The 72,089-nt window shown below is 34.1% G+C and overlaps 3 protein-coding genes across 6 annotated transcripts in view; 1 reads left to right on the top strand and 2 right to left on the bottom strand.

The window, feature by feature from the left end:
- Window positions 1-19,439: 19,439 nt before the first annotated feature.
- LOC113868676 (beta-glucuronosyltransferase GlcAT14A-like) lies at window positions 19,440-28,658 on the bottom strand. Its single transcript, XM_027504487.1, has 4 exons — window positions 26,062-28,658; window positions 20,741-20,816; window positions 20,520-20,635; window positions 19,440-20,433 (listed from the first exon to the last, which is right to left on the bottom strand). The coding sequence occupies exons 1-4, from the start codon at window positions 26,537-26,539 to the stop codon at window positions 19,895-19,897; spliced, it is 1,209 nt and encodes a 402-aa protein (XP_027360288.1). The 5' UTR covers window positions 26,540-28,658; the 3' UTR covers window positions 19,440-19,894.
- Window positions 28,659-32,329: 3,671 nt separating this feature from the next.
- LOC113868677 (heavy metal-associated isoprenylated plant protein 21-like) lies at window positions 32,330-33,557 on the top strand. Of its 2 annotated transcripts, none has more exons than XM_027504488.1 (3): window positions 32,330-32,404; window positions 32,521-32,596; window positions 33,265-33,557. In XM_027504488.1, exons 1-3 carry the CDS (start codon window positions 32,330-32,332, stop codon window positions 33,555-33,557), a joined length of 444 nt encoding a protein of 147 aa, XP_027360289.1. The 2 variants fall into 2 exon arrangements, with proteins under 2 accessions (XP_027360289.1, XP_027360290.1); XM_027504489.1 differs by having other exon boundaries at window positions 32,530-32,596.
- Window positions 33,558-55,578: 22,021 nt separating this feature from the next.
- Window positions 55,579-72,089, bottom strand: part of LOC113868780 (glycerol-3-phosphate acyltransferase 9-like) — a 21,996-nt gene continuing 5,485 nt past the window's right edge. Inside the window, exons 6-15 of one of the 3 annotated variants that reach the window (XM_027504668.1) lie at window positions 68,576-68,694; window positions 67,993-68,092; window positions 57,732-57,827; window positions 57,558-57,654; window positions 57,118-57,205; window positions 56,936-57,032; window positions 56,685-56,770; window positions 56,484-56,603; window positions 56,291-56,389; window positions 55,579-55,903 (exon numbers count right to left, since the gene is read on the bottom strand). In XM_027504668.1, the coding sequence (XP_027360469.1) occupies window positions 55,855-55,903; window positions 56,291-56,389; window positions 56,484-56,603; window positions 56,685-56,770; window positions 56,936-57,032; window positions 57,118-57,205; window positions 57,558-57,654; window positions 57,732-57,827; window positions 67,993-68,092; window positions 68,576-68,694 (951 nt within the window). In that variant the 3' untranslated portion in view covers window positions 55,579-55,854. The remainder of the gene's footprint in view (window positions 55,904-56,290; window positions 56,390-56,483; window positions 56,604-56,684; window positions 56,771-56,935; window positions 57,033-57,117; window positions 57,206-57,557; window positions 57,655-57,731; window positions 57,828-67,992; window positions 68,093-68,575; window positions 68,695-72,089) is intronic. The other 2 variants (XM_027504669.1, XM_027504667.1) reach the window with 2 other exon arrangements.

Raw genomic sequence — 72,089 nt, forward strand, 5'->3', positions numbered from 1 at the left:
CCCTAACTCATGAAACTTACCTCCAAACATCCAAAACATGATCCTAACCTTCAATCTAGCACACAAACAGCTTTGAAAGCAATTTAATCGGTGAAATAGAGTTAGGGATTGAAACAAACGAGAGAGAAATGGAAGAAGTGTGGGAAAAAAGCGTTTCCCAAACCCTAAACCCCTTAAATACCCTAAGAATCGTGATATTCTCGCTACAGCGAGACCTCTTCTCGCTACAACGAAAATATCAGACAAAACTACACTTGTTTTCTGCATAATCTCGCTACAGCGAGACTAAACCCAGAAAACTACTTTTCTCTTGCCTTCTTGCTACAGCGAGGAGCCTCTCATTACAGAGAAAACGCAACATAGAGACACCAACTTGCCCAGGACCTTCACGCTACAGCGAGAATGCCCCCTACAACACAACCTCAGCCTATTTTTCCAACTAATCCAGCTCAACCACAAGTCAACATTCGCATTTAACTTACAACAAACATATATACACATACACATGTACTTCTTCACACCATTGATCATAAATCAAAATGCACATCTAATTAATAACACATACTTATATTAATAATCAAATCGGGGTTACAAAACTCGGGGTGTTTCAACTCTCCCCTCCTTTAGGAAATTTCATCCTCAAAATTCATTAAGTCATACACATAATTCTGAATACAATTCTCTCATCCTACTATCAGTCTCTCACATAGAGTCTTGTCACAAAGCTGAGAGAATACTAACTAGCAAATGTACTAGGTAGTTGTAGCAAGTAATAAAATTTGGAATTTAATTGAGTCTCAAGTATCATCCTCAGAGATTAATTCTATCAATTACCACTTTACAAATCAATAACTAGTTGAGCTAAATGAATTTTGGAGTGTTTTGAGCATTTGCAAACAAAAACAATAAAGTATAGAAATAAGAAAATCACAACAAAACAGAGCTACGAATTTTAGTAATGAAATGATATGTAAATGAAGTTAGGATTGGTTTCACCTCTTTATCAAGTGCAAAATTGAAGTAGATCTGAACTCTAAGTTCCTTAATTAATTAATGATCAATTTCATTTATTTAATCAAAGGACAATCCATTGCCTTAATGATCCTAATATTCAATTAACTACCCTTATTCCTTAGGTGTAAATCAATCAAACATTGCATTAAGTATGATAAATTAAGAGATCACAAGATCACAAATTCTTATTCCTAAGATATCCATAACCTTGACATTCAATTCAGATTTAAGAAATTAACTCAACTTCCATTGATGAAAATCTCTAGGTTCAATTCAATTGAAAAGCTAATTCAAGAATTGCATTAAGAAAAGAATTAAACATTCAATACAATCAAGATCTTAAAATCTAGATCCACAATCAATTTACAATATCAAAATCAAATCTATCAATCCATAAGAACAAGAAATCAAAACATGTTCCTAAAAGAAAAAGAAAGAGAAAGAGTAGAAGAAGAGGAGCTGCAGAATTTCTTTATAAATCCAATTCCCAGCCTAATTCCTCAAGGTCTAGAGCTTGGAAGTGGTCCCCAATCTCCCTCTCTAACTCTCCTAAGGTGTGGAAATGAAAAAAATGAGAAAAGATACCAAGTTTTTGTGCTAATCTCATATTTATATATTTTTCGCCTTTCTGGCGTGATCACTATGTTTCAATAAAGTAACCATGCAGAAGCCTTTCTGGTAACCTTCATGATTGGAACAATTACTTTTGTAGATAATAGTAGCAACGCAGAGATGAATTGCCTCAAATATCATGTGCGTGTTCACTTTTATTCACAATAGGAGCCACGTACAGCTTGTTTTGCTAGAAGGCTCTCTGAAATGATCATTTTTATTTATAAAAGGAGCCACGCGTAGCTTGTTTTGTCCTTCGATCATACGCATGATCACTTTTCTAAAAAATAGTGATAATGCGTAGCTATTAGACTTGCGCGTGATCACTTTTTTGAAAAATGGTGATCACGCACAAGTAATTCTTCTCACCCCATCTCTTGAACAATCACTTTTATCAGAAGTAGTGACAACGCATGATCTCTTCTTCATGAGTGTGGTTACTATTGTTGGAAAAAATGGTAATGCACAAGTCAGTCCCTGAACTTAGGCTCTGGAATGATCACTTTTCTTAAAAATAGTGATCACGCCCAACAACTAGCCTTATTAATCCTTGTTCTTTGTCTCCAAAATTGCTACTTTCTTCTACTTTCTCTCTTGATCCTCCAGCCTTATGATCTTAGCTCAGAGTTTCCTGCAAAACCAACAAAATTACATCAAAATTCTATTAAATTCACACAATTTGAATTATTAAAGACAACAATTTACTTTATTGAACATTTATATATTTTTGTGTAGTTTTCACTTTCCAAATTAAATTTTCTATAAAAAAAGAAAAACCTAGAAAACTACATAAAAACCTAGTAAAATATGCATTTATCATGTCCCCCTTGTTGCTCGCATTCCATATCACTTTCACCAACGAGATCTCCTTACCCCTTAGCTGCTTAATACAGTGATTTGCACCCTCATCAGATATACATTGTATGATAAGTCTTCTCTCACTTGAACCAAGTCGATATCAATCACGTGAGAAGGATCCGGTACATACTTCCTGAGTTAAGACACATGAAACATCGAATATAAGTTTGAGAGGATTGGAAGCAATGCTATCTGGTAAGCTGCAAGACTAATTCTACTCAGTACTTCGAATATCTCAATGAATTTAGGAGATAACTTTCTAGATTTCAGAGCTCTCCTAACTCCAGTCACAGGCGAGACCTTCAAAAACACATGGTCACCCACCTGAAATTCCAAGGGTTTTCTCTTCTTATTATAATAGCTCTTCTACCAATTTTGTGTAGCCTTCATCTTCTCTCTGATCATCTTGATCTGCTCATTCTCCTTCTGAACTTTGTCTAGTGTATACAGAGTCGCCTCTCCAGTCTCGTACTAGCACAAAGGAGTTGTACATTTTCGTCCACATAGAGCCTCAATGGCACCATGCCAATACTAGCATGATAGTTGTTGTTGTACGTAAACTCCACCAAGGGTAGACATTCTTCTCAAGTTCCCTGCTGCTCAATCACACAAGCCCTCAACAAATCTTCTAAGGATTGAATAGTCCAATCAGGATCTTACCGTCAGTCTGTGGGTGATAAGGTGAACTAAGCTTTAACTTAGTACCCAACACCCTCTGCAAACTCTCCCAAAACCTTGAAGTAAATCTTGGGCCTCTGTCGAATATCACACTAATCGGTACTCCATGTAGCTTGACTACCTTCCTCACATACATATCCGCCAATTTCTCCAATTTGCACTTCATATTGATTGGAAGAAAATGTGCAGCCTTGGTCAATCGGTCTACTATCACCCAAATAGCATCATGATTGTTCCTAGTCCATGGCAAACCAGAAACAAAGTCCATGAAAATGTTATCCCCCTTCTACTCAGGGATTTCCAAAGGTTGCAATAACCTAACTGGACGCTGGTGTTCCACCTTCGCCTTCTGACAAGTTAGGCATTTGGATACATATTCAAGTATATCCTTCTTCATCCCATTCCACTAGAAGTCCTTTTGAAGGTTCTAATACATCTTGATTGCACCGGGGTGAAAATTCATTATGCTTTTTTGCGCCTTCTGAAGTATCATTTGCTTCAACTCATCAACTTGAGGATACACATTTGGTCTTGAAACTTGATCACCTCATTCTCATCACGATGGAACTCCAAGTCCTTCCCCTCACTCTTCTGCTTCATCATGTCTTGCAAAAAGGCATCTTCCTGTTGAACATCTCAGACTTGCACCAATAAGTCATTATGGATTGTCACTGTCCCAAGGTATAAACTCATTGGCCTTACTGTTACAAAAAAAAATAAAATTGGAGAGGGATACTAACTAGCAAGTGCACTAGGTAGTTGTAGCAAGTAATAAAATTTGAAAATCAATATGAGCCCCAAGTATCATCCACGAGGATCTTATTTTCAATTACCACTTCACAATTTAACAATTAGTTGAGCAATACAATTCATTCGAAAGGTTTGTAACATGTAAAAAGTAAGAAATAAGAACAATAAAAGATAATAAAGTTGCTGTAAAAATAAAGTACGAATTTTGTATTAAGAATGCTATATGGAAAATAGTTAGGAATCACTTCACCAGATTTTCAATTATAATATAATGATGTTCTGAACACTTGAGAATTTTAATTGATTGATAATCAATTTCACTTCTTTAACCAAAGAACAATTCCTTGCCTCATTGATTCTAATACCTAATTAAACCTCCCTAATTCCTTAGGTGAAATTTAATCAAATACTGCATTAAGTTTTGAAAATTGTCGGATTACTAGATCATGATACTTATTCCTAAGATCTCAATAACCTAGGCATATGATTCATATCTGAGAAATAAACTCAATTTCCGTTGATGAAGACTCCTCTAAATTCAATTGAATGAAGGATTAGTTCACAACTGCATTAAGAACAAAATCGTATACTCAATTCAATTAAAATCTCAAGATCCAAATCCACAATTGCATCACAACATCAAATCTAGATCCATAGATCCCTAACCAAAAAGCTTTAGAACAACATTACAATGGAAGAAGGAGAAGTAAGAGAAGAAGAAGACAAGAAGTAGAAGAACATCTTCCAAGACCCAATCTTCACACTGCTTCCTCTACCAATGAAGCTTCAAAATCTCTCTCTCTAACTTCTCTTGGAAATTAAAATAGTTACAAAGTGAAAAATAACAAAAATGAACCAAAGTCTCATTTTTTGAACCTCTAACTTCTATTTATAATGTTTTTCCCGCCTTTTTCCTTTCTACACATTAATCTCTGAAAATTCTAGCATAAAAGGTCTTCTAGAAGCTTTTATAACTAAATTAGGAACTCAAATCGTCCAAAGTTGACATTTAGAAGTGATATTTAAAATTCTGTTACTTTTGCATAGACACTTTAAGTGGTTGAAGTGTCTACGCGCAAGTGTTCTACATGGAAAGACCCTCACGTGTAGCTACTCTCAGCACTTGGAGTGGCTACGCGCTTACTGCATAGCTACTCTGAACACTTAGCTATTTTGAACACTTGAAGTGGCTACGCTCACTATGCATAAGTGAATTAGCCTTGGGCGTAGCTACTCTGAACGCTTGGAGTTGCTACTTTCTTGGTCTTCATGAATTTTCTTTTTCAAAGTGTTAACTCTATGTACTCAGAGTGGTTACGTCCTACACATAACACTTGATTCTTCATCTTTTAAGCTCAATTCCTCTACTTTCTTCACTTCAATCTTCAACTCAAATTCTCAGCTCAAGCTTCTGCACAAGGATTAAGTTATTTTAAGTCAAATTGTTCAGAATTGGACTAAAATTCTAAAACTCAAAACTATTTACACAATTATGAATATTGATGCAATTTTTATGATATTTCCAAGTTTACTTAGCATTTTACTACTTATTTAGTAACAAAACTATACTAAAAATTATAGTAAAATGTGGATTTATCACCACCCCAAACTTAGAATTTTGCTTGTCCTTAAGCAAATCAAATCACATAAAGGGAAAAGATTCATCCACTAATTAAAATCAGGCAACAAAACTGACTTTTTTCAAAAACTGACATTGCATTAGTTACATAACCAACAAAAACTTGTCATCTGAGTTCAAATAATTCAGCAAAGTTTCATGTGAGGAAAATTGAAAAACATGATTCACAGCTCACAAGTTGTGTTTCCCTCATCACTCAGCAGTGTTTAGGCTTAATATTTGCTCTTAAAATCATCATTTTTACCACACTCTACCATAGGATTGCAAATATTCTTAATCTCATCTTCAAATATACAGCAAGTCACATATCAAGAGGACTTTTTTAGGTGAAAATGAGGTTAAAGGACAGGTAGGTGTTCAATCAATTTAGGGAAACAATGTGGCACTTCCAAACAGAAAAAATGCAATTCAAGTAAATGAATGTTCAAAACTTAAATTGAAGTTACCTCCTCTTTCTCATTCATCTAAATTTGCATAGAATTTTCAAAACTTTATGCAGCATTTAAAGAATTATCATTGCATTAATTATGCAGAGAATTTCTTTTTAATTCTTTTCTGTTTTTCACATTAATTATTTCTTCTTTTTAACACTTTGCTTTCCATTTTTCTTCTTCAAATACTCAGAGCTTTGTTGCTGCCCACCCCAAACATAGTTTTGAAAATTCATCTTTGATGAAACTCAAACTACCTCTTTCTAATTTAGATAGGACTCATAGTTTTTCAGCAAGGCTTATATTGAGGTTTTTTAAAGAAAAAGCTAAAGGCACAATGGGGCGAACTAGGATTTTCTCAAACATAAAGGGAGGTTCATTTAAGCTAGCTAAGCATGATCCTAGAAGGCCTCCATCATACATGTGAGATCTGCAAATTACATATTCAATCAAGAAACAAAGCAAGTTCTAGAAGTACAGCAGCAAATGAGATTAATTTCACACAACAAGAATTGATATTCATGAGGCTCAAATCTCACTAAGGGACTTTAAAGTGAACATGTCAAACAATTAAGCTTACAATCAACTTTTTCAGAACTATATGCACAAAGTGGCAAGACTACCTCATTTTGAAAATTACAAGTGTGATAATCATGTGAGAATGGGAAAAACAACTTTAAAAAAAAATCAGAATTCACAGAATTTTTACTTATATGCTACTCAAAATTGAAACTAATATTTTTATGTTTTTTTGGAAATTTTTCAGTGTATTGGAAGCTAAAGTCATGAATAAGAGGTACAAAATTCATCCCCCTTTCATGGCAGCTTGTGCAAGTGTCAAATCTAAGTGCTTGGGTGTTATGTGATGGTGACATATTCTGCATAAAACACCAAAATTTCCATCAATAATGCAGAAAAACAGAGTAGTTAAAATACAAAAATATAAAACTAAGTAAAATTTATACTTCATTACTACTGAAAAAGTACTAAAATAAGTTCTGAACAATTGAAATTAACTACTAAACTTGCAGAAATTAAAGTTCTTAAATGCTAAAAATTACATAATCTGAAAATTAAAAGAAAAATAATAAAAACTAAATTCCTAAACTACTCTTCTACATCCTCTTCATCTGAACTCTCCTCTTCTTATTCTTCTTCTTCTTCACTCTCATTATTTTCTTCCTATTACAGCCTTGTTGCTCTCATGTAAGGCATTCTGCCTCTCAGCCAAGGAATCTTGTCTGTCAAAATTTTTTTGCAATTGAGCCTTGAGTTTGAGAGGAGAATCCTTCTTAAACTTTGTAAGAATTGGTGAAACAGCAGTGACTGGTGTGGTGGCATATATTTCCTTTATCATTGTTGCTGTAATAGGAGGATTGGCCTTACTCTCCTCATAAAATTCCCCAAAATTTACTCCAACATCTTCACAAAGTAGAGTAATCAGCCCTGGAAATTCCAATGAGTCCCTTTTTGTTTTCAGAATTGTCTTAATGCAGTTGTTGATCACTTCTCCCACATTGATGTAGAAATCACTCACTATGGCAAAAATGAGTTCAGCTCTCTTGACAACAATGGTGGAGCTATGGATCACTGGCATAAAATGAGCTGAGTATGAAAATACTCCATACTTTTGTAAAGGGTAGCAGATTTCTGATCAGAATATTCTTGGAGTAAAGATGTTTTTAGCTTCATCTCTTGCACTCAACTCACATGTGGTTCTAGGTCTGCCAATTTTATGGAGGATTTCAGTGTAATCCTTACCCATAAATCTCCCAAAATCTAAGAAATCTTGTTGTCCTTCTTCTTCTTTAACAGTGATCTTCAGGACTTTGTTAATATTTTCAGCAGAAAAGTCCACTATAGTACCTCTAACAGCAGTGTGATTTGAAGGTAGATGGTCTCCCTTGGTCCTTAAGGCATTAGCATGGAATTCTTATGTAATATCCTTGGACCCTTGTTCAGAGGGTAAGTGTACCCATCGAGAAGTAATAAAAGGTTCTTAAATTAAGTTCTCGAAATATCGTCCCATAAGGATTGATTTCCAATTACTAAGAATTTCTTAATTCAATTGTTTAAGCTTCAAAGATACGAGATTAATTAAAAACAAGAATTTATAAAATCAATTATAAAACTAAGAGCAAGGAATACTATGCACATCTTGGTTAAACTTATCGGAGAGGAACCTAGGGCATATGGGTTTTCTCATTCAATCCTTTATGTTATTTTTCTATTTAACTCTAAATCTGATTTCTTTTGATTACCAATCATTCATACAAATACTATTAATACCCAATGGTCATGCAATATTAATATTTTTTCTCTAAATTAATATCTCCAATGGTCATGCAAGACATCAATTTGAGAAAACTTGAGGAACCTATGAACTTATTAATTTAATAACGATTAGAAAAGAAAGATTGATTTGGTCCACCTAAACCTTTGTCTCGTTTTACCCTATAGATCTATTAATTAACCGAGGTACGGTCGCCTGACGATATAATTAATTAGGATTAAGAAAGAAGCGCAATAGGATAAAATCTAATCACAAAATGGAAATCAAATTTAAATTCAAATATCAAAATTCCATAAATTCATGAGCAATAGTTCCCATAGCCCTAGCTATGGACTTAATTACTCATCCTAAAGAAAAGAACTAAAACAATTATAAACAAAGACATAATCAAAAGAAATAGCAAACTAGAGTGTGAGATGTGTTCCCGATCTTCAAGTACGATCGCTTGAAGCTCCAAGTCTCCCCAAGCATGTGCCAAGGATCCCGTGCAAGAGAGACGAGATCAAAGATGTATCCTAGAGCAAAAGCCAAGGTGTAAAAATAGTTTCTTCACAATGCCCTAAGATCTCCCTTTTTATAGGATTTGAAAACCCTAAAAACTCTTCATAATTGGGCTTCCCACAGATGAGCACGACCATGCAAGGCCTTAAGCACGACCGTGCATGGGCTCAAAGCACCCCCGTGCTTATTGAATGGGTCTAGGCATGCTGACTGCTGCGAAACTCTAATCTTTCATCAATTTGGTCCCAGAACGCACCCAAAATCCACTTGCAGCCTCTTTATACCAAACTGCACAATTAATATATAAATTAATGTAAAACTCAAATAAAATAAAGGTCAAATATGAATATATAGACTATAAAAGAGGGCCTAATTACAGACTTATCAACCCTTTTCCAGCTAAGGTAGTAAAAATCTCCCATCCTCTTTTCTGAATCTGTTTAGAAGATTCAGGGTGCTCTCTTTCAGCTAGATCAAAATTTTTGTCTTAAACTATTTTCCTCCTCAAGATATTAGCCTTAAAGTAGTTCTCATGTGCAATGCTCCTGAATCTAGGGTCATGATCAGGTATAGTCCTTGAAGAAGGACCAGTTGAGAATCTTCCCCTCGTAGATCTTGGACTTCCTCTAGGTGTGCTTGCCATGTCTTTTGCCAAAATCAGAAATTAATATAAAAGATATGAATTTCAGAACTTGATAAAATTGCAACAAGTATTACAACAATCTCAATAATTTTTCTAATTTGAAACACAGAGAATATTGTGTCCAGGGGTTGTATACAATTTAAACAACTGCAAATCATCAATAATTCATTACAATTGCAGCAATGTATAGATGCAAAATAGATGTTCATGCTCAGCTCAACCCTTATTTTTCATGTGCAAAACCAACATTTATTGATAAGAATGTGGAATTCATAACCAATCAGTGTAGTGCATTAGATGAATAATTTCAGAACAATCAGCTCCAAGAGTTTCACTACTAAAAATCACATTAGTACTTATGAAATTCATTCTGAAAATCTTTTTCTGCACAATTGATTAATCAAAAATTATTTCAAAGCATTTCCCACAATTTTAGATATTAAAATGCAGAAATTTCACAAGAATTTGCACAGAAATCAAGTCTCATATTCAAGCACAAGTGCAGCAACATGTTCATATGAAAATCCTTCATGCAACATTAATCTTCCATTAAAAATTACAATTTGAGCATTAAATCAACCCTATCAACCTTCAATTTCATATTCGAATCAATAATTTCACAAAAATTGCCCCTAATTTCAAGTTCCCAAATATCCCCAATTCACGGTCTGAAGAACCCTAATCAGAAATTTCAAAATAGGAGGAAGAATTACCTAGAATTGAAATTCAGAAGTGATGTAACCTACACGCAGATGATGAAGAAACAGATAATCAACAAAAACACATTTAATACTGAGTAGGAAAATCAAAATTTTAGAGCTGAGTTTCAGAGTTAGGGTTTGCATGTCTCTGCGTTATCACTCTGAAAGGTTCATATGGCTACGCAAAATGAGTAGACACTTTGAATAGGGAGAGTAGACACGCTGGAAATTTTGTAATGAATCATACATGAGCGTGTTCACTATAAGCATTCAGAGTGTCTACTTAAATTGAAATATTCAAATCATGTGACCATTTTAAGTGTTTGAAGTTAGGACTTAAAACTACTTACCTGTGTGCATAGCCACTTCAAATGGGTAGAGAGCAGCGCATAGATGAGCTCAGACGTGCGTAGCCACTTCAAATGGGCAAAGTAGCAACGCACAGATGCACGTAGCCACTTCAAACGCTTGAAGTAGCCACGCAGGAGCCACCTTTTCAGCTTTTGTTATATAGCTTTGCGCGTGGACACTCTTAGTGATTAAAGTGTCTACACAAATTTGCACGTGGCAACTTCAAATGGGTAGATTATCTACGCGCTTGTTCCACTGCAAAATTCAGAATCAATGCACTTCAGCGTAGACATTTTATGCACATGAAGTGTTTACTTGAATGATCAAATTCAGAAATGAACTTCTGCACCTCAACACTTCTTCCTCAAAGTGTTTACTTAATTAATAAGCATCATTCAAACTACAATTCCACACATTATTCTTACTTGAACCAAAACCTGCAAACATAATTAACAATGTGATTCATTATTAATATGAAAATCATACTCCACCATTACATCCAAACTGAAAATTCAGAAAATGTAAAATTTTTAAAATTCAAAAATAACTAGAAGTAAAAATTCCTAAACTAGATTCTAGCAAGAGTAAAGGGTTAGAAATGTGAGTTGCATCTCACAAGCATTTTTTTTAACGTCACTAGCTTAACGCCTCATGTTTTTCATTCAAGAGAAATCAACTTAACACAACAGATGTTCTTCGTGAATGCCTCTCCATGATAAACTTTCAACCTTTGGCTATTGACCTTGAATTCTTTCCCTATCTTCTTATCCTCAATTAAAATTACTCCAAAGGGAGATACTTCTTTGATTAGAAAAGGTCCAAACCACCTTGATCTGAGCTTCCCTAGAAATAATTTCAGTCTTGAATTAAACAATAAAACTTGTTGTCCAGGTCTGAGCTCTCTTTTCAAAATGAATTTATCATGGATCCTCTTGGTTCTTTCTTTGTACAGTTTGGCATTTTCATAGGCTTGTTGCCTAAATTCATCCAACTCATGTAGCTGTAAAATTCTCTTTTCTTCAGCATTAGCCAAGTCAAAAGTCCAGCTTGGAAGTCACCCCCAATCTCCCTATCTAACTCTCCTAAGATGTGGAAATAAAAAAATGAGAAAAGATATAAGTTTTTGGGCTAATATCTTATTTATAGAATTTCTCGCCTTTCTGGCGTGATCACTATTTTTCATAAAAGTAGCAACGCAGAGGTTCGTGGTCTGCATGTGTTCACTTTCGTGAACAATAGGAGTCACGTGTAGCTTGCTTTGCTACAGGGCTCTCTGAAACGATCACTTTTGTAAACAAAAGTGATAACGCGCAGCTTGCTTTGCTAGAGGCTTCTCTGGAACGATCACTATCATCAGCAATAGTGATAAAGCAGGATCTCTTCTTCATGAGTGTTGTCAGTTTTGTGAGAAAATGTGATAACGCACAGGTCGACCTTCAATATTAGGCTCTGGAACAATCACTTTTGCAAGGAAAAGTGATCACGCCCAACTCTTGCTTCACCAAACCATGTTCCTTGATTCCAATTTTGGTACTTTCTCTCTTGATCCTCTACAAAAAAAAAAAATAGCTTTAGCTACAAACAATTTTCTAGCTAATCCGTAGCTAATCGTTAACTAATAAATTTAGCTACAGATTAGCTACGGAATTGTTCGTAGTGTAAAACAATTCGTTAATTAGCTACGGATTAGCTACAAAATTATTCCGTAGCTAAGCTATAACTAATCAGTAGCTAATCCATAGCTGATTATTTAGTAAACAAAATAACAAGTTCGTAGCTAATTAGCTAGGGATTATCTATAGCTTATTCCATAACAAAAGTCTTTAACTATTTTGTAGCTATTTCATAACTATTCCGTAGCGAAAGTCTCAAAGTATTTTATAGTTATTTCATAGCTAATTCGTAGCTAAAGTCTATGCCGTAGCAAATTCGTTGCTAATCTGTAGCTAATGTATTTAATTATTCTATAGCTATTCCATAGCAAATCTGCAGCTAAAGTTTATTTTAGTCTGTAGCTATTCCATAGCTGATCTGTAGCAAAAGTTTCTAACTATTCCATAGCCAATCCGTAGCTAATCTGTAGCTAATGTCTTCATTATTCTGTAGCTATTCGTTAGCAAATCTGCAGGTAAAGTTCTATTTTAGTCCGTAGCTATTCCATAGCTAATCTGTAGCTAATTTATAGGTAATGTCTTAAATTATTTTGTAGTTATTCCGTAGCAAGTCTGTAGCTAAAGTTTCTATTTTAGTCTGTATCTATTCTGTAGCTAATTGGTAGCTAAAGTCTCTAACTATTCTATAGCTAATCCATAGCTAATCTGTAGCTAATGTTTCCAACTATTTAGTAGCTAATTCGTAGCTAATTTGTAGCTAAAGTTTCTATCTTAGTTCGTAGCGATTCCATAGCTAATTTGTAACTAAAGTTTCTATTTAGTCTCTAACTATTTTGTAACTAATCCATAGCAATTGTGTAGCTAATTTCAATCCAACATCTTATTTATTATTCAAAATTAACTTCTAACCACAACATAAATAATTTAAAGACAGCTATATTAAATATCTAAAGACTGTAAATACAAGAAAAATGTATTAAATATCTGATCGTTAATACAGAAAAAAAAAAAGTTTAAATTCAAGACATACAAACACAAAGATAGTAATCAGTCTAATCCTAAATCATTGTAATTATCTTCTGCCTCAGCAACTTGATCTAATGGTTCTTCACCTCAATGGGGTGGTACTGGAGTTAAATTTGCAACTTGAAGGCCAGTGTACCGAGATAAAATTCCCTCCAACTTTGGTGTCAACTAATTACTAACAAAAGATGTCATTGCTGCATTTACAGCTGCATCTATGGCTACTTGTGATGAAGTAGACACAGAAGAGGAAGTAGCACATGCTGAGGTTGTAGACATTGATGATCCATCAGTTGACAGCTCTAAGCTGTGACCCAAGCCATAAACCCATCCCTTTTTGGTAGGACCTGTAACCTCTAACTACACATGTGGGTCAATTTCAGGATAAGATGATTCTTCACCATACTTTTGTGACATTGCATTATCAAGGTTGTCCTGCATATATTACAAGCAAAATATTTACCAACTCTATAAATATACTTTATCTATAACTTATATGATTATACTACAAGAGCAAACAACACAAGATGATGTACTGTCAATCTAATGCAAAGGAAAGAATGAAAAAAAAGCAGCTGAGAGATCACTATGAAACCCAAACAGATATTATTGATAAGTAATAGATAGAAAGTCTTGCACCGCTAACAACACATTACCAAATTCAAAACAAACAAAAGATGTACATCACCCACTTGAGAATAATATTCAATTCATTGAAAAAAAGAAGATAACTATATGTTTCTTGATATCTTCAATCCATATTACAAAGCACACAAGAAAAATAATAACAAAGCCAAGAATCCTGAAACTGAAATCTTCAACAACCAAAATAGTAAAGTCTCTCCCACATACGAAAGTCAGCAAATGAAGATATCTATACAAGAGAAATAGCAAAACCAGAGATATGGGCAGCTAATGATAATATACAACAATACTATAAATCATATCTTCTTATATAGCAAATAGTATAAAACAACTAACAATATAAAAAATTAGGTTTAAGCCACATATAGCAAATTGCTTAGAGTGCTCAGATACAAATGCTCCAGCATTGTTTTTATGTGTTTTATGATACACATCTCGATAAGAAACTTGCTGGTTTTTCTCTATCTCCTGTAATCAACATTCAATTAGATAGAATACATAAAAAAATATAATTACTGAATCAAATTTGTTATACCATCTTCTTTTTGTGTTCACGAAAACTAATGGATCCTCCTGTGTGCAACATTACATCTGGCATGGAGGCTCTATTCCTCCGAGCAACTTTTGACTTCCTTTGCCATTGAGGGGACAACCAGATGTCAACTAATCCATCCCAAACTTCAATTTTTATCCCCTTGGGCCTATGACCCTTTGCATCAATCAAATTTCTAGAGTTTGCAACCACTAGTGCTTTAGCCCTTGCCTTTTTCAACATGTCTGGATAGCGATCATTGCATGTCATCTCCCATACATGTCTTGCCATATTGCTATCATATTTTGATGCAAATTGATATCTTTCCTACAATAATAAAGGAATGAGTTAATATTTCTTTCACTTTTAAAGCATATATAAAGAACTCAATTAAGATATTACCATAAACTCTTGAAATAATGCATCTTTCATATCAGTGGGATAGTCTTCCACCTTTCTGCTAGGCTGGGCATCCTTACTAGCACAGAGGACATAATGCCACGAGTCACCTCCTGAGAGACAAACCGTCTCCTTTATGTTGTGAAATATAAGGAAATAACAATATGATACATAATTAAAATTATAATATTACTATTACTATTACTTACGGATTAGAAATGGCCTCCACAGATATAACTTTCCTCCTATTAGTTACATAAAACTCAGTTAAACCTATTGAAGTTAGGCCACCTATCATTGAATTAGGTATGTGGGTGCTTGTAGTCTGCAATTCTGGAGATGGAGAACTAGTAACAGGAGTAGTAGAATCACATGGCCTGGCAACATCTGATGGGATAGTTGGTGGGGCAACAGCTGATATGGTAACAGCTAGTAGAGAAGCATCACCTAACATGTTTATTACAAAAGAATTAAAAATATTATGCAATACATTTAAGTGGAAAGAAATATAGAATTAATTATTCAATGTATAATAAGATATACCATGAACAGGCTGAGAAGACCGACCTTTACCTCAGGCTCGTCGATTGTCTCTACCTTGAATCGGCATAAATATCTATATAATGCATTATATAAGGTAAAACACAAAATGATAATAAAGATGACTTTGAAATAGTTAAATAATTATATAAAGTACCATTTGCAAGAAAAATCAAACATTCAAGAATCACTACTTGAGTTTGAATCAAGTAGTTCATCGTCTGAATCCAAGAACTCATTATGGTCAGTTTCTTCATTGTCATCAATAAACTGATCAGCAAACAGAGTATGATTCAAATTAGATAGCTCATCTAAATTCACTTCTTCCATGGGATTATGTGCATCAAGTAACCTAATCACTTCATTGTCTAAAGTGATATTATGTACTCCTAGAGATTCATCATCTTGGTAATAATCGGAAGTAGATAACTCAATAGATACTTCACTAAGAGACTTAAATGACTTATCCATGAAGACTTTTGCTCTAACCTTACAAGCTGTCCACCATTGGCCATTAACTCTACTTCCACTTACTAGTATTTCGTATAGTATACTTGTTGTGCTTGCTCAGCTAATATGAATGGTTCATTTGATTGAAGCAGCGATCTATAATTAACATCAACCAGTCTATATCTTTCACAAACCTTAACTCCATCAATTGTATCAAACCAATGACATTGTAAAAGAAAGAGTTTGTTCTTATATCCTAAATATGAAAACTCCAATACATCTTCAAGGATTCCATAGTAGTCTAGGTCATTCTCACCATATATACTACCTCTAACACATATGGTAACTTTATTTTCTCCATATTCCTTAGTATGAAATTGATACCCATTAACTATTAAGCCATTATATGATGTCATAAACCTTAGAAGGACCATAAATAAAATGTCGAATCATTGGGTCTTCAACATCACCAGATTGTACCTTAGAATAAAAAAGAAATAAAAATTTTAATAGAAAGAACATTATTGATGTCTTTATAAAAATAACGTATACATGAAGTACTCACAAGTTCTTTTAACCAGCTAAAGAATTCCTTATCCCGAACTTTTAAAATTTCATCATCGGTGATATTAGGATTTGTTTCCCTTAATGACTCCTCCAATTGTCTAATAATTAGAGCAATAGTTAGTAAATATATATATATATATATATATATATATAATAAAAAAACTTCTTACAAACTAATAATTGAGAGGACTTACTAAAGATAGGGTTCCACTTCAGTGCAATTTTCAAGCACGTATGTCTCTACAATTTCAAGTTCTTTATCAGTCAAGAATTTCTTATGACCTCTTCCAATAGGGCGAAATGGTTGTTGAAAAATAGAGAGACATTTGTCTTTAAATACCTCCCTACCATCATCATTCCGTGGAACTTTAGTGCGCCTTGTTTGTATATGTGGATCAAAATATATTGATGCAAAATTTGAAATTTCTTCTAATATATATGCTTCAAAAATAGATCTCTCGACTCTCGCCTTATTTCGAACCTTTATTTTCAAGTACAACATGCATCTCTCAAATGGATACATCCACCTATACTGCACAGGTGATAAATGCATATTTTACTAGTAGTTTTTAATACATTTGATATGAAAAACATGATGGAAAAAGTTAGAAAACTCATAAAAATAATAGAATGTTCAATTCATTTCTAAATAGTTTAATTGTTTAGATTTTGTGAATTTTCTATGTAAAAAGTACTGATGAGAACCTATTTTGCAGGAAACTCTGAGTTGAGATCATAAGGTTGGAGGATTAAGAGAGAAAAATAGAAGAAAAGTAGCAAATTTGGAGACAAGGAACAAGAATTGATGAAAGTGTGTTAGGCGTTATCACTTTCGCTGGTGAAAGTGATTGTTCCAAAGCTTGGAAATGAAGGGAAATCTGGGCGTGATCAGTATTGTTGGTGAAAGTGAGCATTCCAGAGAGTTTCTCAGAAGAGTACAGATGCGCGTTGTCACTTTTGCTAGCGAAAGTGAGCGTTCCAGAGAGTTCCTCAACATAGCAAAGTGTGTGTTATCACTATCGCTGGCAAGAGTGAGCGTTCCATTGTGCGTGATCACTATCGCTGGCGAGAGTGAGTGTTCTAGAGCGCTCGCCAACATAGCAAGATGCGCATGATCACTTTAGCTTACCTTCCAATTCGGTGATTTCAGTTGAAAGTTGTTCACCTTGTAAGCAAACCAGTTTTCCTTGATGTTGAAACTTCATTGTCAGTCGAGCACAATTCCAGATGATTTCACCTAATGTGTTTAAACCACTGCATACCAAGTATCACTCCAAAAGTACTGCTTGGCAAAACTAAAAAGTAAGCTTGAAAAATATAATCACCAAACCTCCATTTGACCTGAGTATAACTTTTAGTGATAATCATTTGTTTATCAGATGCAATCATATCAGGAAAAATTTTATGCTTTGAGACTTAAGTCCAAGTGATTTCACCCAATTGGTACTAATGAAGTTATGTGTACTTCTAGTGTCCATTAAGAATGGCACTAGTTGTTTCTTAATTAACCCTTTCATCTGGAGAGTTACCTCCAGCTACACCCTGTAATGTATTAACAAATATACGAACATTTGCATCCCTAATTAAGTCCAAACTTTGTTCTACCAATTCAGTTTCCTACTCCCCTCAGATTCAGATGTAAATTTAGCAGTCATTTTATCTTGTGCACTTACAATAGTAGTTAATTTACCCCACCCTCTATACCTCTACTTATGATCCCTATCCCATTTTTCACCACAAAATCTACATAGCCCCTTTGCAATTCATTCACTAATTTGCTTCCTAAAGATGAGATTTGTGGATGAAACCTTGGAATCTGTTGCACGTGGTGAGACTGTAGGATTCTGAGATTAATTTTGTTGTAAAGTAGTGATTGGATAACTTCTGATTTGTGGATATGTAGAAGACCATGATCTTGTATATCTGACTTACTGAACTTGCTGATTTCGCTGGTGAGAACTTCTTTGCCATTTCTTGAAACACTTCCTCTTATAATCTTGCAATTCGTATGGCTTCTTGGATTGTTGTTAGCCTATGAATCCTGACGGATTTCTCAAGCTCAAGGGTTAACCCAAAAAGAAAGAAACTTAATGCTAAGTCTTTTGTAATTGATACCCTGGCTAGCAATGTATCATATTTTTCCAAATAATTAATCAAAGGTCCATCTTGCTTCAATCTTGCAAGCTCTGCTATTGATCATTGAATGCACCTATGTCAAGTCTGCTTCCCGTATCGTGAATGATTTGTTGCCAAGAATTCCCTTTGTTATTGATGTTCTGCATGTAATGCCATTGCCAAGCAAAAGCTTTACCATCCATTGATAATAATAGCAAACAACTCCTTTGTTCGCAGGGGTACCATCCAATTCAAAGAATTGTTCTACTTTTGCTTTCCAATCTCAAAAGTTAGAGCCATCAAAAGACAGAAATAGAATATGCGCTCTATTGGCTACTAAAAGAACCGTTCCTAGAGTTTCACTATGATGATCTTCCATGTTTGTGATTTTCTTTCCAACATTCATCAATGCAATTGCCGCTATGAGGCTCTCAATTAATTTTTGAACAGTCTAACATTTTTTTGCATTGATTCTTGATGATCAAAAAGGGTCTTCTCATAAGAATCCATGCGAGTCTCAAGCTCCTTCATGGTCACCATCGTTACCAAGCTACACTAATACCAATTGTAACAATTGGGAGTAGAATTACCCAATTGAAACTTCACTCTCAGCTCTCAAGGCTCAAGAAGAAATAACTTTGAACTTTTATTCAATCTCGTAAATGCACATAAGGTTGTTTATTTATACCCTCTTGATTACTACACAATCTGAATTTTCCTCCAATTCTAGCTAACTTCTATTTTAAGCAACCTATCTATTAACTTTTGACTAACTATTATATTTAAAATAGAAAAGAAACTAACTTGTTAATCAAGCTTCTAATTTTACTTATTACAATAATAAACATTTGATCTACACTTACGGCACGCTTAACCTGAGAACGTAGACAAAAATGGAAACAAGTAGTCTTTTTGTATGATCCGGCATGTCACAGATTTTGAAATTTTATAAACTGACAAGAAATGAATATTCAAATAGCAATAGCTATGGCCAAAGAATGTTCAATTCCCATAATGGCAATAGTTGTATCCAAAATACTGGACTTGAATATTGTCAGGTGAGTTGTTTGCTGGACAAAATTTGAAAGGTCACAAACGGACTTATTAACATAAATAATTTCTTTGATAACAACAAATGTCCGAAAAGAATATTAACAGGTGCAAGGGGAAAGAGTCAGCACGGAGAATGACATGACAACCATATCTAATAAAGAATGAACTTTCTGTTCTAACAGTCTAGAATCCCTGTGAGGGTGATGGAGAAGCATATAGTACATACAACATGATAATATAATCAATGAAATGGATTGAAGCCATTAGAGGATCCACCAGAAATATTAAGCCTTCAAAACTCCAATCCTCCCTTCCCCACTTTAACCCTGCTGATATACTAGCAAAAACCGCCACTAAGGAGGAGTCCCATCAACCCCCTTCCAAAAATTGAATTACATTGGCCAAAGAATGTGCTTTAAGTAAATAGCAACTTTAACTGGTCCATGAATCAGGGTGCACTACAATGCACAGCTTCCTTAAATGTTTCTATTCTTGTGTCTCTTCACTGGCAGCAAGACACTGATTCGCCTGTGAGCTCCAATCATCAAGAAGGCTTGAAACAGACTCCTCAAGCTTCTTAGCCTGAGGACCTGGCTTCAGAACATTGACATCACCCCACTGTGAGCATGGATCCACCCACCAGCTCCTCCGGCCAGAGCACCATGCCCCTGGCACAGCTCGATTATGCCTACGCTGAAGGATTTTTTCATCAATCATGTCCAAAACAGGGTCACCTCCTTCAAACTGTCTAGCAAAAGCAGCTCCACTTTCTACCATCTGATCATATACAGATACATTTAGGGAGAGTGGTTCCATTTTTGGAGGATTGTCCCAGATCATATATCGTAAGTCACCATTTACAGTTGTATTCTTGAATTCTGGAGCATTGCAAATGACTGAGTGAAAGTAACCTTCTTGTGACAACTTAATATTTGTAAAATACATTAGGAGTGTTCGAGGTAAATTATCCCAGCCAAAGATGCAAAACTCTAGGAAGGATCGGCTCAAGATGACCCACGGTGAACCTGCAAGGAAAGGAAAGCATTCAACATAAAGCTATATAAGTCATGGATTTGAGTTGCTCAGCCACCGTATGAAAGAATAGATTTGCCTGTGAAGAGGTTGAATGCATCAGGCGTCTGCCGCTTCTCTGTAGCTTGAAAAATTTGACTTCTCCTAGCTAAATATAGTCCAGGGTCAACTACAATAGGCTGAAATCTGTCACTTCTGCATGGGAAAATAATTACATAAATATTATATGATCTACAACTAAATGTAAAAGTACCGCAATGGCACAATGTAGCAGCACGAATTAGCAGTAGTTTTTAGTACTCTTTCCACCCAAGATAGCTGGTGTGATCAATGAAATTGAGGTCCCTCCGAACAGAAGAGAAAACGTGTGACAAATCTGGTACAGATAAAAGAGTACTGATCAGTAAGTTGGAAAAGTCTGCTGAAAGAAGTCAAAGATCATATTGATAATTGATAATGCAAAAATAAATCAGTTGTTCTCAAAAGAAGTATAGAATTATTCAGCGAATAAAGTTCAGTACAAGTACAACTATATATACAACATTTCTTCACCTATAAGACAAAATAAAATAAAATAAAATAAGTTTCTTGAATTGGAACTACTATAATATAGAGCAAAAAACCATAGATTCCCAGTTTTATTGACATCTTAGGAGCATCAGAGTCCATTTACAAACAACAGGGTTATATCAGGCCAGACAAAATGTATAACCAAATATATAGAATAGAATGTTGCCACTTGCCAATCAAGAGGATAATGATAATATAAAGTCTAACCTAAAAAGACTTTGGGATCCCCCAGCCCTCTAAATGAGGGACAGGTTGCATGAGATCACTGGCATCAATCATAGGACAATTTATTAATAGAAAAAAAGAAGTACATTTCACATTTGGAGTGTGTATCCAACAATTCTGTGCCGACATTTTACGTTAGGTCCCTGGTTAATAAAAATGAGTCCCAGACCCGCAGAGCAGATGGTAAGCATGAGGGAAAAAATTCTGCAGGACCCAAGACAATGCAGGGAGTGAGTGGGCTGAGGTAGGCATTCTGTTATGTATTATTGAGGACTACATACAGCCAAGGATTGTGATGTGATGACTGCAAAAGAAGTCTGGTAACATGGAGGAATGAAATTTGTTTGGATGAGAAGAAACTGATGATTACTAACCACTAATGGGGTTACCTACATTTTGTGTCACCTAGTTGAAATTCTGTTTTTCTTTTCACCAACATAAGGATAGTCATACTGACGTTGAGGCTGTTAACTGTGATCCAGGTGATTTACTTAGGTGATCGTTCGGGATAATTTGTGACTGCAATTGATAGGAACTAGGTATCTTATTAAGAAGAATTAGGGATGAACCCCAATTACAAAACACACACTGCAGAACTTCGAGGGTCAGTACCTCCCAATGCCATAAAGGCCCCAATTTCCTTTCACAAAACACCTTCTGATCTCTCTTTCTCTCTCTCTGCCTCCCTCTTATTTATAGGGGCAATTATGCCTTATTTCTTCTACAAACTACTAACTAATTCAGCTCCTAACCAACTAATATATCGTAACTAACTAATAATGAGTCTCTAACCAACATGGCGGAACTAATTACAAATGGAAGTTACCTAACAATACTCCCCTCCCTAAAGCTTCACCTTGTCCTGAACGTGAAGGATTACATAACTCCACTAGGGTCCCACTGTCTAAAGCATAAAAATTGACTATCTCTTTTCCACATAGCTAGAGATGCAACAGTAGCATAAGTTCCCCCATGAAGCACAAAAATGAACTATGGCCCAAAATCTAGTGAGGTGACACCTTTCGAATATTGCCCCATCCCTATAATTTTTTTCAAAAGCATCAATTGTTAAGCCAAACTTAGAAACTATACTGTACTCCTTTCCCACTCTAGCTGTTGTTATACTAATTGGACCCAATGTTATCAATGGCGAATGGCAGGTCATGGCAGCAAGCAAAAAAACTGCCATAAAATTATGGCAGATGCCATGGCCGGTTATGGCGGTCATAATATATATATATTGCAAAATGTGATATAAAACTAGAAAACTAACTACATATAAAAAGAAGGAAGGTTTTGAGAAAAAAAGAATAAAATGGTTGTAAAATAGTGAAAAAAAGCTGAAGTTATAACAGAAAAGTAGAGAATTAAAAATAAATATAGAAAACAAAATAATAAGGAAAAACAAAAAAAATGGGGGAGTAAAACAGAATGGGAGAGAGAAAGACAGAATTGAAAAAAAAATATAATAGGAGGGGGAAAAACTAAAAAGGAGGGACAGAGCCCAGATAAGCAACATGGATGTCGAAAAACAGGGCCTTCCACTCACAGTTGTCAGAAAACAGCCGGAAAGGATGTCTTCTCTGGCAAAAATGGTGAAGGAGATGAAGGAGAAGTTGGCTTTAGAGAAGAAGGAAGAAAAACAGAGCAGAGAGAACCCTAAAACTTTTACCGCTTGAGAAGAGAAGGAAAAAATTTTAAGTGGAAAAATCCATTTTGCCCTTGAAAAAAAAACCTAAACAACACTATTGATAACATACACCCAGTCCACCGGTTAGCATGATATTGTCCGCTTTAGGGATTAACCCCTCACAGTTTTGTTTTTCTCAGATATGACATACTAGGAAAAGGCCTCATGCTAGAAGGAAGGACGCCACAACTATTTAAAGACTGATAAGTCACTCCCCCCAACCGGTGTGGGACTCATCATCCCCTCCCTCTTCGAGAGAGTCCGCTACGGACACACTGATAAGGCACTTAAGCCGCCACGGATACGCCGATAAGGTCCACCGGCTCCGGCCCAGGCTCTAATACCAATTGATAACATACCCTCTCTCCATTACACTTCAAAAGTGCACACCCACACCAAGACACTGTCTACAATTAGGGCTTAACTTCTGCGAATAAAGAAATACTTCACCACAGCAAGCATCATGTGGCCGATTGCCGCTCCACAGTGGCACAACAGCGACAAAGAGAAACACCCGTGTTTTTGACTCACAGAGGGCAGAAGAGATGTAACCTTAGGGTTTCTGGGTGCTTGGCTGCCATTTAACAACACTGATTGGACCTTCATTTTGCTCCCCTACACATCCCAACAAGAACACAACATAGGCAAGATTTGTTGAATTCTTGATCATTTCAATAGTGACATGGCTGCTAAGCCTCAAACTCATGAATAATGAATTCCACCTACCTTAGGAACTTCCAATCTTGTCCATGCTCCCTTCTCACTAGGTATGCTTTGGCCCTGAAATTGTGGAATGATGACTTGATCTACTTTCATCTCCATCACTAGAGTAGCCTCAGCCTCCACACATGCAGCACAATCCGGTGGTTCAGGTAGGAGTATCTTGTCTGCGTCACTTGAGGAGAAATTTTCATTACAGCTGTTGATCCACCCCACTTCATGGAAGAAAACGAATCACATGGGTTTAGCAGAGGTGGTGGGATGTTCATACTACCCAAACCCTCAATTGTTGTCATTGGATCAATCCTAGGCTTTCTGCTCATGCAAAAGATAGGGCTTCCCTCAATCTTTGTCTCCTCTTCGCAACCTAGAGAAAGACCCCTCCCTTTGTCATACCACTGTGATTCTTAATTTCAAGAACTTCATTTTTCCTTTTGTAGCTTTCTAGTGTTCATTTCATGTAGGGTTTGCCCCAATTCTCGTAGCTTTCTAGTGTTCATTTCATGTGCTTGAGCAGCAGGGTCTATTTTCTCTAAGCCTTCATCTTCTGGTCTGTTTTCTGGCACCCAAGAATTGTCATCTTTGCTTCTATTTCTTGGCTCCCCATGCTCTTGCACCTCTTCCCACACTGGTTGATCAAAATCATACTCAGGCTGGAATCTTTTTATCAGTGCCTTCACAAATGTCCACCAGTCTGCACATTGGTTGCACCATTTCCATGTTAGCCACAAGTTGAGAGCATCACCTCTTAGAGCCTTTGCTGCATTTGATAACTTCTCTTCCTCGTGCATTCCAATAGCTTCAAAATACTGCTCAACCTGGATCAGCCACCAATACCACTCCTTTCCATGAAATGTTGGAATCATCTTCAAGAACTCAATATTCACATTTGAACAAACGTCATCAACATCCAACTTGCAATCTTATTTCTTTCTCTGTGACAATCTTCCTACCATATCCATAAGATTCTTAATCATATCCTCAAGTTTTTGGAAGCGCCCATGTTGCACGTTTTCTTGATGCTCTCTTTCGCAATTCACCTCCTGAAGTGTTTGCTCCAAGATCTCAATCCTTGACTCCATCCTTGTATTCACCATAGATTTTGGCTGCACCACAGTACCAAGATCGGTGCTTTGATACCAGTTGACAGGAAATAGGTATCTTATTAAGATGAAATAGGGATGAACCCCATCTACAAAACACACACTGTCGAACTTCGAGGGTCAGCACCTCTCAGTGCCATAAAGGCCCCAATTTCCTTTCACAAATCACCTTCTGATCTCTCTCTATCTCTCTCTCTCTCTCTCTCTCTCTCTGCCTCCCTCTTATTTATAGGGGCAATTATGCCTTATTTCTGCTACAAACTACTAACTAATTCAGCCTAACTAACTAATATATTGTAAGTAACTATTAATGAGTCTCTAACCAACATGTCATAACTAATTACAAATGGGAGTTACCTAACAGCGATCTACTATAGCATACAGCTGAGTTTTCCTATAATAGTTATGTTAATAAGAGCACATTTGACATTATTCATGATATCATGACCAAATAAGAAGAAATAAGAAGATTAATTTGGACCTACATTCTTATTAGATTTGTATAACAAGATTAATGTTTCAATGTATCATATCATGACCAAATAAGAAGAAAATAAAGTACTATGCAAGTGCAAGATATGACTTTCTCCCTTGAGAAATTATGGTAACCATAAACATTCATGATAATTAAACATCTATGGAACAAATAACATATCCACCTAGTAACCATTTTCTTCCATCTAGCAATAAATAAGAGATAACAAAGCATTTTCTCAGACAGGTTCAGTTAATATTGATTTTTGTGGGAAACTGAAGCGCATCATCAAACAAGATAAACTTCACAAAGGTAAATGTAAAAATAACTTCACATGCATAAGATAACCTAAAATCATTCACAAGTAAAATGAACCAAATCACTAGAATTTCAGCTGAGTTCATTTGTTACGATTCTTGCAAAGACTGCATTTAATGAATCTCTAACTACCTCAGAATCTGCCTTTTCTTTAAAAGACAATAACTTTTTAATTTTGACTATTCCATAATCCATATCCACCACTATGGACCCCCCCCCCCCCAATCCCCCTTGAACACATGCCTACTACCTCTACATCCACACTGCTTCCTCATTACTTAATTGACCCTCTCCCCCATTTTCAACCCTAAACTTCTTTTCCATTTATTTGAGTCCTCTCAATTTGTCATATGCTGTCTTTTCACATTTGGGTCTAAAATGAAAAGCAAAACAAAACAAATGAAGACCAAGAATTTACGGAAACTTTCCAATCCCATGATCATCAAGCCACTACACAGAGAACAACAATTAACAGTTCAAAATCCATGATCCAAAACAGAAATTACCGTATAGGCATTACCATCCTGGGTGACAAGGGGATAATCACGCGCACTTAAGGTCACAAACCAATCCCATCCACCATCCAATTTCATCATTACAGAAGCAGCCCTTAGAGTGATAGCAACATTGGAGGACCCCAAGTAGGTCACATAATCAGCCTTCCCCACCACGTCAACGTTCCCGAAGGCCCGAATCGCCGGCACCGACATTACGGCCGCAACTAGCCTCTGCCTCTCTTCATCCCTGGCATCCATTCCAAGATGAAGCAAGTACCGGTTCCTTGGATGGTAGATTGCCAGCAGCAACCGGAAGATCCGGTCACTGTCCTTGTTGCCACCGGCTATGAAATAGGCAAATGAAGGAGGGTAGTGAACACCATGGTGCACGACAGAGGGAAAAGAAGGCATAGGTGAGGTGAAGGAAGAGAGCATGAGAATGATGAGGGAGAGAAATGCTGCAGTGAAGAGGGTGAAGAGCCATTTTTTCTCAACACCCATTAATGGTAGTAGAAGAAGCAGTAACAGTGAAGATGAAAACGGGAACTGTGTGTGTTGTGTTGGGGCATATGGGGTGGTGGGTTCCCAAAAAGGAAGGATTTTGGGAAGTGGGTGTGATTAAATTCTGGGTTTTGAGATTGTTTGGGTTAATGGGTCACTGAAGATCTTGTCTTTTTTTGGGTTTGTGAGCGTGTGATGGTTTAGATATGGTGGAAGAACGGGGAGCCATCAATGTAAGTGGAGCAATAAGGCACATGAAAAAGGAAATGCGGATTGAAGGATGAAAATTGCAGCTATTATTTCTCACAATTTCTGTGTGTGGAAGTGCCGTGAGGATTAGGGTTTGTTTCTCATGTAAGAATCACTGTTGGGGTCGTACATGGAGGACGTAAGCGTTTCTTCATCTCTCTTTCTCTCTCTCTTTCCAAAGTCTGAATCTGATTCATTCATTTCGAAAATTACCCGTGTTAAAACAATCTCAGCTTACACCTTGCTAATTAACCCCTCTTTGGTTCTTGAATATTTAAGGTTTAATTGTTATTTTAGCAGTTACATTTTATTTAGAGTGTATTTAGAACGCTAAATAAGTTAGTTTATAATTTATTTGAAAATAAATGTGTCGGCTTTTTAAATTAAATTAAGCTGTTTGATTAGAAAATATTTTTTTTAGTTTGTTATATTATTTAATTTAAATTTTTAATGAAATATATGTGCTACTGTACAAAATTTGCTTAAAACCTTTAGCATCTTTAATTCACAAAAACTTAAAACCTAAAAATAAATTTAATAAATTATCTTTTAATGGAAGGTATAATTTATCGACGAAAAATTAAGAAAATATAAAAATATTCTATTAGAATTTAAAAATAAAAATCGTATACAGGAATAAAGGTAAATTATTTTAACTGTTTTTTATTTATTTTTTAGAAATTTTTCTTATAATATTATGTATTTTAATTTTTGTACTATTTATTTTATTTTTAATAAATTATTTAATCTTTAAAAATAACTTAAAATTATATTCCTTTAATAAATTTTGCAGTCTCATTATTTCTACTTCAAGAAACCAACACATACATTATGGATATAATCATAAAAATGAATGTAAATAACAAAAACTCAACACAAGAATAGTTAAGAAAGTCATTCTACTTACTACTTAATGATATGTGTAATTGATTACGTGTAAAAAATAACGTCATATACAATATGATATATATTTTTATTTCATTTTAGTTCTTAAGATTGTTACATGTCAAACATTTTAGTATTTACTTTTTAAAACTTTTCATATACTCATCCTTTTTCTTATTCATGTCAAACATTTTATTTCCATTGTATGGATACCTTTGAAATTTTCATGGTTGGGAATTGAAAGAATCACCCATTTCCATTGAGTTGATATGACGACAATGAATTTTAGAATAGATCTCAAAAATGAATTTAAAGTTAATGAGAGATTTTTGAGTAAAATTTAATCCCAAATGGAAGAGGGTATGTCACCTTTGAGTCCGTTGGAAGAAGATTCAAAATTTTGAGAATATCAAGCATGGTAATAGAAAGTGAATAATGTTCCTTTGAGTTTGTTGTTAGAAATATCAATGTTGCTAAGGTTGGAATGGATATGTTTTGGAAACGAACTAGTAAGGTTGATATAGAAAATGATCAAAGTCTTAAGTGTCAGAAAAATATTAGATGGCGATAGCAATTGTAATGGTGAAATTTTCAATAAAGAACGTAGACAATAATCAACAATGGTAATGTTAAAAAGGAATTAAAAAAAAATGATAATTAGATGAAATATTTTAAGAATTTAGGATTTAAATATTTGACGAATGACAATCTCAATAATTAAAAAAATAAAAATATATACTATATCATATACAGTATTATTTTTGGCACACAATAAATCATATATGTCACTTAATCAATATTTAGTTACTTTATGTTAATAGTGCGTAACTTAAAAAATTATAATAACAAATAAAAAAAAGTCAAAAACTAATATGATATTTTAAAAACTATAATATTTATCACTTGTTATCCTAAAACTGAGATTAATGTCTCCTGAAATTTTTTTTTCATATGTAACTTTTGATGTGGTAAGTGTACAATGCTCTTAGTTACGAAGAAATAAAAATAAAAAAAATCACTCAATATTCTACATTAACAGTAGGTAGGTAAGTTTGGTTAAAGCTTGTGAATAAGGGGATAAGTTACGGTAATTAATTACGGTTGGGAACAGTCAATCCCCTAATTGAGTCGTCTCTCAAATGGGCAGGATGGAGTGCATTTTGTGTCTAAAAATAAGCTACTTTAAAAGTAATTAATGATTTATATTTATCCTTTTAATTAAGTTGAATTTAAAAATTTTAATATTAATTTATTATATATATATATATATATTATTTCTACAGTGATTCAACAAAATTATCTACAATAAAAAAAATACTTGTGATTTAAAAAAATATATATATAACTTCACTTCAATTATTTTCCACTCAAATAATTAATATGATTGCCGTCAACTCAATAATTTAAGAGTTTATTTTATGGCTGAGTAGCAAACCATAAGTCAGCAATTAAGAGATATACAGACAGAAAATGTTACAATGCGCTTTCTTGCCACAAACGAAGTATCTTGTGTCTTCCCCTTCGTAAATTTTATATTAAATATGAATTATAAATTGGCGAAGAGCTGGAGATTGGATTTTAGAGCCAAAGACATCTACGGAATCAGATCAATTTTTCCCGGTTTAAACAGCAACAGATTAATGAACATTCTTTTGTTGGATTTACATTACACCAGCATTTTCGCGTTGTTACAACTAAAATTGCGCGTAAGCGAACTGTAAAACCAACAAAACCAGATGGCTCAGTCTTGCTGGATCTAGCTATTTGCCTGTGGTTGATCAAAGTTAATTTGATGAGCTGGCACGTATGAAAAGTATTAGTGTTTTTCATACATTAATATACCAAGTGTCAAGAATATTAAACATGATTGAAACTTATTTACAAGGAGAATAACAAATTTGTATTAAGTAATTAAAAGTTGTGACTTTTTTAATATTTTAGAGATAAAAAAATATTTATATATATTTTAAAAAATTACTAATCACACTTTGTTAATATAAAAAAATTAATAGTAATAATTATTTTAAGTGTAAAAAAATATAAAATGTCTTCTTAATTTAAGAAGCATCATAGAAATTATTTAAAAAAATATTGTATAATAATAAAAAAAATTATATCCAATTTAGCTTTGTGCAGTCATAAAGAAAAATAGAATTAGACTAAGATAATACAAATGAAGTATTATTTTTTGTAATGATAGCTGGACAAGTTTTGAATAAATGTGAAGCGTCATGGTTACAGGAAACAGTAAATTTTATACATATAAATACAATTTATAATTTTTTTATTTTACACTAAATAAATTTTGAAAAAGAGTAATAATATAAAACCAAAAAAAAAAAATGGAAAGACAAAGGTGAAGATACCTAACTTTGATTTAACAATAAAAAAACATGAAACAGATCCTATAAATATTCCTATGCACCTTGGCAGCCACAGCAAAATCCAAGATTGCGTGCTTTATTAATTAAAACAACGACGATTTCTTTCTCATCAAGTTTTCGTTGACTTTAGTCATCAATTTGCCCTCATTTTATGCGTACACCTTCTTGTATAATTATATATTTATCCTAACTTATAACATTTATTCGATTTTTATGCCATATTAAGTAAAATAAACATCTTTTAATTAAATATAGGAAAATTTACCATTCTTATTTTTAATTAATATTTAATTATTTTTTTCAGTACACTAAAATAATGAAATATTTAGAAATCACCTTAAAAAGGATTTTTGTTAATTAAATTTTTTACAATTTCAAAAATTTTACGTACTTATATTTTTATTTTTATAATAAAAATAATTTTATTATTCTTAATTACCTTCAGTTTATATTTTTAATATTTTTCTTATCTATAAATACCCGTACATATATATATATATATATATGATAAACTGATAAAACCTATATTTCTATATAATTAAGGTTTATCGTTTTAGGAAAAAAATGTAAAGTTGTTAAATAGATTTAATTTAAAAAAACATAAATTCATTTGATGATATTACCCATAAATACCTTTTATTTTAATAATGATATCAATCGACAAGAATAAAACTAAAATAAATTATTTTTTTAAGTCTTAAGTATATAAATAATTTAAATTTAATTATAACTTTAAAATAAATATTATTTTAAAACAGACAGAATATATTAGTATCCTCATAGGTTCGCTTATTTCAATAAATGTTAATCAGCATATGAAACAAGATTTAAATTCAGTTCTATTATTTATAGTTCTTTCAATCTTTCACTTATTTTCATCTTTTTTACATACTCATCTCAAAAATACACAAAAGAAAAACAACTAAAAATATCCTCTAAAATTCTTAAAAAATATATTGTTAATTTAAATTCAATGTAACAGAAACCGCGGCTTTGAAGCTTGAAGTAAAATAAATCCCTATAATACAGATGTGCAAAGCATAATGATGTAGGCCATATGCATATAATTAATAAAATCAAAGGTAAGGAGAAACCTTACAACAATTCCTCTTTCTTAGGGCAAAAGAAAACAGCTCAGCCGCGGCTTGCAGTAAAGATTAAACATTGGAGTTTGAGAAATGTTATTCTCATTTAAAATATTTATACTATTTTTTCGTAACTTCTTTTATTAATAACATTTAATATAATAATGTATCAAAGAATATTAGAGTAACACTTAAACAAAATGAGTAAAAATCATTTAAAATGATTCAGTCATATACAAAACAATTTTAAAAATATAAGAGAGTGAATTACATGATTACTTAAAAAAATCTTAGATGAATTTATTTGTAATATTTAACATATTGAATGATTCATAAAATTGACCTCATTTAGTGAAATAAAACTTGAAAGTTGTTGTCGTAAGTATCTCATTCTTTTTTCTTCTCTTTTTATTTCTACTAATAAAAGTGTTGTAAAAATATTGAGTACGAAAAACAGTGTTCTGTGTTTTCTGGACAAGTGAAAGTGTATAGAAAGAAATCGAGAAGCCCTTGCCCTTGTTTTATTAAGCTACATTATCAACTAATGTGAAAAGGAACTTGATACTTTACTCCTAATCTTAAAAGAATATTATATATCATTTTTAGATTGAGCATTGTAATTTTTTAATATTTTAAAAATTAAAAAATATTATTTATATTTTTTAAAAATAAATTATTGACTTCACTATCTATTAATATAAAATTAACGATTATAATTATTTCATATTTAAGAGAACATAAAATACCTTCTTCTCATTTGTGAAAATTTATAGGAAAGTTATAAATCACCATCCAACAAGAATTCTGATATTTAAACCTCAAGTAATGGCATTGTCATTGACCTTTATTAATATCCAAATTAGTTATTAAATATGTTTTCATAAATTAGACCGAATGATAGTTTACTAGCCCAGATGATAATTGAACGCGTATTCGGCCTAATGCACATAGCAAGCTCAATTTCACACCCGAAAGACATGATTTGTATTTGTGGGACAACATTAGTCTTTATATGCATTATTTTATACATTAAATTTTAGTATATTTGCGCACACAACTTGGTTCACTATATAAGGGAAGCACTTCCTTTATTGACATACAAATTGCCACCCATAAATTTTGTCTTGGAGAAAATAGAATCCTTTGTTCTTCCTTCTCCTTCTCCAACTTCTCCTTCCACCAAAGAAATGGGTGTTATTGATTATATTTCAGATTTTTTCTCAGTGTCCCCAGCCACAGGAAAGAAACGCAAACCAATGCAGGTTTGCATCAGTAATCTCCTTATAATACCGTTTCCTTTATTTTGAGTGTGTTACAGATATGGGGTGTGCCTATTCTCAAGCAAATCTGATTTTTTAGTTTCTTCTTTCTCTTACAGACCGTGGAGATCAAAGTGAAAATGGACTGTGATGGCTGTGAAAGAAGAGTTAGAAATTCTGTTGCCCACATGAAAGGTTATCATCAAGCTCTCTCTTTAATATTCTCTCATGTTTAATTTCTATCTAAAATACCCTGGTAAACAAAAATTCCAATCATCAAGCTTCGTTCAATTTTCTTGCCAGAAATGGAATAAACTAAACTGTATCTTTTCATCTCTAAATCTAAATAAAAAGCTACACTATCACAGATTCGTGATAGCTCTCACACGATGTTTCTGATCAGTGGCATAATTTCGAGTGATATATGGGGCGGGGTATTTCATATGGTTCCACACACTTATGTGAGAGGTTGTGAGAAATTGAAGAAGTAGGTCGTGCTAAAGATTGAAACTACAATTTTTGTATGACTCTGATTCACTTACTCTTCACCTGAAAAGAACAATAAAAGTGGAACTTTTCTAATTTTATTTTTTAAAATAAACTTTTCTTTTATATAGAGCAACTACTAAATAATAATGTGGCCAATAAAGGAATTGTGATTGTCATAAGAATTCAACAATTAAATATATTTGAGCCAAGTATGTAATCATCATCAACCATAGTTTTCTACTGACCTCTCTTCTTTTCTAAAATTGCATAATTGATTTGAAGGTCAGTTTTGCATATGCTTTATGGGAATGTTCTTGGTTGAAAAGAGCAGACTTTGTTACATAACTTGGCTAAATGATTACAGAACAATGCAGGTGTGAAACAAGTGGAGGTGAATAGAAAGCAAAGCAAAGTGACTGTAACTGGGTACGTTGACCGAAACAGGGTCTTAAAGAAAGTGCAGAGCACAGGAAAGAGAGCAGATTTTTGGCCCTATATTCCTTACAATTTGGTGGCTTATCCATATGTAGCACAAGCATATGACAAGAAGGCACCATCAGGTTATGTGAAAAACGCTGTGCAAGCATTCCCTACCCCAAATGCACTCGATGAGAAACTCACCTTCCTCTTCAGTGATGAAAACCCCAATGCATGTTCAATCATGTAATGCAAGTTAATATGTGTCTCTGTGCTAGAAAACTATAACTATATTTGAGGCTTCTTTTGCACTCTTCAAAAACTTTAGGACCCAAGTTTTGGAACTGAGCTAGAAAAATATAAGAGGATTATTCTGTTTTATCATCTTTATTACCAGTATTTGCGGTTTGGTTTCAAGCGTCTTTTCCGTATGTCATACAAACCAAATACTAAAAAAGAAGAAGATAGTTTTAATTAGGTTTTGATTTAAATATAATATCAAAATTAAATTAAATTAAATCAAACTAATCTTTTGCAGTTTGGTTTAGATTTAATTTTTTAGTTATTTGTTTATTTTATATAATTTATAATATAACTTTTAATTTAAATCAAAGATGATTGACTAATAAATTAAAAAATTGAAGTATTTTTTTTAGAAAAAGAAAAACACAGAAGAGGGACGTCAACTAAATGAGTGAAAATGTGAAAAAATAATTATTTTATTAGTAAAAGAAAAAAAAAGTATCTGACATGCTATCCAAATGTTTAAAAAAATATTTTATATTCTCTTTAAGTTATCAGGTGTGATTTTTTTAATATTTTAAAAATAAAAGAGTATTAAAATCTTTTCAACTAAACTACTAACTTCATTATCTTCTATATAAGATTAATAATCAAAATTATTTCATGTGTAAGAGGATATCAATTTTTTTCAATTACAAAGAATATAGTAGATTTTAATAAATAAAAAAAATACTCATTTGAGAAAAGAGGAGGTGAGTGGCTAAATAAAATGTAAGGGACATACTAATTTTTTTTAACATATTAAATATTTTGGTAAGGTTAAGGTAAGATTAAGAAAATAATATTTTATATGAATATAATATAAAAATATTTTTTATATAAAAGCTATTATAGGAATAATTTAATTTATTTTAGTTTAATTTTAATAATGATAAAAACACAAATTGAAGTGCAATAGAAAGTGCAATTTTTAATTTAAAGAATTTTTGAATCTTTGACAGCTGCACTATAAGACAATTGAAAAATAGAATTCCGTGGACCTCTGAACGATATGAGCATCCATATCTGGCTAATAAAGTTTAGAGTCGGAGATACCATACCATTCTCCACCACTCTCATTTCTCCTATCCAACCTTTAATAATATTATATAGATTTAACATATTTAAGAGGTTTTATTATTAAATAAACTTTAAAATATGTTTAGGACCTACCCTTAAAAAAACGCTATATTAAATAAATAATTTAAATTTAAATTATATAGATTTGAGAAATAAATTATACTTATTAGACCTTATAAAGTTATCCTTGTTTAACACATTTCACCCCAACCTCCAATGTACTCAAGTTATTTAACTGTTCAACTGCGTACTCATTTTATTAGAAAATGATATATTTATCGCCTTGAGAACAAAATGTTAAAATGTTCTTAAATAAAATATTCAACTCTACCTCATGTTATGAAACATATAAACTTTTATATATATATATATATATATATATATATATATATATATATAGTTATATGCTTTGACATTTTTAATAATAAAATCATCATATAAGGGTAAATAGTTGAAAATAAGTTTAACTTGTTCAATATATATATATATATATATATATATATATATATATCACTATAGTTAATAAAATATGATTTTATAACTTTTTATTGAATAACTTTATCTTGAAATTAACTATTAAATTAAAAATTCTATCACATAGATCACGTTTATAAATTTTAGATCAATTTAAAATTATTTAATTATTTATATATATTAAAATTAATATTATATTTACTTTTAAAATATATAAAAAAAGTTATCTTTATTATATTCTTATAATTATTTAATTTTAAAAATTTTAACTTAAATAATTAAAGTAATATATAGTTATAATTTAAAGATTGGATGAAAAAATTCACTTTTTATATAAAGTAATAACTTTGTAATTCTTTGTGTGACTTATACGCTTAAATTATATCAGTATAAGTTACACACAAAAAAAAAATTACACTATTTTATAACTTTTTATTTGATAATTTTATCTTGAAAACTATAAATTTTAGATTAATCCAAAATTATTTAATATCACATGTATATCTGAAAAATAATGTAATAACATACTTTTAAAACATTTTTTAAAAATAATTTTTAATTATATTATTATAATTATTTAATTTTAAAAATATTAATTTAAATAATCAAAATAATATATAATTATAATTTAACAATAAAAAATCTTTTTGCATAAAGTTAGTGATGGTATAATTCTAAGTGTAAATTACATTGTTTAACAACTTTTTATTGGATAATTTTATCATGAAATTAACTCTAAGTTTAAAATGTCCTATTACATAAATCATGTGTACAGAAATTTAAATCATTCTAAAATAATTTGATACCTCTTTTATATTTGTTAAAATTAATGTAATGTTACTTTTAAAATATATGCAAATAAGATTTTTTTTATTATACTTCTATAATTATTTAATTTTGACATAATTTGAAATAAATAATTAAAGTAATATAAAATTATAATCTATATAATAAAATTTATATTTTACATAAAGTTAGTAATAATGTAATTCTTGATGTAATTTATACCAATATAATTTAAACTTTTTCTGAGTATAAGTGATGAAAAATTGTATCATTTAATATAAGTACATTTGAAGTGGAGGGGCAAAATTGAATTTTTTTTAAAACTTTAAATTATACTTTTCGCATCTCTTGTGTGAGCATCCTTCAATGTATAATTTTTTAAAAAAAATAAAAAAAAAAGAAAAAATAGTATTTGTAATAAACAAAATAACAAGTTTACGGCCATGTTATGTTCCGTAACATTGACTCAAAATTACTTTGCTTAGGACATAATCCACAAAATGGTTTATTTAATTAAATTCAATTGCTTGGTCTCTTCTTCCCATTTTTCTCCCAATTAATATTTTAATTGTGATTTTTTTTTCTAAAAAAGTTTAAAAACTAAGAGCATGTTGATTATTGTTTTGAAAATAATTTTCCATTTTTAAAATAAATTTTAGTATAAATTTGTATTAAAATTTATTTTAAAAAAAAAAAAACTGTTTTCAAAATAGTAATAAACATGCCCTAAATTAGGTATTTACTTTTTTTTTTTTTAAGTGTGATATGAGAATAACGGGTTTCCATTATTACAAATATTGTGTTATATTTTGCCTTCTATCACCGTTAGAGGCCACCAACAGTCTTCGCAGGGACATTTTAAAATTCACTAAAAGCTGCTGCGATTCGATTTCAAGTTGGGTCTAAATCGTACTCTAGCATGTATTTCCCACGCTTATTGGGCCCAAGACAAGTATGTGATGTGATGTGATGTGATGTGATCAGATATTACCATTGACAGAATTTATATATAATTTTTAAATGATTTTACTGTTATTTATCAATTTAAATTATAATTTCTTTCTATTACAATTTTTTAAAATAATATTATTGATGTTGTCTCATAACACATAATTTATTCATTTTAGATACATCAAATTTAAGTAAAGAATTAACACAAAAATCATCTTCTCTTATACCATGATCAATACAAAATATTTCAAATTCTATAAAAGAATTTTTTTAAACTCAGAATAATATTAAATATAATTTTTCTATAAAATAAAATTTTATTTTAATTAATAAAAAGTACAAAAATCACATAAATTTTACCCTTATATATTTGTCAATTATCATTATGAGTTCAGGCTTTTCACATGACATAGATGACATGAAAGTATATAAAAAATAAGACACTAAAAATGTATCTATGCAGTATTTGAATTTAAAAAAAAATAAAATTTAATTTTTATACTTAATTATATATATATATATTTTAATTTCTTTAATTCTTTAATTGTTTTAAGTTCTTTAATCCAAAATTTTATCTAATAATTAATAAAAATTTAATAGAGGTATAACATACCATTAATTTTTTTTTTACAAATTATTAAAAATTTAAAGTATTTAAATAGAATATGAAATAATAAAAGAGTTTTATTTTTATCTAATTATTAAATATACTTTTATTTTTAAATTTGAATAAATTAATGATAAATTATATGCATGTTATATTTTTATTAATTATTAAAGTAAAATTTTGAGGTGAAAATTTAATTTAAAAAATAAGAAATTAGGAGAATTTTATATGAGCAATTAAAATTAGAGAAAATCAAAATCACATGTAAATGAAAGTATAGAGACTAAAAGAGCAATTGAGCCAATAAATAATATATTTTAAAGAATACAATAAAAAATATAGTTATTAATTAAAGTATTAACGTTTTTTACTCAAAAAAAGTATTAACATTAGTGATATTTTTATTAGAAAGTGATATTTAATTTAAAGAAAAAAAAGTAATGGTTGTTAATTAAAGAATAATAGTTGAAATTGGCATAATTGTATAATTTAGTACACATAAAGTATTATATACTTATGGATGAAATTTAGGATTGTATACTTATGGGCCTTGTTGATTAAAAAATATAATATTTAATTTCTTAATTAATGTGTACTAATTTATATTTACTTATTTCCCATCCTGGGCTGGTCTGCTTTTTATGGTAAGGATGGAGAGGGGTCCATTTAGTTTAGATTCCATAGGCTAAGCTTCAAAAAGGAAAAAAGAAGGCATATTAATTGGCACAGGATCCTGCCACTAGGGAATACAAAGAACCTGTTATTATGCATTCTTCTTCTTTTGCCTTTGCATTACTTCTTTCTTATCAACCAACAAAGATGCATTGTGGGCGCAGTGCGTTCTTTCGGAACTTATCCACTCCAATCTAATTCCTTCTATTTATTTTTAATATATGAATATATATTATTTTTTATTTATAAAGTTTTATTTTTTTAAAGTAGTTTATAAGAATAAATTTATTGGAATTTATAACATCTCACTTTATGTGAACTTTTTGTTTTTATAACGAGTTAAATTAAAAATAAAAAATGTTTAATAGTTGTAACTCTTTATGAAACACAAGATCCAAAAGATATAATAATGGTCCTTAGGGTAGCTGTGTGATAATTCAATGATGAGAACTATACAAGGTTAAAATCTTGTATCCAACAAATTCCCATATCTCTTCCATAATCCTCCTTGCCAATGATCAAAAATTAAAAAAGTTGTTAAAATGGGTCAACTTAGATCACTCAGGTTGGTCTAGTGTTAGTTGGTCCACTATTGGTTAGACTTAATAGTAGGTCAATCATAGGGAGCTTATAAATTCAGCTTAATCCACCGACTTGATGATTGACTTACAGTTTTATATACTAAATTAAAAAATTAAGCTTAAATATATTGTTCTTAAATTTTTTAAATTAGTTTTTATACATTTTTTTGTTGAATTTAGTTTTATAATTTTTATTTTTTTAAGCAGACTGTTAATTGAGAGTCGTCGAGTGATGACTAAATAAAAAGTATTTCATGTCATGCTTATTATATGGGATGCTAACTTCAGAAATGCTAAAATTTAAATAAATAATTAGTTTAAAAATACACTTTTTTGGGATTAGTTTTGATTAATTTTTTGTTTTGGTTTTAGTTCTGTAAAATTTTAATTTATTAAAAATAAATCCTACTTTTATCTCTTGAATCGACATTCTTCATTTAGATAATATCTTACATTTTTATAAAGAATACTCAATGAGTTAGTGTTATTTGAGGTAAAAATATCATTTTTTATGGTCTCATTTATCTTAAAAATACTCGACGAGTTAGTGTTATCTGAAATCAAAATATTATTTTCTGGAGAGAATTTTTAAGATGGTTAGAAGAAGTTGAATTGTGTGTCATAGGAAGACTTCTTTTATTATGTTTTTTAGACCTATATTTCTATTTTCCATCAGTTGAGATAACATAGAGGTTTTTCATTATGTATGAGGTAGAAAGACTTATTCTAATAATAGCTAGTTTTATCTTGAATAATAGGAATATAGACTTTTTTCTCATAACAATAAAAGTAGACGAATTAGAAAACTTTGAAACATTGCAAGTTGATTGATTCCAATTTTTTTATAGTTTAATTTTTCATCATTACATTCAACACTAAAGTATTTTACTATTTGACTATAGATAACACTAACTTGTTAAATATTCTTAAGAGAAAGATGAAGTGTAAGATGTTTAAATCCAGAATGTTAATTCAAGATATAACAATAGAGTTTATTTTCAAAAATTTAATTTTTGCGGGACTAAAACCAGAACAAAAATTTAATAGGGATTAATTTTTAAAAAAATGTACTTTTTATGACTAATTACTTATTTAAGCTATGCCATGTCTAAAGTTGGCATGTTGGCATCTTATGTGGCTGGTTTGATGTGAAACATTGTTTTCTTAATCATCACTTGATGACTATTAGTTAATGGTAAGGACTATTAATTTTTTTTTTAGAAATTTAACCATTTTAATGACCAAAGGCACCTTAGTATCTAGTCGAAGTAGACATTTTGGCAAAATTTTGCATAACATGGCCAAAGTAGTAATATTTTAATTAAAAAATGTGATATTTTGATAATGTTTTTGTCCGAATTGGTATATATAGCTCTTGTGGGTTGAAAGTTCATCAACAAACTCTATGTGCTAAATTTTACTTTAAAATTCATTAACTAAGAAAGTAGTTAATAGAAAAGCATTTTCTATGATACACTTAGAGAATAATTATTTTAGAATCGCTCTCTGCAAAAAACTTTGGAGAACACTTCTTTGTTAACTGCTCTCCAAAAGTTTTTAGTTTTCTATTAACTACTCTCCAAAGTTTTTCTCACAAATTACAATTTTAAAATACCTAGCTCAACTTACACCTCATGAATCTTTTCGTCTCCTTTGTCTTTTTTGCGCTCACAAAGGTTTCTTTCACATTTGTAGTTTCTCTTCGTCTTCTTCTCTGTGCTAACAAAGTTAGTCTCTTTCACATCTGTAAGTACCTTTCTCATTGTTCCCTCTATTCTCTCTTTCGAGACCATTTTCATCTTCTTAAGCTAACATACTTCCAATAGTTTCCTCTGATGTTGAAATATACAACTTCAAAGACTTGCCTTTCACCCAATAAACCATGACAAGAGACTTTGTCAAATATTGCTTAATTTTGTTAAAAGTCTATTTGTATTCCCGTTTCATCGAAATTCCTCTTTTTTCTTTAATTTTAACAAAGGAGAGAAAAAATTAGTCCTTCCAAAGAGATTTGAAATGAATCTTTGAAAGAAATTTATTTTCCTGAGCAATGATTGAAGCTAATTTTTTAGTCGAAGGAGCTTACGTCTCAAATATTACACTGGCCTTGTTTTTATCAATTTTGATCCCAATTTGATGGACCACGAATGTGACAAAACCCAAAAACACATTTCAAAGAATTCATTTTAAGGCCATATTTTTTCATTTTTACAAATGATTGTCTACTTATATGATTTTTTTTTATTCAGATTTTATTATGACCATAGTAGTTAATCCTTGACAACAGCGCAAAACGACTGACCCAAAAAATGCTATAGTGGCATAGCGGATAACAAGATGACTGCTATTCTAAAGTTCTAAGTATACCTAATATAAAATTAATATCCAAAACAAAGCAGAGAAATAAATACAACAAAGAAAGAAGTAAAAAAAAGAAGGAAATAAGAAAATAGAGAATTGGTCATGGGAAAATGTGCAGTTTGTCAAAAGTTTCGTCAGAGATGAAGAAGAATACTAGAAAATGTTTAGGTCAAGTTGGAAGTTTTGCTAGAGTTGAAGAAGACGACCAGAGGTGAAGAAGACGATTGAAAAATGTCTGAGTCGGGTAGAAAGCTTCGTAGGAGACGAAGAAAATAACCAGAGAATGACTCTGTCGCGTCAAAAGCCTCACTGGAAATGAAGAAGGATACTAGAAGTAAGAAAATGTTGTAGAGAATGAAGACGGGGAAGAACAAACCAGAGAGTGTAACACCCCTAATTTTGTTATTTATAATTTTGTATTTTGTGATGATTGTTAATGTATGTTGTTTGAAATTAGGAGAGTTTTAGGTGTAACACCTTAATTTAATTTCCAATATTTTTCATATAAATTAATTTCAAAATAAATGGGAATAATAATAATAAATTTCATTCAAATGGCTCCCAATACAAAGTTTCAATAAATATTTCAAAATAAATATGGATTACAAATTTTGAATCAAATCATTGTTACAGGACCTATCAATACGACATAGTTTTCAAAATAAATTTCTAAGTCCTATAGCAGTTTCATCCATCTCTTTCACTGGTGCTTATCGTCTTTGTCACCTGAAAATAAATGTAAGGGTGAGTACTCTACACTATCACACACACGCAAGCATAGAGACTCACCTTACACATTTCACACATTTACTAACAAAATTCAATTCATGAATCAAACAAACACAATACTACTTTTCAATATTCCATTTCAATTCACATACATGTGCGTTCACTACACCATCAAACAATCCACACACAACACTCATGTGCGCTCACTGCACATTAGCCCGCTCACTATACGTTAGTCACGCTCACTGTGACACTGTGACCACAGATTCTTGATGCCCTCAACCTTAGAGACTTACTTAGTTTCACATTATGGATGGTCGCGGGTTATCCCTTCCCTCACGGATATAACGTGTGCGGTCATAGGCCCCTTAGCAAAGATATTAGTCATAAGCCGAGTCAAAAGGAGAGTGTGTGGCCTGTGGTGCACCCATCTTCATTGTTGGTGTCACCACCACCCTCTCTTCCCCAAGGTATTTCTACCACCGCTATCTTCCACACCCCCAATATATTGTTGTAACCATTCATAGTTTCCAATGTTTTCAAACACAACCACAATCACACCCATCATGCCATTTACATGTATTTTCAATTATTTTACATTATTCATCATCAACTAACAACATGTCAACACATACAATCAATCTTTCCATACACAATCACATTCACGTTCCTTCACATTCTTAACATGGCATATACACACGCATCCTACCATTTTCATCACACTCGATATGCTCGATATCAATCACATTGTATTCCACATAACGTTCCATCACAATCCCACTACAATCAAATCATTTTTATCCAAACACATATCTTCCTACGTTATATATTGAACACATTCCAATACATAGCAAAACAAACAGATTCTAAGCACAATGAGATAAGGTAGAGTCCCCCCTTACCTTGAATTGAAGAACCAACATGAAATCAATAATGGAACTGCTCCCCACACGAATTTTCATCTTAAACACATGGAAAACTCCATGAGAAATCGAGAAAATAAAAGAAAGGGATGAAAACTAAAACCCTAAACCATAAAACTCACCTCAACACGATCTTAACCTTCAATCTTGCACCCAAACAGCTTTGAAGATAGTTTAATCAATGAGAAAGGGTTTGAGGTCAAGAGAATTGAAGAAAGGATGAGAGGAAAAGTAAGAAATGAATTTTTTGAACTCTAAATCCCTCAAATACCTAAGATTTGTGACACCCAACTTGCTCAGGACCTTCTCGTTATAGCGAGATTGCCCCTACAGTACACACTAACCTATTTTTCCAATGAGTCTAACCCAATTACAAATCAAACATCCTCAATACACATTTACGTGTCCATCCACACATGGTCATACACACATATACCCACATATATTCACATCATCATCACATAAATCAAAATGCACATTCAAATAAAAATCCATAATTTATATTAATAAATAAGATGCTATTACAAAACTTGGGGCATTACAGCTCTCCCCTCTTTTAGAGAATTTTATCCTCAAAATTCAACAAACTACATAAACAATTTAAGATATAACTCTCTCATTCTACTCTTCGTTTTTCATGTGGCGTCTCCCTCATCACTCGCACTCCATATCACTTTTACCAACAAGATCTCCTTGCCCTTTAGCTACTTAACACGGTGATCCGCAATCCTTACCGGGTACATATCATAGGACAAGTTCTCCCTTACTTGAATCGGGTCAAGATCAATCACATGAGAGAGATCTGACACATACATCCTGAGTTGTGACATGTGGAACACCAAATGTAGGTTTGTGAGATTCAGAGGTAACATTATCTGGTACGCTACAAGACCGAGTCTACTTAGCACTTTGAACGCTCCAATGAATTTAGGAGATAATTTCCTAGATTTCAAAGCTCTTCCGACTTCAGTCACAGGTGAGACCTTAAAAAATACATGGTCGTCCACCTGAAACTCTAAAGATTTCCTCCTCTTATCATAGTGGCTCTTCTACCGATCTTGTATAGCCTTCATCTTCTCTCTGATCATCTTAATCTGCTCATTTTGCTTCTGAACCATGTGCAGTGCATATAAGGTAGCCTCTCTAGTCTCATACCAGCACAGGGGAGTCCTACACTTTCTCTTATACAAAGCCTCAAACAGTGCCATTCCGATACTAGCATGGAAACTGTTGTTATACGTGAACTCCAATAATGGTAGGCACTTTTCCCAAGTTCCCTACTACTCAATCACACACCCTCAGCAAATCCTCTAACGATTAAATGTCCTCTCAGTCTGACCGTCAGTCTACGGGTAATAAGCTGAACTAAGCTTCAACTTGGTACCCAAAGCCCTCTGCAGGCTTTCCTAGAACCTCAAGGTAAACTACAGATTTCTGTCGGATACCACACTAGTCGATACTCCATGCAGCTTAACTCTCTGCCTCACATACATGTCCGCTAGTCTTTCCAATTTGTACTTCATGATCGGAAGAAAATGTGCAGCTTTAGTCAACTGATTTACTATCACCCAAATAGCATCATGGTTGTTCTTAGTCCTTGAAAAATTGGAAACGAAGTCCATGGAAATGTTATCCCACTTCCACTTGAAGATTTTCAAAGGTTGCAACAACCCAAGTGGACGCTGGTGTTCTACTTTTGCCTTCTGACAAGTTAGGCATCTTGACACATACTTCGCTACATCCTTCTTCATCCCATTCCACCTGAAGTTCTTACGGAGGTTCTGATACATTTTGATCGCACTGGGGTAGAAACTCATTCTACTCTTATGTGCTTCCTCAAGTATTATTTGTTTCAACTCATCAACTTGGGAAATGCACACCCAGTTTTTTGAAACTTGATCACCCCATTCTCATCACAGTGGAACTCCAAGTCCTTTCCCTCACTCTTTTGCCCCGTAATGTCTTGCAGGAAAGCATCTCGCTTCTGAGCATCTCGGACATGCACCAAGAAATCATTGTGGATCATCATCGTCCCAAGGTACAAACTCTTTGATCTTACTTCCACAGCCAAGTTCATGTCCCAAAACTCCTCAATCAGTTCTATCTCTATCACTTTCGTTGTTGCCACGTGCCATGACTTTCTACTCAAAGCGTTGGCCATTATATTTGCCTTGTCAAGATGGTAAGACAGTGTGAAGTCATAGTCCTTGAGGAATTCCGTCCATCTCCTTTGCCGCATGTTCAGCTTTCTCTGATCAAACATGTACTTCAAGCTTTTTTGATCATTGAACACTTCAAACCTTGCTCCATAAAGGTAGTGTCTCCACACCTTAAGAGCAAAAACTACTACAGCTAACTCCAAGTCATGCATCGGATAGTTGGCTTCATGTGGACGCAACTGCCTCGATACATAGGCAACCACTCGCCCATCTTGTATCAAAATGCACCCAAGTCCATGGCCAGATGCATCACAATATACATCAAACTTTCGCTTTGGGTCAGGAAAAACTAACACAGGTGCTAAGGTTAACTTCCCCTTCAGCTATAGAAAACTAACTTCACATTCTCTACTCCATTTAAACTCTTTACCTTTACAGATAAGCTTTGTTAAGGGAAAAACTATTTTAGAAAATCTTTCAATGAATTTTCTATAATAGCCTGCTAGTCCCAGAAAACTACGGATCTCTGTCACACTCGTCGGTCTCGGTCATCAGGCTACTGCTTCCACCTTCGCAGGGTCCACCATAATTCTATCATTCGATACTACATGCCCCAAAAACTGGATTTGTGACAACCAAAACTCACACTTGGAGAATTTTGCATACAACTCTCCCTCAAAATTTGCAGAATAATCCTTAAATGCTCGGCATGCTCTTCCTGAGTCTTTGAATAAATCAAGATGTCGTCAATGAATACCACCACAAACTTATCCAAAAACTCGTGAAAATTTTTGTTTATGTAGTCCATGAACACCACAGGCGCATTGGTCATTCCAAACGGCATCACCAAATACTCGTAGTGACCAGAACGCATTCTAAAAGCCGTCTTAGGCACATCCTCATCCTTCACCCTGATCTAGTGGTACCCCAATCTCTAGTCAATCTTTGAAAACACTGCAGCTTCCCTCAATTGGTTCATCAGGTCATCAATTCTAGAAAGAGGGTACTTGTTCAATTGCCTGTAATCTATGCACATCTTCATACTCCAATCTTTCTTCTTCACCAAGAGCACTGGTGCTCCCCATGGTGATACAATCAGTCTCACAAACTACTTATGCAATAAATCCTTCACTTGTTTCTTGACCTCTGCTAACTCTACCGTAACATCCTATATGGTGCCATAGAAATCGGGCTTGCTCTCGTAATGAGGTCAATGGTGTACTCTATCTCTCTCTCTGGCAGCAATTCTGAAACATTTTTGAAAAAAACTTCTAAGAAGTTTCTCACCACTGTAATATATTTTGGCTCTACTCCACCTTCGACTTTTATTGAGAACATGACTATAAAGGCCTTAGCGTTCACCGTGTTCTCTCACGCACCTTGACTCGAAAGTCTAGGGATTTCTGACGTCGACGCACCAAAAATCAAAGTCTTCTCTATCCAATCCAGCAAAACATATTTGATAACTAGTCAATCCATTCCTAAAATCACATCCAATTGAGAAAGTAAAAAAGTATGTCCAAAGAATTTTTAGTCAAAATTGTTACTTATGACGTTTATTTGTTTAACCACTTTGTAATAAGGAATGTAAAAGTGAGAAGTATAGGTAGGGTGAAGCCAAGAGATCATCTTAGAGTCTTTGGGAGCATTATATATGCTCATATATTCGACCAAGCAAGATTCAAGCTTGATGACTGTAGTGTGAAGTATGTGTTAATTGACTATAATGTAAACTCAAAATGTTACAAATTGTACAACCCTAGAAATGGCAAAATAGTAGTGAGTTAAGATGTTGAATTTGATGAAAAAGAGGCTTGGAATTCAGAAAAGAAAAAAGACAATTATTAGTTTTTGTATATACTTTGAAGAAGGAGATTAAGAAAGAGGTCAAGCACTAAATGAGTTTTATACTCCATCTCTTTCACCAACTCATGAAATTTCATCATTTTCAAAAAAGGTGTTAAGTGAAAAACTAAGAAAAAATGAGAAGCCTTCAAGAATTATATGATGAAATTGCAATGATAAATAATTTATTTTATTTTTTTGGTTGAAACCTTTGAATTTTGATGAAGCTATGAGGGATCAAAGGTAGAGAAAAGCCATGAAGGAATAAAGTTATTGAAAAGAATGACACTTGGGAACTATCAAATCTTCCTAAGGGTTATGAAACAATTGTAGCAAAATAGGTGTTCAAAACTAAAAGAAATGTTAATGTAGAGATAGAAAGATCCAAAGCAAGGATCATTGGTAAAGACTATAGGCAACAACATGGAGTTGATTATGATAAAGTTTTTGCACTTACTATAGTAGAAAAATATTAGAGAGCAATTTCTCATCGTTTCAAAGAGCGATTCAAATTGCTATAATAAGCACTGCTATCCAAAGTATATGTCACTTAAAGAACAGTTCATATAACTGCTATCCAAAATATGAACCACGATTTTGAAATTTATTTCTTTATGAGTTTTCTATTACAAATTAAAATTAATTTATCATTACATTTAAATTTGAATTTGTATGTTTGACATTTAAAAAATTTTCCTTTTTTTTAATCACAAATCAAAATTGATTTTGTGTCTCGTGCGTTGAAACTCAGGTTTATATTTTGTGTTAATCAAATAGTCCATATGTATAAGAACGAAACATTAATAACCAGAGAAAGAAAGAAAAAATTAATAGGAGATTTTACTGTTGATAAAGAGAGAAAAAGAATGAAAGAGAGAATAAAGAGATAAATGTGGAAAAGATACTTACAAATGTAAAAGAAACCAACTTTATTAGTGCAGAGAAGATGAAAAGATTCATAACGGTGTGAGTTGAACGGTATTTCATTTATAAGATAGAAATTGTTAGGTATTTTAAAACTTTAATTTGTGAGAGCATTTGACATATAACCACTCTCTAAAAGTGACAATTAGTATGTAATAGATCTCCAAGAATAACTTTAGAGAACGGTTAATACATCACCTCTTAAAAGTGTGATTTTAGAGAGCAGTTAAATTTCAATCACTTTCCAAGTCTTTCTTAGAGAACAATTAATAGAGATCTATTCTTCAAAGTTCTCCAAGTGTATCTTAGAGAGCGATTCTCTATTAACCACTCTCTATATTGGCAAATTATAAAGTAAAATCAAGTGTAGTGACTAATTGCCCACATAGAAATAATTTGTCTTCTTATTTTTTTGGTAACTCAAATGAAATGAAAAATTTTCCAACTTGATGTCAAATTGGCATTCTTTAATGACTATCTTGAGAAAGATGTCTATGTTAAACAACCAACAACCAATTTCCTGTTTAGTCTAAGGGACAAAAATAAAATGTCTTAACGTTGAAGAAAACATTGTATGACTTAAAACAAGTACTAAGAACATGGAATTGCCACATTGATGAAAGTTTGTTGTCAACATGAGTATGCCTTTTATGTTAAAACTTTTGATAATTGTGATATTTTATTTATTTGCCTTTATGTGATTGACTTTATCTCTATTGGTAATAATATAATTATATTTAAATATTTCAAGAAAGTTTATGTCTTATGAATTTGAGATAACAAATATGAGACTTATGTCCTACTACTTGGGATTAGAGGTTAAGCAAATGAAAAATGATATTTTTGTCTCACAAGAGGCATGCAAAAAAGATTTGAAAAGGTTTAAAATGTTTTACTCCAATCATGTGAGCACACCTATGGAAGGTGGGTTAAAATTGTAAAGTTTTATGATGGAGAGAAGATAGACCTCATTTTCTTCAAGAACCTACTCAAAAGTTTAAGGTAAGTGACAAGTATAATGTAACACCCCGAATTTTGTAATGGTATTTTATATATTAATATAAATTGTGAATTCTCATTTGAATGGGTATTTGATGAGTATGATGATATGAATGTATGTGTGATGACGTAAATATGTGTGAATGCGTGTGAGCGAATATATATATATGTGTATATATATATATGTATGTATTGATGAATCTATATTTTTACTGATATTTTAGCATAATTCTAACTCATTTGATAAGAAAAATATATAAAGAAAGTAGAAAAACTCAGAAAAAGAGAATGAATTGAAGTTTTCTTTCAATTTGTAGTTATCTTAGCAATTGTGGAATTTTTTCTTAGGAATTAAGTTTTTAATCTTGTTTTTGTAGGAATAACCTGAGTAAGGTTCATAAGAATGGAAGCATAATGAAAAGGAAGAGGAAAGTAGCAAGTCTAGACTCCAAAACACAAGAACAATGAAATGTAGGCTGGGCGTGATCACTATTGTCAGTGAAAGTGATCACTCCAGAGCTTAAAGAAGAAGTGAAGCCTAGGCGTTACCACTTTTGTCAGGAAAAGTGAGAGTTCCAGAGAAGTCTCAAACTCAGCATGCTCAGCGTTATCACTTTTATCATTAAAAGTGAGCGTTCCAGAGAGGCAAAATATCAGGAAAGCTCCGCGTAATCACTATTGTCATCGAAAGTGATCGTTTCAGAGAGCCTTCAACTTGGCGAGTTGCGTGTAGTCACTTTTATTCATAAGAGTGATAATGCGCAACTACTTGAGCTCTGCGGTGACACTTTTATCAGCAAGAGTGATAGTTCCAGAGAGCTCTCAATTCAGCAAAGTTGCGCGTGGCCACTTTTTCTCATAAAAGTGTTAACGCGCAACCAACTAACCTTCTGCGTAGCTACTATTTTTGAGGAAAGTGATAACGCGCAAATCTGAGAATCTTTATAAATACCAGAAGCGCTCAGATTTTCGGGGATTCAGTTTTATTTTTCCGTTTTTTTGTTAGATTGTCGTTGAGAGGGATTGAGAGAGAAGATTGGGGGTCAAGTCTTGAAGCTTCCACAAAGAGGAATCGGATTGGAGCTCTCGGCCATGGCTTCTTGGAGTTTTTCTTCTTCTTTTTCTTCTTTCTCTTTCTCTTCTCCCATGTTTGAGTAGTTTTCTTGTAGTTAGGGGTTTATGAAACTCGAATTGATGTATTGATTTGATTCTTGCTTTTGAAATTCGAGTATTTGGCTTAATTGAGTTGTTAATTCTGCACTTTTACATAATCCTTGAATGGAAATTTATTTGATTAACCTTAGAGGAACATTTGCCAATGGGAATTGGATTTTGATTCTCTGATCTGAATGAACAACCACAATTAGGGGTTTCTTAGGGATAAGTACACTTAATTCTGCAATCCTAATGTTCCAAGTCTTAATGCAACATGAAATTGAACTTCACCTAAGGGATTAGGGTGGTTTAGTTACTTGTTAGGATCAATGAGTTAAGGAATTAACCTTTGGCTATTAAAATGCGAAACTGATTGTTAATTAACCAAGTTCTTGAATTTTCAGAAGCATAATTGAATTAATATTGACATTCTTGTGAAGTAAATTCCTAACTACCTTTCAATCCATTTCTAATCTCACATTGCATTCATTGATCTATTTTCTGCACGTTCTTCTTTACTCTTAATTGCTTTGGTTTATTGCTTTTGTATGTTACAACTCTTCTCCTAAATTCATATGGCTCAAATGGTTACAATTTTGTGAATTGATACTTGAAATCCAAATTCCCTGTGGAGACGATATCTTGTTCTTAAAAATTACTCATTACTTACTGCAATACTAGTGCACTTGCTAGTGTTTAGATTGCAAACAACATGTATGTATGTATGTATAATTGTGGATGTTGATGGTGTATTGAGAGATTTGATATGTTTGGATTAATAGAAAATGTAGGCTAAGTGTATGCTGCAGGGACGTTCTCGCTATAGTGAGAAGGTCCTGGATATAGAGCACGAATCTATGATGTTTTCCCTGTAGCGAGAAGGTCTTGGGAGAAATGGGGTGATTCTGTTGCGTTTTTACTGTAGCAAGAGGTTCCTCGCTGTAACGAGAAGGCAACAAAGAGAGATGCATTTCTGGGTTGCAATCTCGCTATAGCGAGATTCTGTAGAAACCAAAGTGCAGTTTCCTCTGATATTTTTGCTATAGCGAGAGGGCGTGTCGCTGCAGTGAGAGATATGTCGTTGTGGTGAGAACATCGCGACCAAAGGGGTATTTGAAGGGTTTAAGGTTTGAGAAATTTATTTTCCATTTTTTCTTCGAAATCCCTTCAATTCTCTCAATTCAAAACCCTATTTCACCGATTAAATTGCCTCCAAAGCCATTTAGGAGTTAGATTGAAGATTGAAATCGTGTTTGGAATGCTTGGAGGTAAGTTCTATGGATTAGGGTTTCAGTTTTTCATCCCTTTATTTGATTTCTCGATTTCACATAAAGTTTTTTCTATATTTAGGATGAAAGTTTGTGTGGGGAGCACTTTCGTCGTAGATTTCATGTTGGGTCTTCAATTTGAGGTAAAGGAGACTTTACCCTATCTCTTTATGCCTAGAATTCGTTAGTATGGTTATGGTAGTGAATGTTAATGATTGAAATGTAGGAGGATGTATGCTTAATGAAAATGATTTGATTGTAGTGAGATTTCGATGGAAAGATTGTGTAGAATATAGTGTGATAGATGTTGAATAGTGTTTATGATGGAATGAATTGATTGACATGGATTGTGATGGAAAATGTTGTGTGTTTGAATACAATATGATTGATGTTGAATATGATGTGTGATGAGATGGTTGAACGCGTTGTGGGTGACTATGTGGTTGCATGCCATTGATTGATGCCGAATAATTTGAATGGTTGGAAATGTGATTGTGACAATGTTTAGAATGATTGGAAATTATGAATGGTTCAGTGATACACGAGGGCTGTGAAAGATAAGGATGGTAGAAATACCTTGGAAAAGAAAGGGTGGTGACACCAACAGTGAGCATGGGTGCACCACTGGCCACGCACTCTCCTCCTGACTTGGCCTCTGATTAACACCTTTGCTTAGAGGCTTAATACCGCACACGTTGTATTCATGGAGCGGGAGCTATCCAGCGACCATCCATAGTGTGAACTAAGTAAGTCATTGAGGTTGTGAGCATAAGGAAACTGTGATCACAGTGCCACAGTTAGCGTGGCTAGCGTGCAGTGAGTACACGTGGGTGTTGTATGATGATTGTTTGATGGTGCAGTGAGCGCACTTGTTTGTGAGTGAGAATGGAATTAGTACTTTGTATTTGTTAATGTATGATTTAAATTATGTTAGTAAATGTGTGGAATGAGTAAGGTGAGACTCTATGCTTGTATTTGTGTGTGTGATAGTGTAAAGTACTCACCCTTACATTTATTTTTTAGGTGACCAAGACGATCAACACTGGACTCAGTGAAGGGATGGATGAAACTGCTATAGGGCTTAAAAAGTTATTTTCTTTGAAAACTCTGATGTAATTGAACTAGCCCTATAGCAATGACTTGATATAAATTGTAATCCATCCTTATTTTGAAACACTTTCTTGAATTGTGTATTGAGAACTGTTTGAATGAATGATATTTTTAAGGCCTAATATTTTGTATGTAATTGGAGTTATAAGTCGTTTCATCAAAACTTTTACCTCTACTCACTTAAAAGTTGCAAAAAGAAAAGAAAAGAAAAGAAAAGAAAAGAAAAGAAAATTTGTTATTTAAAAGGTAAAATTAATTTTGAATTATTTTTATTCGTAATGTCTTCAAACTTGTAATATTGTCAGTGTTTTTGTGAGTAATATTGATGATAGAAAGAGCACTAATGATTCATGTTTTTTCGTGGCTGATTGTGTTTTCACTTGGAGTTCTAGAAAACAACCTATTGTCACACTTTATATTTGTGAGACTAAGTATGTTATTGCAACCTTTTGCACATGTCATGCTATTTGACTTAAAAGATTGTTGACGAAAATTTGATTAAATCAAAAGGAGAGTATCAAAATTCACATCGATAATATATATATATATATACGTGTTGCCAAAAATATAGTGTTACTTGAATGAAGTACGCATATAGATCTAATATATATCATTTCATTAGAGAATACATTACTAATTAAAAAAGTAAAATTAATTTATGTGAAGACTCAAAATCAAATTACGAATTATTTTATCAACTTACTCAAATTTGAAGATTTCAAAAGGTTGAGAGCAAGACTTGGAGTGTCAAAAGAATTTTTAAAAATTTTAATTCAGGAAAAATATTAGAAATAATAATAAAAAAATGTTACATAAATTACAAAAATAAAATATTGTAGTAAATGTAAATCAGTATGAGTTAAAAATCATAGTTCCTTAAGAAGGACAATTAATTTTTTGTTTCTAATCCCTTGATATTCAGTGATATGATAGGCCAACTATTTGATATAAAGTCATTATACTACTTTTATAAATATAGAATTATATTATAAATATAAAATTATACTCATTTATTTAATATGATAAATAAATAATAAAATCTTCATAGTATTATTCTTGTCGTTCTACCTCTAACAATGTACAATATTGTACCTAAGCACTCCAATAAACTGACTTCTAGTCAGAAGTTCACTTGAAACGTTCATATCTGCAATGACTTCTTTTCAATCTCACAGTGACTTCTAAGATCTTCCCTTAGCGAGGATGAGTTGAGTTGCTGAACATAGAGAGTTATATTACGTTCAATTTGCCGAGAAAGAAGACAGTACTTAAGAAAAATGAAATCAATTCTTGCCATCAATCCCACTCAGAGTTAGTTATTTCATAAATTTGGTTTGTATACAAATGTCAGGGTCATCTTCTGTTTGGTTATTCTAAGGACTATGTTTCCTTTGTTTTAAAAAGAGTATGTTGAATCGTTTAATTGTGATATATGTCAATTTTCCATTAGATTTCATTCATTCTGATGTGTGAGAAGTGAGAACCTGTTATTTCTAATATCTTTGGTGCGAAGAGTTTGTTTGCACTGAACTTTTGAATTCGTTATGCTAACCTTTACCTCATTCTTTCCCTTGCCATTTTTTATGGATTTTTTTTTTTTAACACGTTTTTCATTTTTGAAGATTGATGTGTCCATTAAACGAATGAAGATTTAACACTTCTAGAAGATGCTTTTTGAATGTTTCTTGTATTAAATTTTTTAAAAAGATTTTGTTCTCGTTATAAACTGTGTACTTCTCATTCTCTGCATGAGTGGGTAATAGTACTTATGGATGACTTGTTCTTGTCAAATAGATATTGGGTACACCTTCCTGCCATGTGTGCTTGCTGACCTAAGTAATGCTCCACAATACTTGCTCATGGACTCCAAATCCATGGATAGGGGTTGCATATTAGCTAGACATATGGGTTCTGTAATCCTTCCTAAAGGTGCTTCTGGAGGGGATGCGTCTCTTGCTTCTGCAAGAAAATGAAAAGCAAAAGGTACAAATGCAAAACTTTTAACTTTCTTTGTCCATATTATTTTTTTTATTGGATCAGCAAGAACAATTATATTGCTTGTTGACATTTTAGGTTTCTTCCCCTCAGAACACAAAACAGTCGAACCAAAACTGTTTATAGAACTGTTGTTTCATTATGTGAGACAGGATAATATTTTCTTGTAGCCACTTATAATTTTTGTGGAAGAAAATGAAACCATTCTGGATGATACTGCAGATAACTTGATCTTGAAGTGGTAGGCGGTTTTTCCTTGTGTACATTTGTCATTTAAGAAGCTGATAACAGATAGGAACTTTATCTATCTGAATCAAAATCCAAAGAAATAAGTTGGCAACTTTTCTACTTATTTATTATATTTGCAATTTTCTCACTGAGGAATGTAATGGGTTTAGACTAAAAAGAAAAATTGTAAAATAATAGAGGTGCCATCTGAGCATTACTTCATTTTTCTTCTATTGCTATTGAAATGAGAGCATTTTGGTTGATAAATTACCAACTTTGCAGCTGTATGTCTCAAGCTATTAGGAAACCGTCCTAGTTACTGCAGCCCACAAGGCCAGGATAGATCCATTTTCACTTACACGAGATGAAACTCTCAACATCGGATGCGCTTCTTTTATGCAAGTTAATGGTCACTCCTTCAAGAGAAGGTTATTTTCTGATTAACATTTTAGAATTGATGATAATTAATCGTCGTCGTCGTCATCGTCATCATCATTATTATTATTAAGCATTGGATGAGAAATAGTGTATATAGCCTTCTGAATTGTCTATTTGATTTAAATATGTTTTTTTATTCTTGTAGAGTTCTTATTTATTTTATGTTTTGGTTCCTACAATATTAGTAACTTTGGTCTTGGTAACTCGCAGAAATGTAGTGACAAATTGTTAGTGGTTGGAACCTAAAACAAAATCTATGAAGACTAAACCAATCCTTTTAAAGTATAGAAACCATTATCCAATTTAAAGTAAATTATAGACACTGATATTATGATTGAACCTTTCCCAGAAGCTAGTAAATGTTTTCACTTCCTCTAACATGGTGGATGAGGCTTGCATTATATAGTGAATTGGTTTCATGGCAGGCTAACACCCAACTCAATCTGGTTTCAGACCTCCCACTTGGTCCTCTAAATTACTGGAGATTATTTTTCCATGTGAAGATTGAGAATTTTTAATGAACTAGAAAGTAACAGTCATTGCTTCTAAATGGCTAGTTGTGGCTCGTCATATTTTAAATTCGGATTAATAGAACATATTTTCCATAAATTATTCGTAATTTTTTAAATTATACATAAAATATGAACTTCGAAGCCTGGCAGAAACTTGCAAGAATTACTGGTATGACAGACGAATCAAATTATGCAAAACTATCATTTTGGTTCCACATTATTAGCTTAACAATTAGTTTTAATGTAAATTAATTTAGTCCTAGAAACATGAAGTGATTTTCTATTACAAAAAAACATTGATTTGATTAAAAAATAAAAAGAAAATAATATCAATTTAAGCTATGATTCTGATTTGAAACTCCAGCAAATTTTTTCATCCTTAAAATTCTACCACCTATTAGTTTGTAGAAGAAACCGACTATCGGTGGAGAATAGCATAGCAAGGAATTCTATACAAAAAGGGACACATCACTTTTCCTCCAATCGCCGCAGCACTGACTCGGCAAAGTTTTGTTGCCTACAAATGCATGAAAACCAACAAATTAAGTAACGGCAGAGATCTAATGTTTTTTTTTTTTTTTTAAATCTAACGCAAGTTGACTGGTACATGTAAATTCAAACAAACAGAATTATATGTATTAGTATTTAACGAATCCTATTTGTAATGTAAAAAAATTTCCAGCTTAAAGCCATCACTATATTTGGAGGAAAATTGAAAGACTCCAAGTAACATGTTTAACACATCTAACAAGTTTGTTCAGCCAAACAACAATATTGACAAATCATACGATTCACCACACTGCTAAGAAACCAAAACACAAACATTGTAATTCCAATATCACCAATGTCACAGTTCTTATGACAGCACATCGGACACACCAATAGATCAGGAAATTGAACTTACTTTCTCTCTCTATGCTTTGGGCTAGGACGAGAATACTTCAGATATCCATCCCAAGGAACCTTTTTAAGGCCAGCACGAACTGAGATAATGTCTCTCACCCTGCATAATTAAAAAAATAATAGATATTATTACAACACTTAAAGAAAGCCAAACACAGATCTCTCAGCATACAATCAGGGTCAAGATTATTTACCTCTCAGCAAACTCAATGGGCGTCTCTCCTGGTTTCAAATTTTGAGGCTCCAAGTACCAAACATCACAAACAACAGCCCAAGATGTCATTAGCTGCAACAGATGCATAGTGAATGATTGCCTGCGAATGCATGAAATGCAATGTCTCTATCATAGCAACAGATAGCACTGTAGAAACATCTAAAGATGAGAAAAATCTTACTTTCGACTATTCCAAAAAGCATCTACAAAAATTTTGTTGTACTTGATTGCAACTGGGCAAACTGTGCAGCCAAGTTCAAATGCACCCTAAGTACAATTTAAAATTAGAAATAATTAATAAAAGTTTCCTGAGTGCGGACACAGGAATAGAAGTCACTGGGTACAAAATAAAAAAACTATTCCGCAAATAAGATGGGAGAAAATTACAGCGTTTTACATTGACAGAAATTGAAATAATTCAGGGTCACAGACCTTCTTGAACATGACAGTATAGTGATTATTTACACAAGTTCCTTCAGGAAATATGAGAAGAGGGTTGTTGTCAGCTCCCTGAACATGTTCCCTCAATCTGAAACAAAGAAAAGAAAAAATTGTACAAGTAAAAATGGAAATAGATCCAAGATAGATTTTCTAACTTCTTTATTTATACTCACTTCCTTGCTACAATTTCCCGATCCTTTGCCTCTGTACGATTGAACCAGATGCATCCTAGGCTCTCTAAAATGGTACTCTGCAATAATCCTGCACAGTAGCTAATTTTTTTTTAAAAATTAAGAATATATTGTTTTTAGACAAATTATGATATCCATTCAAGATTACCATGCTATAAGTTTGTATAAATCATCTCTAATTGTTCTTCAAATTCACATACCTATTCTTCCAGACAATTTAGACTGCCAAACAGCTAAAGGGCTTAAATCTAACCCTTTTTTTTTTCCCTCATGTTTTGGTGAACTATTCACATTCTCTTAGTGGTTAGAACCTATGTGTTAATCTCATATACATAGAACATAAAGCTTGTTGTGGATTGATTAAAACATAATTTTTATGTATTATATTTCTGACAGATGAGACGACAGCTCTTTATGCTTACCAACCCATCCAGGATGCTTCTGCATAATAACAGCAAAAGCAGTCATCTGTTCCAAGATAATGAAATCAATCATGGACGTATGGTTGGCCACAAAAACCTGCTCAACAAATGAAGAGGAAGCTCAAATTAATAATAAATAACATTTACAGTTGAATATGTAAATTTTTAATAAACCTGCTTTGGTCGCCTGCTAGGCCTTGGTCCATGATACTTAACAACCCCAGTCCAGGATGCAACAAAGAAACTGCACATCATCTCCACCAAAGACCGCTGAAGGAAATGAACATTTTACAACGCATAATTTGATGAACAAAAGGACAACGTGCCAAAGTTAATACCCAACTAAAGGAGAAAAGAGAGAATACATTAGAGCGTACATAATTAATGCCATGACGAACAAGAGCAGGAAAATAACATGTACTGTGCACACCACTGCATACAGCATCCATTAATCAAGTACATCAATACATGCTGGGAAAATTCAAATTATGTCAACCAATAAATTGGCCAAAAGATGATGTACGGAATTTCAACAACAAAAATACAAACACCTTTGTCCACTAGTGGTTTTCATTATTCAACATCTACAAACTGTGCCATTAGTCTAATTAATCATTTAAATTTTAAATTGCTGCTGTTCGACAGTCATCTCTTTTCCCAACAAATGTGACTAACATGGGATATCAATATTCTTCCTCGAAGAGAAAATACATCATTAATAATAAAAAAAATTGAGGTGAGGCAGATGCCATGTTTTGATTGTTTCCCCCAATTAGTGAGGCAAAATGAATTGGATCTCGATAATACACACTTAACAAAGAATCTAAAATAGAACAATGCTCTAAAATGAAAAGCACACAAGGAGATACCAAAACTTAGACAACAAAAAGTATATCCCCCATTGTACTCAATCTCAGACAGTAAAGTGTAGTGGCAAACCCCAAAAGCACCATAGCAGGACGGCTGCTACTCAGAAACGTTTTCTATAAATATTCAGAAATTTAAAAAATTACTCAAATTTCTGGACATATTTATAATTAAAGATAAAAAAGTCATAGGTCTTATGCAAAACATGCAAGTACTGTGTCTGAGTTTGGGTAACAGTTGGAAATATTGCCAAAGATGAGTGTTGGTCAAGGTTATCAATGGTGGATGGCAGGTCATGGCAGAAACCCAAAAAGCTGCCATAAAATTATTGCAGCTGCCATGGTGAGTTATGGCAGATATAATAAAATATATAAAAAATATTATATATAGGTCATTGGAAATGAAAGAAAGGAATGAACTCAAAACATAAGTAGTTTAACCCACAGTTCAAAACATAATTGAATACAAAATAAATATAAAATAAACAGTTTTGGGTTTTCTGATATGTTGTCTTCTCTGCTTCTATTCATATTTTCATCTTCTGCTACACTATTAGTTTTGTATTTCTATTGTATTATTAGTTTTTCTCTTTTCTGGAATTTTGTTTCAAGGTAGAACTAATCTCACAGCTTAGTTATTAGTTGGTTACAAAATCTGTTATGACAACTGTATATTGTCTTGGAACTCTGATAGGAACTGAATGTATTTATGGAATTAACACCAAAACCTCTGGGAATAACCTGGTAGTACAGCAGAAAAATGAAATAGCAGAAAGGTAATAATGATTAAATGGAACTTCTCCTAAGGCAACAGCCCTTCCCAATCACTTCCCAGATATTTCCTACCTCTTCACTCTGATCAACTACCTTATAACCCTTCCTTAGCCGCTCCCTCCCTCCTCCATGTCATTCAGTTTGTTATTCCGTTAGAATCTTCCCTAACAGCTTCCTTTTAATCAGAACCTCCCAACACCCATTCATGAGTTTCCGGGCATCCAGCACCCCTTCAGGCTCAACTTAGAGCTCAAATTCTTCTGTTAAAAATGGGGGCAGTGCTTGACTTGGTCGACTAGTAGGCGGGCCCCTCTTAAGCTGGAAAACATGGAAAATAGGATGCACTCGTGATGATTCTGGTAGCGATAACTTATAAGCAACAGCTCCTATTTTTTCTCACACAAAAGGGGCCATAAAATCTGGGGCTCAGTTTTTCATTTACTCTCTTTGCCAATGATTTCAACCTATATGGTCGAGCCTTCAAGTACACCATGTCCCCAATTTGATATTCCACTTCTCGCCGCCCCTTATCCGCCTGTCCTTTCATCCTCAACTGTGCTCTAAGTAAATGTTGTTTAAGCTCCTCTATGATGCTGTCCCGCAACAGCAATAATTGGTCCACCTCCGCCACCACAGTACTACCCAACAGTAAGGGACAATCATAGGAGGGTCTCGGCCATAAAGTGCCTTGAAAGGGGGTCATCTTAATAGAAGCGTTGAATGAAGAATTAAACCAAAATTCCCCCCATGGCAGCCAATGCGCCCATTGGCGTGGATGATCCCTCGCAAAACATCTCAAATAGGCTTCAATGGTGCAATTGGTGACTTCGGTTTGGCCATCCGTTTGAGGATGGTAAGTCGAACTGAATTTCAGCTTGGTGCCCAAGAGACGAAATAATTCCTTCCAAAATGAACTGATGAAGATTCGATCTTGATCTGAAACTATGGATGCAGGAAAACCATGCAAACGAACTATTTCTTTTACAAACACTGTGGCGACTCCTTAACTGAATATGGGTGAAGTAAGGGAATGAAATGGGCGTATTTGCTTAGCCTATCGACCACCACCATAATGCTGTCAGCTCCCTTAGCCTTGGGAATTCCTCCAATAAAATCCATCGAGATGTCTTCCCACACATGCATAGGAATGGGCAAGGGCTGAAGTAAACCTGCAGATTTCAAGGTTTCGTGTTTGCTTAGTTGACAAATCTGACGGCTGGCGACGAATTTTTCCACATCCTGATCTTGCTTCATCCCCGTCCAATAGAAGACCATGGCCAACCTCTTGTAAGTCCTTGTCACTCCACAATGGCCCCCCCAAGGTGAGGCATGGAATTCTGCCAACAATAATGGTATACGGGCAGACTCCTTAGGAAGGACTAGCCGCTGCTTATACCACAAGCACCCTTGAGAAATTGCATAATGTGGATGGGAATTAGGGTGAGACACTAATTGCTGCATGATTCCCTTCAACACTTCATCTCCAAGGACCTCCTCAGCCAAGTTGACTAGGTCGGCATTAGTCACCATAGATATGGCATTATAACTCATCACCCCAGACAACGCATCAGCTGTCTTATTTTCTAGCCCCAATTTGTAGTGAATTTCAAAGTTGAAACCTATTAGCTTGGTTACTCACTTTAGCTGTTCCCCCGCCAAAACACGTTGCTCCAAGAGGAACTTCAAACTCTTTTGATCAATTCGGATAATAAAGAGATTGCCCAACAGGCATTGGCTCCATTTTTGAATAGCAAACACAATTGCCATTAGCTCACGTTCATAAGCAGATTTCACTTGTTTCGGTCTAATAAAGCTTGACTAATAAATGCTAAGGGTCAGCCTTGTTGCATTAAAACTGTCCCGACTCCATACCCTGAGGCGTCAGTCTCGATCACAAATGATAGGTCAAAGTTTGGCATGGCTAAAGTGGGTAGAACCTCCATCTCCCTCTTAAGCTGGTCAAATGCAATTTGTGCCTCTTCTGTCCATTTGAAACTATTCTTCTTCAATAACTGAGTGAAAGGATTAACAATAACACCATAATTTTGAACAAAGCGGCAGTAGTATTCGGTTAACCCCAGGAATCCCCTCAAACTGCGAATGTCCTTGGGTGTTGGCCACCATGCCATAGCAGAAATCTTTGCAGGGTCAGTAGAGATTCCAGCTGAGGATATTATGTGCCCAAGATACTCTAGCTGAGACTCTCCAAAACTGCACTTCTTACCATTGATCCACAGCTCTTGGTTTCTTAGCAAAAGAAGAACTACACCTAAGTGATCAATATGGGAAGAGTAATCTGGGCTATACACTAAAATATCATCAAAAAAGACAAAAACGAATTTATGTAAATAAGATTTAAAAATCTCATTCATCAATGATTGAAACGTTGAGGGGACATTGGTTAACCCGAAGGGCATTACCACATACTCGTAGTGTCCTTCATGCGTCCGAAAGGCTGTTTTAGGTATGTCCTTTGTCCTCATGCGAATTTGGTGGTAGCCTGACTTCAAATCCAGTTTAGAGAAGACTGTGGCCCCTCCCAACTTATCCAACAGTTCTTCAGTGACCGGAATGGGGAACTTGTTTGGAACTGTGATACTGTTAAGGGCGCGGTAATCCACACAGAAGCGCCAATTACCATCATTTTTCTTAACAAGAATCAGTGGGCTAGAATAGGGGCTGGTACTAAGCTTGCTGCTAGCATATCCTTTACAAATTTTTCAATCTCTTCCTTGTGGCAATGAGGATGCCGATAAGGACGAATGTTAGGAATGATAGCCCCCTCTTTCAAAACTATGGCGTGGTCACATTCCCTTGGGGGTGGGAGAGTGGTGCCCTCCTTAAACAACTCGCCGAACTCCCTCAATAGCTCCCTCATAGCCTCTGGAGCTGTCGTCGCCACCTGAGTAGGTAACTCTGTCCATCCTAATGTGATCATGTCCAATTCTACATAATAAGCCTCAGCCTCCCTTTTTAACTCCTTTCTAATGGCCTTTAATGAAGCCACTGTTTGTGATAGTCCCACGTCCCCTTTCACCTCAATAGTTTTCCCATCCTTGTGCACCTCAATCAAGTGCTGTCACAGGTCAGCACTAAATTTCCCTAAACTCTTGAGCCATTCATACCCCAGAACCACATCCACCCCCACCAAGTCAAACAAGAAAAAGTCTTGAATTACTTGTAAATTGGGTAACTCCAACACCACCCCCCTGCAAACCCCGTGGCTTCCCAACCTTTGCCCATCTCCCACTTCAATGAAATATCCCTTCGTGGCCTCTGTGGGAATATTTAACTCTTCCACCAAATCTGGAGATAGGAAGTTATGTGATGTCCCCGAGTCCACCATCACAATTACCCTCTTACCCGAGATTAGTCCCATAATTTCAACGAATTCTTTGAAGTCATACCAGCAATACTACTTGCGTTTAGTTGAAGATTTACCTCCTCTGCTTCATCCTCCTTAGGGACATTGCCCTGGGTTGCATCTTCGTCCCCCAACAGAATGATGTGGAGCTGCTTATTGCGACAAACATGGCCCGGCGAAAACCTCTCATCACAGCTGAAGCAAAACCCTCTCCGTCGCTTCACGTTTTCCTCTTCCTCAGTCAGTTGTTTGAACCCTAGGCCTCTGCGGTGTGAGGAAGCGGTGATTAGGTCGCGAGGATGATTTGGATTCCTTTGTGTCTTAACCTGGCTGCTATTGGGGCGGTTAGAAACCCTAGGCCCAAGGGAGTAAGTGGGTTCGCTCCTTCTGGTCCAGCTCTGCCTAAGCACGTATTGGGCTCTGCTGGTTTCAGCCCAACATGGCTTATTACACGTTGACCCACTCCCTTTAGAAGGAGGCCCAAATAAGAGGCCTAACACCCTATTTTTCTCTGACTTTCTAGGCCATCTCCATCATCGTGCTCAAGTCCCCTGAATCTCTCAACCTGACCTCTGCTTTGATTTCTTCTTTCAGGCTGTTGAGGAAGGCCCTAATCATAAATTCCTCGTCAACGAAACGTAGCAGAGTAGAGAATAGTTCGAATTGTTCCTTCTACTCCATAAAATTCCTCTTTGTTTCAGTCCCATGAAGACAACCAGAAACGCCCCAACAGGGCTTGTCAGAACAGCCAGGTGGTTGTTGGCACCCGCAGCTCCCACCATTGATACTAGTTGAGCGCCTTCCCTTCCAAACATACCACCGCCGTATCCACCTTCTCTGCTTTGAGAATGCCATTTATTTCAAAGTATCGCACTATCCCATACACCAATCCATACGGATCATCCCCCGCGAAATAGGGCACTTGAACCCGCTTCACCCTTTCCTCCCTTCTTCAAGCCTCGCCCTCACCATTACCACCTTCTTGGTTATCGTGTGTACCATCCCTTTCTACCCTCATCACTTGTAGAGCCAATTTGAACCTGGTTGTCATTGCTGTCATCATCTCCTCCATCTGCCTCCTGAACTCCTTGCATAGCAACCTGCATGCCCTCCAGGCTTCATTCAACGTTTTCCAGCCTATTCTCCATTCTAGTCAACACCATCAGGCGCTCCCAGGATCGCGAGCTCTGATACCAACTTGAGAGGAACTAAATGTATTTATAAAATTAACACCAAAACCTCAGGACCCTGGTAGAACAGCAGAAAAATAAAATAGCAGAAAGGTAATAATGATTAAATGGAACTTCTCATATGGTAGCAGCCCCCTCCCAATTACTTCCCAGATATTTCTTACCTCTTCACTCTGATCAACTACCTTATATCCCTCCCTCAGCTGCTCCTTCCCTCCTTCACGTCATTCAGTTTGTTATTTTGTTAGAATCTTCCCTAACAGCCTCCCTGCCCATAATTCCCTTTTTACCCCTCCTTCTCTGGTATGTTTTTAGTAGAGGCCCACTTGGCTTGGACCCAACAAACTCAAATCCAACTATATATATCTTTTTGTAACTAATTTGAAGTTAGCTTTTCAGTATAATATTGAAAAACTCTTAAAGAGTTTCTTTTCTTCTCTCTCCCTTTTCTCTCTTTCTTTTCTTTCTTTCTTGGATTCTTTTACCCCTCAAAACAGAATGAGGTTGTTGAAAGAAAAAACAGACATCTAATTGGAACAGCTCATACTCTATTGTGTAATAGTCATGTTCCTCATCACTTATGGGGTGAAGTTATTCTTATTGCTTGTTATCTCATTAACAAAAAATACCATCATTTGTTCTGCAAAATCAAATACCTCACTCGGTCTTTTATCCTCACTAGTCTCTCCACTCATTATCTCCTGATGTCTTTGGTCCACTTGCTTTGTTCATAACCTTACTCCTAGGCTTGATAAACTCTCACCTCGCTCTCACAAATGTGTCTTTCTTGGTTACATTGGCTTAGAAAGGTTATAAATGTTATTCTTCAGCCCTTCGTCATTATCTAGTCTTGACTAATTTTACTTTCTTTGAATTTGTCCCTTTCTTTATTGTTAGTCCTCTTGCTTCTATTCCTTTCCACTATCTTCCACCATGTTCATCTCCTACTCCCGAAGAACTACCTCCATGGCATCTTTTGTAGGTGTATCATTGTTGACATCAGCCACCATCTATGCCACCTCAAGCTACTAAGGGGCCTCCTTCAAACTTACCTTCAGTGTCACTCACTCTCTCCCCTTCAAACTTGCCTCCTTAGATTGAGCTCCTTAATGCTTCTCATAAAGGTATGCGCTTATGAAGCCCTGATACATTAAATAGCCAAAGTACTTGTGTCGGACAGGAATCCGACACTGGCAATTAATTTATTTTTAAATATTAATTTCCAACCCAATACAGCTTACATATGGCTCCTAATCATCTTATACAGCTCAACTTAAAACAATAACGGCTTGAGTCAAATTATTATTGAAACGGGAGTTTCAATCTTTCTCCCATTTCCCTCATTGTTTGAGTTAGGAACGTCCCAACCAGAACCTCACCCAAAATCAAAAACCAGCTAGGGCTTCTTTGAGCTGCGATCTCTTGGGGAAATGAGATATATACATCAGGAGGAGAACTATTGAAAAAGTAAGGTGATTCGGAGAGGTTGTTTTGAGGCGTCGACTCTGGTCAAGCAAGTTCTTGAGGCATCGATTCTCCAATTCTAGAGCAATAATGGGTGTGCTCGACGACGGCCAAAGCAACATCGACAACCTCAAGCACCGTCTTCGCCGCTGCTAGGGCTTCATTGCAGCAATTGTTCTGAGCTTTGTTCCTCTTCTCTGGACTTCAACAATAGTTTTGAACGTCGTTACTCTATTGCAGTTGCAGTAAAATTTCTCAAACTTCCTCTTTTCTATTCATTTTACAGCAACAAAGAAAAAATGTTATTCTTGCATTTTTTAACAGCTGCGTTTGTTGACAAAAAATGAGTTTTGGTGCTAAGTCTAATTTTTGAATTCCAAGTAACTTTGGTTCATTAGAATTTCAAGATGATCATGCTCCACTTTGGGCATTTGTCACTATAAAGGATACATTATGGAGTTGAAATTTTTGTGAGAAAGTGGTAAAAAGTTCATACTCAAGAGTGAAAGCACATTTACTTAGGATTTCTCGTGCTGGTGTTGCTCTTTGTCCTAAGGTCACTGCTGAGTACTTGTCTGATTTGAAAAGAATTTGTAAGGAAACTGAGAATAAAATTAAGCCTAAAACACTTGTTGGTTGCAAGTGAGTTTATACTGTTAAGGTTGGTCTTGATGGTAAAGTTGATTGCCTAAGATTTGCTTAGTAGCCAAAGGTTATACGCAGAGATTTAGCTTAGACTATGGCGACACTTTTTCTACTGTAGCCAAAATGACATCCATTCAGCTATTCTTGTCTATGGCTGTTATCCTACATTGGCCCTCTATCAGCTTGACATCGAGAATGTTTTTGTTAGAAACAAATTTCCAGAGGGTTTAAAAGTTTATAAAAGGCAACAGTTTAGGAAAGGTGTTAGGAAATAGATTAGCTTTCAAAATTTAATTTCTGTTTTTATTTTTCTGTTATTATCTTTCGGTTATGATGTTTGTTTTTTCCATTAGACGTAGTTTAAATAAAGGTTATGATAGATAGAATGGACAGCGTGTATTATTTGGAGAATAGGGCAATTGAGCCACTTGAGAGCTCAAACAATTCAGAAAGCTTTAGTTCGACTGAGCCTATTCAATACATTTTCCATCATTCAAAAATTCCCATTCTCAGTTTTCCTTCATAGTGACCTTGCAAAAGAAATCTATATGGAGCAACCGCTTGGATTTATTGCTCAAAGGAAGTCTTCTTGATTTGTCTGTCGACTTTGAAAATCCCTAAATGATCTCAAACAATACCAAGGACATGGTTTGGTAGACTTAGCATGGTGGTTCAACAGTTTGGTATGACTTAGTGAGTGTTAAGCTGATCACTCAGTTTTCTAGTGTCATTCAGCCTCAAGTTGTATTTACTTGATTGTATACGTTGACAACATCATTACTACAAGCAATGATCCCCATGTCATTGAACAAGTAAAACAGCACCTGTCATCACTTATAAACAAAAGATCTTGGGAGACATAATACTTCTTGGGAATTGAGATAGCACAATCCAATAGTGGTATTGTGACTTCCCAAAGGAAGTATGCAATGGTTATCAAAGAGGAAACAAGATTGATGGGGGTCAACTTATTGATACTTTTATGGACCCCAATACAAAACTTTTGCCAGGTGAGGGTTACTTTCCGATCCAGAAATGTATAGAAGACTTGTTGGAAAATTAACCTATTTGACTGTTACTCGTTCAAACATCTCCTTTGCAATCAATGTGGTGAGTTAGTTCCTCAACTCTCCTTGTGATGGACATTGGGATGCAATAATTCACATTTTGAAATATATTAAAGCAGTTCTAGGAAAAAGTCTCTTATGTGAAGACAAAGGACATAATCCGGTTGTAGGGTATTCAAATACAAATTGTGTAGGATCACCTAGTGATAAGAGGTCTACATCTAGTTACTACATTTTTATTGGTGGTAACCTGAAGTAAAAAGCAAAATGTAGTTGAACGGTCTAGTGCATAAGTGGAGTATCAAGCCATTACTTTAGCCGCTTGTGAATTTATTTGGCTTACATAGATGTCACTTATCTATGATAATCAGGGAGCCTTACATATTGGCTCAAATCCAGTTTTTTCATGAGGACTAAACATATTGAGATAGATTACCACTTTATTAAAGAAAAAATATTATCTGGAGACATCACCACTAGCTTTGTAAATTATAATAATCAACTAGCAGATGTCTACACCAATTAATTAAGAGGTGGTCAGATTAGTTATATATGTGACAAGCTTGGTGCATATAATTTATATGCTCCAACTTGAGGAGTTGTCAAAAAGATGTAATCATAGCAATGTTCTTAAAGTCAAAGGCTCTAACTCTCACAATTGACAAGCTGATATCTCCTCTCTCTACCCCCTCTTATTATGAGACAATATGTCTTATTTCTTCTACAATCTCAACCTTCCCAACTCCTAACAAATTCAGGCTAACCGCTAACTAACCAGTATATTATAATTAAATTAACTAATAATGGGGTACCTAACTAACATATAATGACTAACTACTATTTTGGGTTACCTAACACAACATCACTAAAGACAGCTTAGAAAGAGAAATTTATTATCCCTAAAGGTAATGTGAACCAGAAAGTTAAAATCCAAAGAGCTCATTATATTTCACACTGCTGGAATAGTCATTAACAGTAGTTTTAGTAGCAAGACAGAGATTAATGTTAAGAAAATTAATTAAATATGAAATGATGGAATGAAGCAAGAATAAATTGAATATGCACCTCAATACTTCTCCTTAACTTGTCATGTCCTTCTAAAAGGAAGTGCACCGAAATGAAGGATGAAAGAAATATTATCCATTCTATTGTTAACACTAGAACCCTGCAGAGTCAATTAAGACCACATCAATTGGACAGGAAGGATAACCATACAGTAAGCCACTTAACTTTATCTCCTATTTAAGGGAAATATCTCTTGTTCAGGGCCTGTATATTTTCTGTATAACTAGGATTTGATTTGTATTGTTTTTCAATTTCCCAGTTTCCTAATTTAGATACTGTGAATCAACTATATATAATTACCTAATTAGTCATGCTGAGGATTTCCTCAAGCAATGGAAAGCCTTTTCTCTATCTCAAGCAACATGTAAAACACCAGAGAGACAAGTCAAATGTAAAAGGTGAACTAGATGTGGTGAAAGCTGAAGTTCAAATCATATCCTCAGATTTATACTTTCCAAAGACATTTAATCTCAGTGCCTAATTCTTTCTACAAGGGATAAAAAACAAGCATAAAAAATATGCTAATGGCATAATTTCATAGTCACTGTATGAATGTGATATATAGCATTAGGTATAAGTTAACCTGGTAGGGAACAGAATCAAGTATCTAATCACAACTCCACAACACCACAAAGGAAACAAATAAACATTCCAATTCCATGGTTCTGGAGGATTTGACTTGAAGCATCTTGTGAATGAATCCTGCCCAACACAAAAGTTCTAAACAGGTGAGCAAAAAATCAAAAGACTAGCCAAGGTGCAACACACACGTACACATTCTATCCTGAGATTGAGCTTTTAAAATAGAAATTTGTTGATTCTCAGCATTGACATAAAACAACATGAGAATGAAACATAAAAGCTGGGAGAGAAGGATTTTTGTCACAGCAGGGCAGTGTTCAGCTTTTAAAAGATGTAGAACTCATTGTGTTTGGTATTAAGTTCTCCTTATAATACTATCAATATCATAGGAACTGCATTTACAATAAAACTGGTGAAGAAAGTTCAGGAAATGAGCTCTAATTAGTAATTACAATAGAAACACCTTAGATAAGCTTCTACAGTCCAATTTATCACTTCCGTTTGACCATCAATTTGGGGGGAAACCAGAACTATGTTTCAACTTTGTGTCAAACAATTGGAATAGATGTTGCCAGAATTTCCTAATCGTTGAGAAAGAGAAAACCGAGAAGACAGACTCAGGATGAATCCGTGTGTTTGAATACTGTTGATATGTAAATACGGTAACTAGGAAGAAAATATCAACGTTGCACATATGTAAATACAGTAATTAAGAACACAATATCAGGATCACATTTATTCTGGAATTAAGATAGATCCTTAGACACTAGTATAAATTCATGCCTTTGGATCAAATGCAATACACGGAAAACTCTCAAACACCTCTTCCCTTTTCTATATGATATCAGTTTTGATTTCAATCCACTGTTTTTGCCAGCTGCTACAGCAATTGCATCACTGCCCAGCCTTGTTCTCAGCTGCCATCTACTTTTTTAGGGAACCTCCTGCATCGACCCAGAGCACCTCTCCCTGGGGACCACCATTGACCGAGTGGGATCGCCAACTGCTGCTGCATGCACCCTCACACACTGCCAGTGTTCACATACGTCCTTCTCTTTTTCACACCGATCTTGATCAGGACACCCCTTATCTGGCATCTTCCCAGCCTCCAACAACACCGCCCGGTACAATTCTTGGCCCCTTTCTCTCTTCTTATTCTTTCTCCTTCACCTCCACATTGTGTTTGCGATGTCAACCTCGGAGAATGTTGTTGTGACCTTCAGCCCTGTACCGTTGATCCCATGTGAGAAGCTTGTTTGAACTGTAAGTTATTCCTCTTGGGCAATAGCCGTTAAACTTTGGTTAAAGGACAAGCCTGCCAAAACCATCTCACCATGTAGGCCAAGGAGATTGCTGATGACAAATGTGACCATTGGAAGCAATTTGATGCTTTGCTTTGCAGTGTCCTTTGGTATTCCATTGACGCCAAACTTCAAGAACAATATAGCCCCTTTAAGACCTGCTTTGACGTATGAGAGAAAGCCAAACTAGTCTACTCCAATAAAATCCACCATCTCTACACAATCATAGCCAACCTTATCTCTATCAAGAAATAGGACATGGATTATGTAAAGTTACTTAGGTAAGCTTGACAATTTGATGATTGAATATAATGCTCTTATGTCGTTCATTAGTGATGCAGAAAAGCATGCTCAACAATGTAGCAAGTTCTTCATGGTGCTTGTTCTTCAAGGCCTTCCACCAGAACTTGAATCTGTTCGCAATCAAGTACTCTCTGGTCCTACAATTCCATAATGTGATTCAGTCTTTGAGCAACTCCTATGTATGTCCACCCCTATATCGTTTGCGCTACCACTGCCCCCTGCTCTTTCCATAGAGTCCAGTGTGCTAGTCATAAACTCTTTTCCTCATGGAGGACGTGGTGGAAGTTGTGGAACACCAATTCTCGTCCTTGCCTCAATGTTGGTACTGCAAATGCTTTGGACACTTAGAGGTTCAGTGTCATACTGCAAACACTTTGGACATCTGAGTATTGTGCAGGCCCTAGATCTTCCTACACCTACACAGGTCCCTCTTCCTACTTTGGAGTATTGAGATTACCTCCAATACAAGGCTGGCATGCAATCTGCCCCACCTATCACCTCTGTGACTCAAACAGGTACTCCTGTTGCTTTTGTTTCTCAATTTCCTTCTCTTGGCCCTTGGGTTCTTGATTCTAGCACCTCTGACCACATGTTTGGTAATGCTACCCTTTTCTCTCATCTCACATTTTTAAATTCCCTTCATTCTGTCTTTAGCTAATGAAATAAAGACTCAGTTTGAAATTCTAATATGTAAATTACAAAGTGACAATGCATGTGAATACTTATCTACTCAGTTTCAAACCTTTGTGACCCCTAATGGCATTCTTCTTTGAACTCCGTATCCTCATACTCCTCAACAAAATGGGACAACAAAGCATAAAAATCATCATATGATTAAAACTACTCCGACTCTTCTCATTCACTCACATATTCCTTATCATTTATGGAGCGATGTTGGTCTTATTACCTACTATCTTATCAATAGGATGTCATCCAATGTCTTTAAAAGATTAGTCTCCTATTCCTCTTCGGGTCTATATTTTTTGTTCATTATCTCACTCCTAGATTAGATAAGCACTGTATTTGTTCTCTCAAGTGTGACTTCCTTGGTTATCTTTGCTCCCAAAATGGGTACAAGAGTTACTCTCTCACTCTTTGTCAATATATTATCTCTTCCAATATTATATTTTTTAAATCAGAACATTTCTTTTCATCAAAATCTTCATCATGTTCTTAGTTAGACATAATTCATTTTCTTCCCCTTGAGGACTCTATTTTCTGTTCATATCTCACTCCTAGATTAGATAACTCTATTAGTTCTCTCAAGTATGACTTCCTTGGATATGGTATAAGTGTTACTCTCTCACTCTTTTTTGATATATTATCTCCTCTAATGTTTTACACTTTTTAAATCAGAACTTTTCTTTTTATCAAAATCTTCATCTAATTCTTTGTTAGACATAGTTTATTTTCTTCCACTTGAGGACACTATCTCTTCTCCCTTTGATCATCCTTTGCAGGTTTATCAGCGTCGACAGCATCAATCACTACCTCCACTAGCCAGCACTACACCTAACTTTTGACTCACCACCGGTTTCATTTCTACTGTCTTCTTTGGCGCTGCCTTCAACTAATGATGCTCCCATTACTCTTTAGAAAGATATTCAATATATTCAAAATCTCTCTTCTCATTATGTTACATGGAGCTATCATCATTCATCTTTCCATTATTCTTGCCTCTCTTCCTTGTTTTCTTATTTCTGTTCCTAAGAAAATAGGATATGCCCTTGTTCATCTTGGTTGAAACAGGCAATGCTCAATGAAATGAGCAGAATGGTACATGGGATTTGGTTCCCCTTACTCCTAAAAATCCATTGGTTGTTAGTGGGTTTTATCGTTAAGGTCGGTGCAGACGGTACGGTTGATAGTCTTAAAGCTCACCTTGTGACTAAAGGCTATACTTAGATTTAT

This window comes from Abrus precatorius, unplaced genomic scaffold, assembly GCF_003935025.1.
Source record: "Abrus precatorius isolate BTA unplaced genomic scaffold, Abrus_2018 Scaffold6, whole genome shotgun sequence".
NCBI classification, from domain to species: domain Eukaryota; kingdom Viridiplantae; phylum Streptophyta; class Magnoliopsida; order Fabales; family Fabaceae; genus Abrus; species Abrus precatorius.

What these genes read in the sequence shown, in the direction of transcription:
- LOC113868676 (XM_027504487.1), bottom strand. Translation starts at nt 26,539, where the DNA reads ATGGGTGTTGAGAAAAAATGGCTCTTCACCCTCTTCACTGCAGCATTT. An exon ending in TCCCCTTGTCACCCAGGATG is followed by an intron (nt 20,817 to 26,061) that starts GTAATGCCTATA and finishes TATCTGTACCAG; the next exon opens with ATTTGTCACACGTTTTCTCT. An exon ending in TGCATTCAACCTCTTCACAG is followed by an intron (nt 20,434 to 20,519) that starts GCAAATCTATTC and finishes CTTTCCTTGCAG; the next exon opens with GTTCACCGTGGGTCATCTTG.
- LOC113868677 (XM_027504488.1), top strand. Translation starts at nt 32,330, where the DNA reads ATGGGTGTTATTGATTATATTTCAGATTTTTTCTCAGTGTCCCCAGCC. An exon ending in AGAAACGCAAACCAATGCAG is followed by an intron (nt 32,405 to 32,520) that starts GTTTGCATCAGT and finishes TTTCTCTTACAG; the next exon opens with ACCGTGGAGATCAAAGTGAA. An exon ending in TTCTGTTGCCCACATGAAAG is followed by an intron (nt 32,597 to 33,264) that starts GTTATCATCAAG and finishes AGAACAATGCAG; the next exon opens with GTGTGAAACAAGTGGAGGTG.